Source organism: Papilio machaon, chromosome 20 (genome assembly GCF_912999745.1).
Source record: "Papilio machaon chromosome 20, ilPapMach1.1, whole genome shotgun sequence".
NCBI classification, from domain to species: Eukaryota; Metazoa; Arthropoda; class Insecta; order Lepidoptera; family Papilionidae; genus Papilio; species Papilio machaon.
Genome location: NC_060005.1, coordinates 4,186,996 through 4,249,994, shown reverse-complemented (window position 1 = coordinate 4,249,994; position 62,999 = coordinate 4,186,996). Strand labels below are relative to the sequence as shown.

Below are 62,999 nucleotides of genomic sequence, written 5' to 3'. Positions count from 1 at the left end.
ATCATCATATGTCTCGGGTACACCCAAACAAGTAGCTAGAGCCAGCATATCTAACTCAAAATCCTGTAAATATTTAGGTATCTTTCTTATTCTAGACCTTTTATTCACTTCCAGCTCACTACTAGCTCCTGGTGTAGGCTTACAATTGTTACTTATGGAGACATCTGATGACCCAGAAGGTGACTTACTACCTTCCCCTGAACTATTTAAATCAGTATAAATTGACTTATCACTAGACACAGATTCATTGACAGGTTCCTCAATTATGTTATATTGATCATTACACATATTATCATCCTTAACATTTTTATTCCAAAACTCATCAAATATAACATTCCTCGCTGTCTCTACCTTTCGGTCCTCAGAATTCCATAATCGGTAGCCATTATCACAATACCCTATCATAAACAATTTCTTAGTTCTTTCATCTAACTTCCCTTTTCTATCCTCTTTATGAATATACACATAAGCAGGACAACCAAAAACTTTAATTTTACTTAAATCAGGCTTAAAACCATACCAGAGATTGGCAGGAGTGGTGTTTTTAGGCAACACAGAAGATGGTAATCTATTAATTAAATACAAAGCACACATAACTGCTTCACCCCACATCTCCTTCGACATACCACTCTCAAATAAAAGACATCTAGTCATCTCTACGATAGTTCTATTAAAACGTTCAGCTTTTCCTGATTGTGGTGGATTACGAGCCATTGAGTAACTAACTCGTATTCCCTTCTGTTTACAAAAATTAAGAAATTCTTTAGACTGATACTCACCTCCCTGATCACATCTTACATTTTCAATAGAACAATTAAACTTTGCCTCTACTAATGCAACATACATTTTAAATTTTGCAAAAACCTCACTTTTGTTTCTCATTAAATACACAGCACAAAAGTTACTAAAGTGATCAATAAAACTTACATAATAATTATAACCATCATGTGTAGGAGGACTTATTTTACCACATACATCAGTTGAAATACACTGTAAAATTCTTTTTGCTTTTCTATCTTCTGGCAACTTTTTAAGATATGGTAACTTAGTCTGCTTACCCTGTAAACATATTTCACATAAACTTTTAGATGGATACCTACAAGAGTGACCCATTCTCCTATGCCACAGATCTGTAATACCAATACTGTTACTCACATTGACATTTGCACATTCAGATATAGCTGTCAATTTAATTACATACAAATTGCCAAATGTGTGACCTGATATAATTACCACACCATTTCTTATTATTTTTACAACTGACTTTTCAAAAGTTATCTGAAAACCTTTTTCCTCTAATTTTTTAACAGACAATAAATTAAACAAAATATTTTCACAAATCAATACATCCTTAATGGTGACACTGTTCCCTACATCAGATAAACATTTCAAATTACCTCTCTCTTTGGCAGTCACAAAGTGACCCGCTTTAGCTACATTAATGTCTACATCCACATTAGAAACATCATACATAAGGCGTCTATAATCACTTTTTACTATATGAGAACTTGCCCCGCTGTCTATAACAAACACTATATCATCACAGGACTGACCAGCACTCAAAGCAGTATTTTCACTTGTAATTAAAGTACAACTTGCAGAACTATTTTCCTCAGCAACAGCACCTGTTTCATTCTGTGATCTTGCCTTATACTTAAAGCAATCTGCCTTTTTATGACCAACAGATTTACAGAAGTAACACCTAATAGGCTTTCTTGAATGTTGCTTGTTATTCCTCACATAAGCTGACCTTGCCGCTAATGCTCCTGGGAACTGAGACGAGTCTGAAACCACATCTCTCTTGACATGACGCTCCTCCTCAGCCAGTAAAGTGTTCTTTACATACTCCAGTGTAACCGCAGATTTATCTTTGTTACAAAGAATATCCATCGCAGAAACCACACTGTCATATTCAGAAGGCATTGCTACTAAAAGCTGACTAACCATTTCATTCTCTTCAATCTTCCCTCCGGCAACCTTGACATCTGATGCCAATGACTCGAAGATATTTATAAAATCCTTAAGTGGTTTATCATTACGAAACTCTAATTTGCGCCAAGCTTTCTGAGCTGAAACCAATGACTTCATGCCCTTCTTCTCATAGGTAGCACTTAAGGTGTCAATTATTTCCCTGGCTGTCTTTTTATCTTTTATCATAGTCAATATACTATCAGCCAAACTTTGCACGATGAGATTCCTGGCTTTAACATCTCGTTTTTTAAATTGTGCCAACATTTCCGGATCTGTAGGCTGCACTTCGTCCAACACCGATAAAACCTCGTGTTGCTCCAGTACCAACCGGACTCTAAACAACCAGTTACTATAACTTACTGTGCCATCGAAAGGCTTTATCCCCATGAGAATTGATCTGCCTGCCAAATTCTCCATGGCCAAGCACGTTTCGATATTCAACCGCACAAGACAAAATGTCTGCCAACCAAGTTCACTCTTACTCACTGCGTAACAACTCGAAGTCGCTTCACGGTTATGGCTTCGGTCTTTTCTGGGCCCATAACCTATTAAAGCAGGTAGTGGCAGTGAATAAATAAGAGTAACTTATTATAATAATTGTTTAATATGGCACCATTACATCGTTACAAAGGTTACAAAGTCACACACCAGTCCGCCATAATGAAGAAAAGGAAGAGGAACATAGATTATAAAAATATCAAAGATTGTTAATATTGTTCATCAACAAATTATAACCTAAAAATCGTAAGCCCTGATTTAGTTTCAATGTTATTTGTAAGTATTATTAGTAAACTAAGTTGTTTTAATTTATTTAAACTCATAAAGATATGTAACCGATATTCAGGCGTATGAAGGCAGAGCGTCTTCTCCCTGCAAGTAAAGTGTTGGCTCTTTATTTTAATTTAATTCAAAGTAACGTGTGTTAATTGTCAATTTGTTAATCATTATAAAACTATTTTTTTATAAATATTAATAGTAGTGTTTATTGATAACGGAACATAGGTAGACCAATTTTTTTGATAGTAGCAACACAAAAGTGCGCTATCATTTTGTTGTACCACCAACATGTCATGTCAAGTCAACTAGAATTTTAATCTGTAAGTAGAGTACACTGCAATGGTATATTGGATGTATATGTGTATTTTTCTCCCACGGCAGTGGTAGCGGCAATAGCCATGCAGTCAGACTTTGGATCGTTAAAATAGTTGAGAAAATATTGTAACGATGGAACAGGCAAAGGTTAACATACCTAAACTTTTTGTGTGCACTGTTATTGAAAACAAGGATGAAATTGAAGAGGTAATGACTACAAATTTGCTATTCCTCAACAAAGAATAATTTAGTCGGCCATGTAAAACGCAGTTTCCCCGCAATAGCGACGGCGGCGCTGTAGTCTTGGCGCGAAATTTTAAAATATATTTTAGATATACTAAATGTATACCATTAACCTAACTTTTTGTTACAGAGATATGAAAGAGCGTACACTTTTTTGCAGTCCCTAATAGCTGATTGTAGCGAGAAGGAGGCTCACGATGCACTAAATAATGCTGTTTGTAAGAATCATGAAGACATATCACTTGGAATGCTCCTGTCCATTCTCACTGAACCACACAATGCAACCAAATGCTACAGAGATCTAACACTTATTACTAGAGATGGATTAACGTGTGTGCTTAACAATTTGTCAAATTTGATTTTAGAAAGATATTTGAGATTTCATGATACTACAAGGAATCAGCTGTTATGGCTTATAAAAGAAATGATGAGGAACGCTGTTACGGGGGTTGATAATGTTTGTTGGAACCTAATGCGTTATGCATCAGGAGGAGATATAACACCAAAAAACATTTATCTAGTAGAATCTCTTTTAGATATTTACATTGAAAATAAAGTATGGTTAGAGAAATTTCCCATGTTAATATGCATGGTTGTATATACATACTTGAGATTAATTGAAGATCACAATGTACCACATTTAATGGCATTGCGTCAAAAAGAAGTTAATTTTGTAATAACTCTTATAAGAGAACATTTCACAGATGTGTTATCTTTAGGACGAGATTTGGTGAGACTCCTCCAAAATGTGGCTCGCATTCCTGAATTCCATCAATTATGGCAAGACATTCTTACAAATCCCAGGTCGCTGTGTCCAAACTTTACAAGTGTCCTGCAAATACTGAACACAAGAACTTCAAGAAGGTATTTACAATCAAGGATAACACCAGATATGGAAAGAAAACTTGTTTTTCTTACTTCTCAAGTGAGATTTGGACACCATAAAAAGTACCAAGAATGGTTTCAAAGACAATATTTAGCCACCCCTGAATCTCAATCACTTCGGAGTGATATGATAAGATTCATTGTAGGTGTAATTCATCCAACAAATGAATTGCTGTGTTCGGACATCATTCCAAGATGGGCAGTTATTGGATGGCTTCTCACTACATGTACATCAAATGTGGCAGCATCTAATGCCAAACTTGCACTCTTTTATGACTGGTTATTCTATGATCCAGATAAAGATAACATAATGAATATTGAACCAGCAATCTTAGTAATGCATCATTCCATGAGATCACATCCAGCTGTTACAGCAACTTTGTTAGATTTCTTGTGTCGAATTATTCCAAATTATTATCCACCATTTTCAGATAAAGTTCGACAAGGAATATTTAATTCTCTCCAGCAAATTATTGAGAAAAGAGTTTTGCCAAATTTGCAACCATTATTTGATTCACCCAAATTAGATAGGGAATTACGAACAACTGTTAGAGAAACATTCAAGGAATTCTGTAGCAACAGCAATGGAGAAGGGGCTTCTGGTGTTCGTGAAGAAGGTCTTGATGATTTACCTAAGATGGAGTCAGATGAACCTGCATTTTCGGATGATGAAGATGAACCTCATAATAATTTAACAGAAGACACTGATGATGATGACATACCACTATCTGAAGTGAGAGCAAGGGAAAGACCAGAGTTGGCAGCAGCACTGCCATTAATTTTACGTCCCTTTGCAGAAACATTATTAGATGAAAGATCTACAACTGCAACTAAAGCTTTTATTAATGCATGTGGCAGTCCAATGCCAACAGCGTCCTCACTTGCAGATTTATTTGCAGCTATTTTTCAAGACGCTCCTCCTGTCAAAATCACTTCTAATCCTACACCCACAGAACTAGAAGCTGTACTGGATTCACCTGTCTTTGCAATGTTCACTTATTTAACTGAAGGAACAGAGGCAAAGCGAAAATTAGTACTAGATATTTTTAAGGAGATCCATGTACAAAGTTCGTTTCAAAACATAGGATTTTGTTTATTATTTTACTTGAAAGTATGTTACGAACGAGACAGAAAGGCAGAGCGAGATGGAGGTAGAAAAAAAAATGTGAAATTCAAAGTTGATGTATATAAAAATTACTGTAATTACTTGGAACTGAAGCTAGCTGATAATTTGGCTTACGATTTTGAGAAGTGTCAAGAAAGTGATGCTAATCTATTGGTGTGGTTGATACCAGATATATATAGAGAATTCAAAGACCAAGCACAGAATCACATCAAACTGCTGAATGTGATAGTTTCAACTTTGGATGCAGTTCAATTACAGCGTCTTGTATGCCTCACACTGCAGGGCACTTTGATGATGTTCAAATCTGATGATATTACGACCATGCTTTCAACGAGTCTTGGATGGGAGACATTCGAACAATATTGTCTTTGGCAACTTTTAACGGCTCATGATATCTCTGTTGAAGATGTTTTACCAATCATTCCCAAGTTATCTTATAAAGGTCATGCTGAGGCCGTCACCTCGGTCTTGTTAATGTTGAAACAAGAGCGTCCGACTGCGGACGTTTTGCGACAAATGTTTTGTAGAACAGTGGATGATGACGATACATTTGTTGTCTCCACTATTATGTATTGGTGTCAAGACTTTGAGGACAAAGTTGGAGATTTACTTTCAGTGTTATTAAGCACTAGATACCCTGGCACAAGTCCAAATAAGAGAAAACGTCCTGGTAAACAGAGTATACCACCCAATGCACCACCTTCAGCGGAACAAGTATGTTTAATTTTACTTTATTAGGGGATATCAATTTATCCACAATTTGTTAATAGCCCTCTTTATTAAAGTATTTTAATACAAAACAATGGAATTCTAATTGAACATATTTTAAAATTTTCTTCAAGGTTTTAGGTCATTTGGAACAAATAAGGGTACGTTGTGTAGAGCAGGAAGATATGTCTATTTTCAACATGGAATGTATGCAAAAAGCTCTACAACACTCACAGTCCAATAGCAGTGACAGCTTACGAGTAAGTTTTGCCATTTCTAAAAGATTATAAATCTTACACGAGATAAAAAACATTTATTATTTCTTTCAGAGACAATATAGTCAGCTGTTCTCTCTGGCGTGGGAAGATGAACTACCAATATCAAGAAGAGCCCGAAAGTTAATTTCAAATTCTTTACCTCTAAATCAAAATTTACATTCCTCAAATGAGGATAGTGAGGTATTATTTATAATTTTATTTGTTACACTTATTTCTTATTAAGGGTATGTTCCGATATGTACTGCGAGCACTGCGCAGTGCTATCACTGTAGAAAAATTCGTTCCGTTATGGACTGCCAGTATACTGCCGCAGTACCCTAGGGAAATATATGACGTCATAAATCGCCGCCATATGCTACTGAGAGCACAGGCGTTTACGAGGTAAGGTACTCGCAGCACCTTGATCACGTGATCAGTCAAAACCACTCGAGTGCCTAACGTCTTATAAACAAAGCTACAGTTTAATCAAAAAATTTTAAAGTTCTGTAATTAGTTAGTAAAAAGTTCTTACTTTTATTATATTATAAATTCAATTTACAATTAATATTAATTAAAATATTTTTAATTTGACAATACTCCAAAACAGTTTTTTTAATGTACTAGAAAACTTGAATACACTCATTTGAATGTTGCGTCAAAAAATGCGGCTGACAGTATACGGGATTGCGTTCCGTTTTAAATCGTAACCAGTATAACTGGCTATAAAGGAACGGCTTCACAGTATACTGAATTGACGTCACACTGTACAGTGGTCGCAGTGCATATCGGAACATACCCTAAATCAGTATTTAATACAATTTGTAAAATTTAACTATGATCTATTGGATTTATGTTTCAGGAGGAAGAGATTGTGAAACCTAAACAAGCCAAAAGACGAAAAAAAGCAATTTCAGATAGTGAATGACGAAACTTTTTTAAAAAGTTTGGTAAATTTAAACGGAAAAGTTCAACATTTAAACACAATCAGTTTTAATATTGATTACTTCGAGGAAACTATGAATTAGTTACCAGATGTTGAATACAATATGTTGCAGTACTGGTTTACGGATGCAATAATGATTATTACAAATTATTATTACTATTTATACCTTTACATGAAAATACAAAGTTGTGAAAAAAAACAATATTCTAATACTGTTTAATACATAGCCAAAGCTCCTTATTCAGTAAATTATGTAAGATATGTCTTTGTACATAAAATTATTATCATATTAAGGCTTCGTTGAGAGAAATAATAACAATTGAGAGAATTAACCTCTCACGTTTTCAAATCGGAGAAATAATTATTATATTAGGTGACATAGTTTCTTAGCATCTTTAGAACAATGACATCTTTATGTATATAATATTAGCATAGCTTTTATACTTGTTAAATGAGGTAAGTACATATTTTGTTAAAAATTAAAATGCTGAATTTTATTGTCAGCTACATTAAGGTATGATATTAAATATTACATAGAATAAGGAGCTTTGATAAAACATATATTACATAAGAAGACTTCATTACATTATATGATTTCACTGAACAGAAATCAGCCAAAGCCAGTATGAATATTTGCTTTCAAATCATTGGCACATCTTATATAATTGTTAGCTACGAATTTGGGCGTAATTTAATTTGATTAACTATTTTTATCTTGTTTTAAAAATACAATCCATTTATAAAGTATTTTATTTCGAAAAAAAAAAATCGATTAACCTTTATTTTACAAATTATTACTCAATAATTATTACTTTAGCTGCATTTGAATATTCAAAAGAAAAAAAACTTATCTGTCAAATATACTTGCACAAATGTACTTGGATGGTTACAAGGTATGCGTTTCTTCAAGAAATGTCTAGGACAATGTCCATATAAGTCAATCATCAAATGCATTGTAAATTCCTAGATCATTAATAGTTAATATAATAATAGATTACACTTGTATAGATCTTTAGTCCCCGTTTTTTTTTATTGTTTAAGGACATGAGACCAAGAACTTGTATGGATAAAAATGTATAAATAACATTTTTTTTAAATATACACTAGGATCAATAAAATATTTTCCCTTTAGGTAGTTTTTATTTGGATATGTATATTTATTTTATGTCCACATATTATTAAATTTGGGCTGTAAAGTACTAAAATGGCCACGGATGGTTCAATGTAGCCTGAGTACGCCTCCCACAAGATGGATTGTTGGTTAAGGTTACTAATGTATCCTGGATAAGGGACGCCAACGCAACAATGAGCGACATGTGGCTGATATAATGAATTTACATCTAAAATTACATATATTTATATACCTTAATTTTAAATGCGACTTAATATTTTGTTTCTATATAACCTTGTGGTATTTATAGATTCTGGTGGTTCACATTTATACTGTGTTTGAAGGAACATACCTTATCTTAATACTTTGTGAATCAACAAACAAATTAAACATTTTTTATGATAGGATTTATCTTAAGGTCATTCGTTATTATCTTAGAAACTGTAATTCACAACCATTTAATACTAAACTTTCTTTATAATTTTAATGTAATAAATTTCATGACTACCCTTCTTTTTGCAATAATGACATGTACATATGTATAAAAATTTGTACTCAAAAAGGTGAAATTAGAAATTTAAACATGTAAATAAAAATAATTTTATTAATTTATTTATCTACATCTTAAACTAATCATGTTTATGGTTACTTTAGAATTTTTGTTATCAACAACCAAATTGTCACACTCATGTGCCTCACAAATTGTGGCCTTAATTTTGTCAGTTTTGAAGAATTGAAGAAACTGGTGAAAGGAAGATAGTGGGAGTTGATCCACCCAAATAATATGCTATTTTTAAAATATTGATTTACTAAGGGTAAGTTAAAACATTCAAAAGAATGGCAAGTATCATTAATAAAAACAGCAAATTCTTACAATATTTCCCGTATTCCCATTACAACTAATGAACATCATGTATAAGTCACTAAAGTCTTCCTTGTTTAAACCTCTGTCTTGCTTGCGCTTTACTATATTTTGGTTTCTTTTCTGGTTGTGCAGTTTCTTTATTTGCATTGTCACTTCCAACTGGAAAACAAGACAAAAAAACTCAGTGACAATTTTCTTTTATTTTACTTTGTGAAAGAAAAGTTGCGGACAGATTAAATAAGTCATCAATGTCTTACTATGAGAAAGTGAATAATGATATTCAACTTCTTTTTACTCTAAACTAAAGCTATGCCATTGTGAGAGGCAAGGCATATCTGATTTAGAATAGGTGCATGATCTTACTGGTGTGTTAGTGATCAGCTAACAAATTAAAAACTAATAATAAAAGAGTGCACAAAAAAATATATGATCTTACTTAATTCCTCAGGTGGCTGGAGTGACTTGCCTGCGCCCCATGTATTCATCAATGTTACAGACTTTCCAATAGACCAGCCTAAACCCGCTAATGCTATTGAAAATGCAACCATACTGAAAGGATGCTGAAAAAATAATATACTTTAGTATTCAATTTTATACCAGGGTGTTGTTAATTTTAAATGTGGGAAAACATTGTCATAATTTTTTCGAAGCCAGGTGAGTCAGTAGTGCTGAATGTATTAAATCTGCCTTTTTTACAATAGAGACTGCACTTTTTCATTATTATAAATGAAATATTGCTTCTTAGAATTAAAATATACTAGTAACTAGCCAGTATTACTTATTACTCACCCCTAATGTGGGATTGGTTGTGCAACAGTAATCCAGTATAACAACTGCTATACCAACAATGAATCCCAAACATGTGCATATCCAAATAGTGTTTTGATTACCTGAAATATTACAATGAAATTGTTTCTAAAAAAGAATATACCAGATATCTTAAATATTTTATTAAAATTTAATTTAATATCAAATTATAATTTAAATGTACGAACATTTTTCAATATTTTAAATATGAATTCAGAAGAAAAAAGGGCAATTGCCGAGTAAGGAATTAAATAATTGGCTTATCTACATGAAGACTTGTAAGTGCTGCGTTCACAAAGCTTCTGCAAAGTGTCATATGTTTAAAATATTTTAGTTTTTCAATTACCACACATTGAAGGCAAAATAAGGATAATTTGACAGAAAGTTTGATATTTTAATGCATTCAGTGTCACTTGCTTTTTCCAATTTCACTTTTCAAAAATCAGTGACACAAAATATGTAGAAATTAAAAATTGGGACTTACTTTGTATCTTCTGCTTTTGCATATCAGTTATATTTTTAATGGACTCCATCAGTTTCGGGTTTTGAGGGTCAAGTTTTAAAGCTATAGTGTATGACACAATTGCTTCATCATACAGCCCACTAGCAGCTTCAACTTCAGCACGACGAAAGTAACCCTGACAAAAAGAAAAGAAATTAAAAATATAATAACCAAATTTTGTATATTATAGTTACCATATACAGTAATTTAATAGATTACCTTTGCCCATTGAGGTTGTAATTTCACAGTTTCATTTGCATCTTGTAATGATAAATAATGTTGGTCCAGATTCAGGAATGCAAATGACCTATTACTATACAAAACATAATTGCTAGGATCCATTTTAATAGCATGTGTATAATGTAAAACCGCTTCAATGAATTTCCCATCTTTTACACATTCGTTGCCCTTGTTTTTAAGTTCTTCGACACTTAGTGTTTGAGGTTCTTTTTTTGATTCGTCCATTTTTTATAATTAGATTAGATATTTACTATAAATATAGAATTGTAAAACAACAAAAGTTGTAAAGTACATTTATAAAATTATTAAAAGTTTAATGATTATTGAAGTGAATATATACTTTGACAATGACATTAATTGCTTAATTTTCCACAGTCCACAAATACGGATGCGGTGCTAAACTGTAAGATTTTTTAAAATGTAAACGTGTAATAAAATTTAAAAACTACATTAACATTTGATGATGATAATCAAATAAAAATGACAAAAATTACGAAAGATCTACGAACAGATTTCCTTGTAGTTTTAGCAAAACTGTTTTGGACTCGACCCGTCTTATTCATGTCAATTGTCAATGTCATGTGTTGATCGCCTTGACGTTTTACAATTTCTTGATTCTTTATTTTAAGAAATCCGGTATTCACACAAACTAAAAGGTTATGCTTGTTTTGTTTATCTTAGTATAGTTTTGGGTTGATCCTAATTTAGTAAAATGTTTGGTTTAAAATTAAAGTATTTTTTAAATTCGTCCAACATAATTGTAAGAAACTTAAGAAATAGGCGGCGTCCAGAGCTTACTGCAAACCCGGGATTGAATAAAAGAGTAAAAGCATTTCAAGAGCAGGGAATTAAGATCGAAGATGAAGATGCCGAAGAATTTCTTGAAAAATCAAACAGCAGTTTCTATAATGTGAGTTGGTCAGTTACCTTATCTATGTAATGATTTACAACGAACATAAAACTCTATTTTTGTTCATCCAGGTTGGTGAAGCCTACAATGAACATTTAAATGAAACTTTGATAGGAAAATATGACCTACAGCACAAAATTGTAAAAGAGAAGTATTTCAAAGAGAATATGCCAAATCTATTAACTTGGAGTGAAAAAGAACAAATTCGTCACCTAGCCACGACACAACCTGATGAATGGACACCACAAAGAATAGCAGAAAGTTTCCCTGTCACAGTACCAGTTGTAAAGGTATTATTTTAATATTTTAAATTGTACATACATTGTTGTAAAAGCCTAAGAACACATATACTTCATCTTTTTAATTGAAATATTTTCTTTAGATAGATAGTTAAATAGAATAGATTATGCAAATATGAAGATGGATCAATTGTATTTATTAGATGCATTAGAATCTTGAGATTTAGCAATACAACTGCTTTGCAAGGAGACTTACTTGGTTCTTATCATATTGTAATTAACTTGTTTCAGAAATTGTTAAAATATCCTTGGAAACCAGCCACTGAACAACGAATAGCACGCCATGATGCATCTGCTATGAGAAATTGGAGAGAACTTAAAGAGGGGAATTTAAATATACCGGAGGATTTACGTAAACACTTCTTGAAATTTTCTGAACGGCAAATACCTCCTCTCAATCAAAAATCAATTAAAGTAGACTTAACACAAACAGAAAAATTAGGTGAATTTGAACAAATTATACAAAGGTGTGCACAAAAAGATAATACTGAAAAAGAAACAGAAATGTCTGAAAAAACACAGCACAACAATAACAATGAAAGGAGCAACAAAAAAGTAATAAAAGATCCACAAAGAATGACATTAGAGGATTTAACTGCAAGAATAAAGGAGAGACTAGAAAGTGGAAGTGAAGTGGATACTCCAGATAGAATAATTATAGACACTGTACATACAGAGAAATCAAAACTTTTAAATAATAAGGAAATTGATTTGATAAGTTATAAACAAGAAACTGATTTAAAAGAATATAAAGAATCTGATAAATCAATAACTGCAATAGATTATCCAGAAAGGATAAGAATTCCTAAAAAAGCTTATAAAAAAGGTGCCACTTACAAAATAAAGGATTGCTATTACGATCATGATGGAAGATTTTTATATAGAGTTTTAGGTTTATCAGAATAACTGTAGAATAAATGAAACATCAACATTCAAGCCTTATTTCTTTTATACAAAAATTATATGCATTTTAATATAATAGTCCATTACAGTAAAATAACTTAAATATATTCAAGTAATATATTGCTAAAATGTGTGCACACCAAAGTTATTGCATGTCTTTTATTATCATATTTTTTACATAAATATGTTATTCATTATATAAAAATACAGTATGAGACCTCTAAATATTTGTATTTTATATGAAACAAAAGATATGGCTGCAATGATCACAATTTACTAACTAAAATGTATTGTTAAATATTTTTATCTTACAACATATATGTTGAAATATTTGCATTAATTGATTGTTAGGTCTTTTGAGTATAAGATAATAAAGCATTTTGTACCTCACAAGCTAACAATTCCTTTCTATTTGTTATCTTTAACTCAAATCGTCTGAATATTAGGCCATAAAAGTACGTCTGGGGGCGCGTTAATTCCAACGCCGCAGCTTAATGAAATTACTTAATTCCCTTTATAAATAATAACAGTCAGATTTCTTGTTAAACTAAACATTCAATGATTTTATAAATAATACTTTTAACATTTGGCAGTACATTTGACCTTGATATATTAAAAGTTGCCGAATTCATTTCAAATTTAACTTTATATTTAAAAAAAATCAATTGATTTTTACACAATACAACATGAAATCTTATTTTTAATGCATTTTAATAATAAAATCAATAATTAACACACTTTAATACTTTATACCTAAACGGCAATTTCTGCCAATTCTAAACAACATTCATAATTATGTACATTTCGTTTCCAACTAATACAATTTTAAAATACTTCAATTTAGCACCCACTATTCAAAAATTAGCAAACATGCATTGAAAATTAATAATTTTAATAGGTGTTTTCTATTGGGCCGATCGGTATACCGATCAATTCCAATTGTTCGGCCAAAAAGCGTTAGGCCGATCGGCCCAACGGTAAACACCATTTTAGCTGTGGGTTTCGACTAATGTGACACATTGTTATATCTGTAGTTTCAAATATAATTATGTGAAAATATATATGACGGTAAGCACAACTTGAAACCCACAGTTATAGTCAAACAAGGGTATCTGGCCCTATCAGACGCGTTGCTATCGCGAATAGCTCTCAAAAAAAAAATGTAAAACCAAGAAAAAAATATTACAAGACAGCTACAGTACAGCATTTTGTGACAATTTTTTAACATTAACAAGGGGCGCTAGTGAACTATCATATAACATTTGACATGCCCTCCGGGTCAGATAACTTTGTCAGTCTATATATGCAAATTCACTTCAACAGCAATAGTTTTCAATAGTTAGCTTAAGTTAAATTATTTTATTGAAAATAATATGAGAAATGTAACAGAAGCTACATAAGATTGTATTTTTTAAAAGAATATTTAATTTTTAAACTTAAAAAAACTTCAATAAAGCTACATAAACGACGATTAAATATCAATCATATTATAATAATAAATAAAAATAAATATGATAGAATTAATTTTCAAGTCTTTCAAATAATTGAGGTTAGCGGCAAGTGCTTTTGTTATATCATGCATGCTTTGAAAATTATTTATTTTTAATTATTTTTGTTTGAAATTGAACCCAGAGCTGGGTCTATATATATAGGTCAGCTAAATATGTATACAAATCTTTACTCCACAGGTGTATGTTGTGTTTCCTTTAATTACAGTAAATAAACTATAAAATTAAACACATATAATACCGCGTTATAAATGTGAAAATTATTTCGCAAATTTTAAATTTTAGAACCCGTTAAAAAAAATTATGTATATAGATTATTTATAATTATAACTACAAATTGGGGCAATTTTACTTGAATTTATAATAATAAATTTAGGCCAATAATTATGATCCTTTTTACTAAGAAAGCACTCACGCCGGGCATATAAGATAGGCATTATGAAAAAGCATGAGTAAATTACCTCTTTTCTATTTTTATTTCATTATATTTGTGAAAACTTGCTTTTTAACATCTTCGATACGAACAAGGAAGTAATCTGTTTTCTTTCTTCAGTCACATGTTTCCTTTTTATTACTTTTAGTACTATATTATTTTAAAGAGAACTATTTAAATAAGCAGATTACATGTTACGAGATGATTATGTTATAGTATCATATATAAAAAATCCTATTTTAATAACATTTAAGATTTAAATTGTTTAAGAAGTAAAAAGTTTTAAAATTTTACATTTAAATGTCGTGTCATGTCTGTCAGCATTAAATCTTGGTAAATGTTAAATTAACGTAATTATTTTACAAGTTTTAATGGCCTATTAAAATGATATCGGCTCGGAAATATTTATGGACGCGAATTTATTATAAAATGCGAACCTCCATACGACGACAAACATACAAAGATACGACAAGACTATTAGTAATAAAGTTAAAATGTAAAACCGTTGTAACAAGATTACGACACATGCAAAACAGTGATTTTTTTATTTCTTTTAATGGGACATATTACTCGATAGGTAAGGTTCTCAGAATCAGATGTAGGTTGCTGGAGTCCTATGGATAATGACAGGAGAAAGACAAAGTTGATGGAGGAATGACATGTTGTAGGCCGTCCGTTGGCTGAGATTAATCAGTTACAGGTGAGAGCGACAGGGGAAAGACATTAGTCAACAAGCAAGAAACATTTGTGACCACTTAATAGTGATGAGTAGATATTTGTGGTGATAGTTATGAGGATATGAGGTACGGGAGGTCTCCGTCCAGTAGACTATCGCGCGAGTGCTAGCCGCTTGAAGTAATGCCGGCAGCAGAGTGCAGTGGGGGAGGGCGGCAGGTCAGTGGGGCGCGCCTCACCGCCCAGCTGCTCCAGCGCTCGCGTGTACTCGCGCTGTAGAGCCACCAGGTCGATGTTCTGCTCGCCCAGCGCACACATCGACAGGAATACTATGTCTCTGGAGGTTTATATACATATCTTTTTTATCTTAATCTATATTATTTTTTGTATACCATAAAGTGGCCAACAAGCAAACGGCCACCTGGATTCGCCGAAATAGCGAGGCGACTGTTGCCCATAGACATCCGCAAATGCAGATGCATTGCCTACCAACCTATTTAATCAACGGAGAAGAGGACGCACAGAAAGAGGATATTGCTCCTTCCTATGCTTCCCCTCTTCCGCCAAATCCACTTCTTCTTCCCATCCTTTCCTAATAAGAAAATGGTGGGAAGGGAAAAAGGACTAAAATTAGGCCTATGGTACCACACTCATCAGACGAAACGCGGAATTGCTTCCACTTGACCCCTGTCTCCTGTGTGGCCGTGGTATTTCATCGGACGAGCCGGACAATTCGTGCACGTTGAGTGCACTATTGTTGTTGCGAGATCTATCACTATTAAAATTTATACATATTAATAAAATGAGAGTATCATCCGTATGTTATATAAAAAAGCCACGAAATCAAGTAATAACACACAAATTGATTACAAGATATTGTAGGAAGCAGTGTACCTGTAAAAGGATGGATATCGCTTGTTGGGGCTGGACGTCTCTCGCCAGGCGGCCAGCTTGCGCAGCGCGTCCGATAGATCGTTGCTCAGCAGCCCGTCCAGCACCGCCACTATCACACTGGACAAACACGAAAAACAAATATTATTTATATTCACTATATGACAAAAGAAAACTAAAAAAACTTGTGAGCCGTCATGGGATGTGAAACATCGTGTGTGTACAAGTAATATGCATAAAATATTAAATATTATAATTAAATAAATAATAATAATATTAAATATTGTATACCTCAGTATAGCGTGGCGACCCGTCGCCACGCCAACAATTCGGTTTACAAGTGAGCCTATAGATGTTTCACATCAATATACGTAAATATTTTGAACTCGGAGATGTAAATTTAAAATAGATATTATTTTTTAAATACCTGTTACACTGATTTTACATTTCTTTTGATGTCTTTATCTTCCAAATAATCCATGAATTCATGCATACTGTAAGTTTACACTGCTTTGATTATATTAACATAAATTGTCTCTGTATTACAAAGAGAATGTAAGTGATTACAATATGCATCAATACGAAATTTACCGTATTTTTACTTGCACGACTAGTACTTACGTTTGAGCTGCGCGTGAGTCGTGTTCTGTGAGTAGCAGCGCGCGCAGCTGCTGGGAGCGAGGAGGCTGCGCTCGGCGAGCTCGCCACACAGTGTGCAGAGGAGCACCCGCCTCCGCACCTTCACCACCACCTGAGCCCCGAGACATCTCCCAGCAGCACTGCACCACACAACCTGCACACACAGTGGAAACTCATCAGAACTTCGAATCTTATACTTCGTAGGTAACACCTTCAGTGCCAGTAGACTTTAATACGAAGCAATGACAGTGACACTAAACATAAAAAAAATGTCTATAAACTCATAAAAAAGCGCGTATCTAATATACCAATGATTTTCGTTATAGTTAGTTATAGTTATAGAAAAATATAGTTAGCCACTGTTTAATTAAATACAGGTTTTAACTCTTTGACCGCCCTTGATTAATGTTAGGGATGTCAACCTCTTTACATATGTTTATGTTTCACCAAAAATATGCTACACTGCTTTCTATATAAATAATTCATTATCTATTACGCGCATAACAATGTGTCAATAGTCAGGATTTGTCAAAAATCCGTGCCGTGGTTGAGTCAAGGTATAAAGTGTTGACGTGTATTTAAGCTAAAATGTATTTGAAACACTATTTATGTTTTTTATGGTAAAGCCCTTAAAGTCTATTTCATTTTTTTTATTTACAAATATATTTTGTTTTATATTAATAGTATTTTTAGAAAATTTAAAAGGCATATAGTTAAGTAAACCTTTGTAAAAGACAAGTAATATAAACTCAATGTTTATTAGGTAATTCTTACCGGAGTTATCAGTATCATGTAATGTATCACAGCTCTGGTACTTAGAGGAGAAGTTGGGACAGAGTAAGTCCGGCAGATGATTCTCGATGTTAGCGCGCTCCAGGAACCACACCAGGTTCCAGTACACAATAGGATGAGACTCCACGAACTCAGGCTCCGCCAAACATAAGTCACCTTCTCTACCTATTGAGGAAAAAACTCAGTTAAAGATTTATAACAAAAAACCCGTACATTTTTTTCTTTCTTTAAACACGGTTTCGTAAAATATTTACAAAAGTAAGAATATTTGTACTCACCCAATATAGATTCAAATTCCTTCCTCAAAACTAATGGATTCAAATACGGCACACTAATTGTTTCAGGTTGACTTTGTCCTTCTCGATAAATCTGAAAATTAAAGTTTTCAGGTATAACATCGATTTAAAAGTAATTAAAAGCACATTGCCACACTTCAGATATAAAAATACGATGAAGTCTTCAGATATCTAGTATCGGGATTAACATAAAGCTTTAAAAACTTCCAAACAAAGCGTAATATCACTTTAATCCAAGTTTTAAACCAAGCATAAAAGATAGCTTTGTTTTTTTTTTAAATACGCACAACGTGATATGTATGCATGCGTATACGCAAGTGCGTGTACGTATACGTGCGTCCGTGTCTACGTGTGTACGTATACGTGCGTCCGTTCCTATGAAGGTGTGCGCGCGTTGTCCGTACCTGTGCAGTGAGGAGCGGCACTGTATGCCTGCCGCAGGCGGTGCAGCGCGTGTTGAGGTTGGAGTCGTCAGCCGCCCAGCCCGCCATGATGTCCTCGTCGTACAGCGCGCCCAGGCACTGGTGGCACTGCGAGCACGACGTCAGCTGCACGCGCACCGACGCCTTCTCAGGACTAGAACTCTCCTAAGAAAGTTTATAAGGAACGTGTACTAATCAAACAAAGAAATTGAAACGCTGATAGCCAAATAAATACATTGTTTTCAATACTATAATCTAAGAAATAAGGCGTGTAAATAGAACTAGCTTTTTCAAATAAATGCTACGAATTAAATAATTCAGTATTTACTAAATTGGGATATTATTGTTTTTATCCAATGTGTCACAGTATACGGCTTGTAATACACAACAAACTGCAAACTTACAGCGTGTTGTGGGTATAGATTGTCAGGGAGATGTGATAGCAGCGTGGCGAGAGAGCCGCGCTCCATGCTGCAGGCCAGCTCGGCGTCGCTCGACGAGCGCCTGAACCCGCCGCCAATAGAACCCTCTGTCAACAATACGGTCATACATGTTGCAATACAAATATAACAATGTTACTTTAATAAATAATAGCCTAGCCTTAATAAAAAAAAAAACTATAAAACTCTACTGACTGAGATTCTAATAAATCAAATGGCGCCACCTATTGTCCATGTTTTAAAACAAAGTAGTATTTTTGAATTAAAACTAAATAAACTGTAATGCTGTCGTATATGTAATACTTTGTTATTTTTTAATATACTCGAAAAAATTGAAAAAAAAAATTAGCAAGTGAGATTTTAACTCGTTCTGTTGACTATTTTTTAGAATTTCGTGTATCACATCCACTATATGTGCTTTGTACAGACGTTATATACCTTATTCCACTCTAGGGAAGAAGACAAATCGAATGACACCTCATTTAACAAAAGCGGTTCAGTCGTTTAGGCTCTAAGTTGTCACAATAGAATTTACATACATAAAAACTTACATACGAACGAAAAATGTTAACCTCTTTGTCAGTCGGGTAAAAACAACTGCAGATATAATAGCCTAACAGTTAAGGGTAACGGACTACTGATCTAATGGTCGTGGTTTCAAATATAAATGCCAGAAACTTACCATCGGGATTGTATTCTGAAGATCCATCATTGGAGTCCTCTTCAGTGATGAAGCTGGTGAGAGCGCTGGTCGCGTTACCGAAGGCGCCTTTCACGGGAGTCGAGTTTGCGGATATCACTTCCTTCATTTCATCAAACTTCTTGGCCATACTGGTCGCAGCTGACTTCAGACTGCTAAGACCGCTCTGCAATAACTCGTTTGACTTCTTACCCGCTATACTCGTCGGACTGGAATATGATACACACAAATTATGGTTGTTTTATATTTATTTTTATGAATGAAATAGTTGACAGTAAAATTATTCATGAGATCACAAACAGAAACCTTCGTTTCGTTATCGTCATTTACATCAAAATGAGTATGTTTTTAGTGTGATTTACGCCCGATAGGGGACGCTGCACAAATTTTAATACAATTTTTATTGATGACTATACGATAACACTAGTTATAAACATTCGTGCTAGGCCCAAAGTTTACGGTTGAATAAATAAAGTCTTCATAAAAGCTTCTTGTCCCTTAAATTACAAATGTGATGATGGTAAATAAATGTTCATAGTAGCAAGAATTATTTTTAGATTATATCCATATGTGTTAAAATGGAAGCATTTGAATTTGCACAACTTTAGGATTATACTTTATTTAATACGTTGGATGATAATGAGTGCACAAACTGAGTTCAAACAATACCAAGGAAGCAGGCGATAAGCAAAAGTGCAAAATAAAGCAAGCTTAATTTTATAAATTGTGAAACTCATACCAACATAACACCTGACATAAAGTCACTCGCCAAAGAAACAAGAATTTACAGAATAAGTCAATTAGTACTAGATAACCGCCACCCAGTCACAGATAAAACAGAGAAAGAATCAGCCAATCAGGAAGGTCCAGGAAAAAGAATTTTCCAACTTATTTTATTCGAGTTGAAATTTAATTAAGTTGCATGTTACATAAGTTTATATGATGCATGTCATAGTTTAGACCATCACCAATTTAACCTTCACCTCGCAAACAAGGTGATGAAACTGGTCTTACCTGAAATAATTCTCGATCATTGCCTTGCCAATTTTCATATTTTCCTTGCGGAAGGACAGTCTGCCGGGCGAATAACGTCTAAAGAAACAAATATTCTAGCAATGCATTGACGTGTTGTGCTGTTCACAAACAAATGGATCTAATTTTGTTACTATAAATTTTACTAATATAATAAATGCGAATGTTTAAATGTATGGATGGATGGATATAAGTTCCAGAACAGCTCAACGGATCTTCATGAAATTTGCAATGGATATAGAATATAGTCTGGAAGAACACATAGGCCACTAACTCAGTTTTTTTTAATTCCGCGCGGACGGAGTCACGGGCGACAATTAGTACTGAAATATAACCAAATTTTACCAAACGAATATAATTTTGTTTAAAAAGCGGTCGCGACAGTGGAAATACGTTAGGGCTAGTGAAAATTGGTTTTAAGAGATGGATTGATAGTGGGTAAGATCTTATAATTAAGAAGGGATTGAAATGATAATGACCCTTATTCTTATGCAAGTTAATAGTTCCATTTGTTTTTTTTATTTAGCTATTTAGCTACTAAAACTAAACATGCTTTAATATTGTTATTAATAATTTAATTTGAAATCAGATAATCTTAAATTGATAGTCCTTTTATTGTTCGGATAAATAAGTATTAAAGTGCAAATGTATGGACAATTTTAAATAAATATAAGATCATCTGATTCTTTAGAATGTAATCATTTTAAAACATGAAAATAATAACGTAAACGCAACAAAAAACATAAATTGTATTATTAACAAAAAAAATAATAATATTACGACACATTTAGAGCAAAGCAAAACACATACACAAATTTAATTATATGAAAATACTTACTCGATATAAGTACATTTTGTATTCACAAATATTAATGAAAATCTTCAAAGCATATTGTTCGGTCTTTTAAAAATAATACTTATAAATTTTTTCTATATTAATATTATAAAGAAGAAAGATTTGTTTGTTTGTTTGGTTTGAATAGGTACCGAAATTAGTAAACATATTTGAATTTTTTTTACACTGTTGGGAAGCTACACTATCCCCACGTGACATGTAGCCTATGGGCTATATTTTTTTTTCTTCTGCGCAGACGAGGTTGTGGTTAACTGCTAGTATGTATTTTGTTGTGTATGTGTCAAACTCACCCGAAGCTGATCTTAAGCGTGTTCCCGAGACTGACAAGTCCAGAGGACATTGTTCCAGGCGCTGTCTCGCTCCTGTGCAGATTCCTATAGGAAATTATCAAGGTTAATTCTACAGGGTGTTAAAAATACGAGAGAACTGAGCACAGTTATATATGCTTTTATAGAGTTTTCAATATAAACGTTATCTAGTCGAGCATAATATTTTAGCGGCTCTCAACTTAACGCGAATCGCGTTACTTGTATTAAAATAATAATAATAATAATATTAAAATATCCTTGGGAGGCAAAAAAAATTTATTACAACAATTGGCCTGATAATACAAATTTTTATATCCGACTGATTGTATCCTTTAAGCTTAAGTTGCACAAGGATTTTTTTTAGGCTAGAGTCAGAAGATCACAAATGGAGCAGATTTATTTTCAGATAGTGGGGTAATAAAAGTATAAATGTTATATGTACCCAGTCTGGTCATCTTTATCCTCATCAGCATATGAGCCGGCTCGACGACGGAACAGCTTGGGGCTGGCGCTGAGCTCGTGACGTCGCTGCGGCGGGCTGGGAGGTGGCGAGGGTGCGGCTGTCGGCGCCACCACCACCTCATCCTCCGCATCCACACCCAACGCACCCAGTGGATCATCAGCCAGCACTGGTGTACGAGGCGACACTCTGGAATATATATACAATGTCATACTATCTACCTTACAGTTCGTGTTCCAGTGAAGGAATTATTTACTAGAAGGAAATATGCAAGCCGAGCTTCGATAAAGATTTAGTTTTTACTAGCTATCACTCGTGACTACGTCCGCGTTTGCGTAAAACTTAATTTGTAACCTGTATTCTTCTAGTCCAGTGTTTCCCAAGGTGGGGCGTGCGCCCCTGGGGGACATTTGGATTTAGAGGGGGGAAATTCGGAGATTTAAAAACTTAAGGCTACATCCTTACAATGATAGCCAGTGTTAAAAAGTACATAAAAACGTTTTAGAGACAAAAATCCGTGGCATTTAAACTATTTATGTGTTTTCGTGTTTAAAAATTTTATATGAAATTGATCTAGTCAGCCAAAAGTAGTATTTAATTATTTCTCTAACATTGTAAATTTAGGCCTCGAGAGAAATTTTTCCTAAACAAAGTTTATAAGGGGGCAATAGTCATGTTCATCCTGAAAAATGGGTCATGGATCCAAAAAGGTTGGGAAACACTGATATAGACTATGTTCTACATTTGTATCAAATTTTATCGAGATCCATACTGATCTTAGAGACTGATCATTATCACTGACTTATGAGTAACAGTTTGTGCACAGACTTAACAATGAACACTCTAAGCTAATAAACATTAAGTGATAGTTTGTTGAAATCTATTTTTAAATTAGTTTATCCACAATTTTACAATAAACCAACTAAAATAAACCAGCGATGATAAAAATTCATAATTAAAACAATGTACGTACTTGAGTGGAGATGTCTTGGTTTCTTCTTTATTGGATATTGCATTTAACTCCTTGTCAGTTTCCTCAGGGAAACTTAACGTTCTCGAACATCGTGACTTAGGATTTGACGTACCTGTGGAAATGTTAAATTTATAAGTTTTCAATATTCAAACAAATACTAACAATCAAGACATCAAATGTTGTTAGTATTAGGTATTTCAATAATTTAAGATACTTTAATAAATATACCTTAAAATTAAAAAAAAAACAAACAAGAATATAAGGCTGTTAAATATAAGACATCTTACTTAATGCGTAAATTAAGATGGATGTGTGTTAGAAGGTATCATCAGAACAGCTAAATGGATCTCAATGAAATTTGTCATAGCTATAGAATATAATTTGGAAGAATACAGGCTACTTATTAAGATTTTTTTTTAATTCAGCGAGGATGGAGTCGCGGGAAAAAGCTAGTTACAATACATATTTATGTGAATGTTTACTACAGTGGAAGCCAACTACTTACCACTAGAGAAAGATAACCTCTGCAGGTTCTGTAAGATTTGCGCGTCACCGGCGAAACTCTCAGAGCGAGTCAGTATGCGCAAGTCTGTAGGACTGTCGGGACTCACGTTTATCGTCTGCAAAAAAAAAGTCAAAATTTATCTTACTAATATTATAAATGCCAAAGTTTAAATAGATGGATGGATGTTTGTTAGTAGGTACCTCCAGAACGGCTCAACCGATCTCTATAAAATATGGTATAAATGTAGAACACAGTCTGGAAGAACATATAGGCTTCTAATTTTTTTTATTCCGCGCATGTCTCGTGCGAAAACTAGTACAATATAAATCATTATTAATATAAGCTACCTAAAGTAAGCTGTGTAATTTTTTTGCTATGAACCTAAAAAAGGTAAACACCATAATTTCGAACTTACATGTTAAACATTCTTTCTACAGTTCTTTTCCTTTAAAACTACTTAATTTAACAGTTACTATAAATTTTAATGATCTCAAACATAAGTTAATAAAATAAACCTACCTGTCGTTTGTCTTTAATAGACAGCGGCGTCATTGGGTTCGTTTCCTCACTGCCCAGTGAGTTACTTCTTGGTCTGGTCACTTCACTTAAATCTTGATTAGACGGCAAACCTAGACAATTTAAAATGACTTTGAAATATTACGTTCTTAAGAAAATTGTCATATATCTTGTCGGCACGGAACACAGAGTTCCTGTATAGAATACTTTGAAGGTGTTGCAGGGGGATGTATCAAAAGAGCGCGCAGATGACCTTAGACCGCCATCATTATCATCATCAACCTGCCATTATCCTTATGGAGGGTCGTCACAGTATGTACTACTCCTCCATACATCTCTATCAGCTGTCATATCTGAATTTATCCCCTTTTTAAGCATATTCGGTTTCACCCAATCCATCCATACTTTCTTTGGTCTTCCTCTACCTTTACATCCATCCACATTCAATCTCATTACTTTATCAACACATATATAAAAGACTAATATCCACGACAAGTATATGAAGGAGTCAAAAGTGTTAACTTTAAAGAATATAACTGTCCCAGAAAGTAAATGATGTATTTAACCTGATATAAGTATTCCAGCCGCAGCAGAAAGTCCATGTGCACGCGGTCGTCGCGGCGCAGCACGCACAATGTTAGCGCGCCGCCATAGCGCCTCCAGCGCTCCGCTCGCTGGAAACATTATACTTTATTAGTTTTTGATGTGAAACATCTATAGGATCACTTGTAAACCGAATTGTTGGCGTGGTGACGATTGCCGTGGCCAAGCTATACTGAGGTATACATATATATATATATATATATATATATATATATATATATATATATATATATATATATATTATTTTAATAATATTTAATATTGTTTATTATTATTCATTCATTCATTCATTCATTCATTCATTCCTTCCTTCCTTCCTTCATTCATTAATTCCTTCATTCATTCCTTCCTTCATTCATTCATTCCTTCATTCATTCCTTCCTTCCTTCATTCATTCATTCGTTCATTTGTCATTTATTTATTTATTTATTTGTTTAATATTTTATGTATATTACTTGTATACACACGATGTTTCACATCTGCCAGGCGTCCCATGACGGCTCACGTTTTTTTTTCTTTCCTGATTCATTTTCAGTCAGCAATCACTTCAGCTACCATTAATAAGGTCATAACCTTGATGCTGACTTACCTGAGTCAATACTAGATCGACTTCTAGCGTGCTCGTGCAGGGGAGGGACCTCGAGTTCGCCGGACGCGCGCACCCGCGGCAACGTATTGCTACTGCCTGCGAATAAAACATATTTATCGTAAATAAAGTTTAACTATTCGATCTAAAAAATCGGCAAAAGTCGCTAGAAAATAAATAAAACAAGACACGGTAGTTGTTACTTGGATTAAAAGATATATGTGAGAGTCTCCAGTTGTCGAGGACAGAGTTAAGTGGAAGAGACAAATTTGGAAAGCAGACCCCACCACCTTGTGGGATACGATCTAGGCAGAGAGAGAGAGAGAGAGAGAGAGAGAGAGAGAGAGAGAGAGAGAGAGAGAGAGAGAGAGAGGGAGGGGGGGGGGAGGGAGAGAGTTTACCTGGATTGTGCTGCAGCTGTCCTGCGGCACGGCTGGCACGCAACGCGCCTGCTTTACGGAACAACGCTGCGCCCACCACTGCTATTCGCAACTTGTTCCAAAGCAGCTGGGACCCACTGAGATATTTTGTTAAAATAATTAAAAAAATTAAAGCAAAAAAAAAAAACACGTCTTATTTCACGTATACCAGCTTCATTGCGAACAACAACAAACAAAAATACTAAATGAATTTACGAATGAATTATTTCATCAACTGTACTTTTATTAGATGGTAACAACACATCGTAATTATTACCTAGGCATATCTTTGGGCCATGCAGCCTCCAGCACGCAGCGATTGTAGTATCCATAGGTGAGTGCGTTTGGCTGCAGGCCGGCGCGCTTCATGAGGAACAGCAGCTGCACCGCCAGCACGGGCAGAGAGTGCACCCCGCACAGCTGCATCATCACCCGGTAACACACCTACATACCAACAAGTTATATTAACTGTTAGAGTCCGTTCAGACAAACCGGGACAGCAGCAAAGTAAAGCAAACTTTTATCAAACAAAATTGATCTTTATACAATTGAAATAAGGTTTAATTTTACTTATCACGTATTTTTAAGAAAATACGTGATAAGTAAAATTAAAGGTTTTTGTGAATGAACTCTAATTTATGTTCACCCTTTCACTCTCACTCTCTTAGAAACAACAATGTCCATGTCAACAGTGTCAACAGAAGTGTCATGACATTAGAATTTTACGGAAGTCAAGCAATTTGTGGTAGTATGTTCGGTTTACATTATTCCAGTCCAGCGATTGATTCAAAAATCGATCTGTGCTGGATTACAACTGGAAAATATAAGTCCATAACTGGAATGTATTGTGTGGGTAGTGCTCGGAACATGTAAAAGCTGCCAGATTTGAAAAGACGTACTTCATCACACGGCACTCGCAGTTTAGTAGCACGTTCCAGTAGTTCGAAAGCATTACGAAGTGCGGCGTGCTCACGACCTCTCTGCAGCGCCAGCCTGCATGGCAGCGCCAGGAAGTACAGCGAGTAACACGCTCCTAACAGGCACTTCGCCCACGCCTCTGGGGATAGACTCGCTTTTTTAGCTAATCTGTGAATAAAACATAAACAATGAACAATCATAGAAATGGTTAAATACAAAAAAAGAAATTTGCGTAACGCAATGATTTAAAAATTTGATAAAATTTGGATTGCAATTTTTGTTTAAACCCTCCTTTCTCACTTTTTCTCACCATAATAGAGGGTTCTCGATGTCTGTACAAGAAAAATTGTAAGAGTGTTGTATTTACCTTTGTGCGGCAGCAATCTCCTGCTTGGTGCGCTTCGCCATGGGGGAGGCGTCAGCGAGGGACTCTGCGGAGGCGAGCGTTGCTGCAGGGAGCGTCTGCAGCGCTCCGCCGCGCCCGCCAGCGCAGCCCCGGCACACCTCCACCAGCTCCAAGTCCAGGTCAAACGTTGAGTATGTGTATGTCTCATCTGAGAACGATAACATACTTATTGTGGATTTTGTGCCGAAACATCTGTACAAAAATTGTTATCTCAGTGTTTTCAACGAGTTTGTGAGTGGAACATGTTTTTATACACGTATTGGGACAGTGGAAACCTGGTTATAATTTAAGTTAACACGTATACGAGAAAAGTGCAAAATAACCATTATATTGTATTCCTGTTTTCTGATATCTTGGCGTAATTTTCTTTTAAAAAAATCTTAGTAGCACGAAATATCATGTAAAATCTAGATCCACTGATTTATTAATTGTAAAAAAAAAACCTGGTAGCGGTGGGTCTGGAGGTAGCACGAAGACGGTTCTCTCAGATAGGTTGGACGCGTCGACCCCCAGCAGGGGGTGCCCGTCGCCCGCCGCCACGCGCTCTATGCACTCATCAAAGAAGGTCAGGCCCACGTCCGCGTCGCACACAAACGAACGCTCCTCGATGAAGCGAGTGAACATCTGCGTGCGCATCATCAGAGCGAAGAAACGTTGCTGCGTCTGTCATAGAAAAGACAGAAATCATCATCATCATTATCTCCCTGACCTTTTCCCACTCACGTGGGGTCGGTACACAAGGTTTTATAAACCTTAAAGTTTTGATTTAAGTTTTTAATTGGGAGAAATTTCTTAAAATAAAACAGAAACATTAGAAGACAGAAATATTACAACGAATAATAATACGAAAACTACTATAACTAAATATCCGACTGTATATGATAACTCAGTGGAAAAATATGAATCTCAGTGTCTAAAAATAATTCAGTCTTTCAAACTGTTTCTGTGAAAGGAATTAACCATCACGTGTTTCCCGTTGGGCCGATCGGCCTACAGAACAATTGGCCCAGTGGGGATTTTTGTTTGATTCTATAGATTCAATCGATTGATCGGTAATCCGATCGGATCTAACGAGAAACATCCAAAACATGCTGGTTGTGAAAACATTAACTACTTGCTAGTATTATGGGTCGCAGAATTAAAGTTACTAAGGCCCTAAGTGTGGCTTACATTAAAAAATCGCTATTCACGTGGGGTCTATTTATTTACCTTATCTCTGGAGCGCATAAAAGCTTCCATATGGAAGAGAGCGTGAGGGTCTGTTGTGCCGACTGTAGGGGCCTTTGTGATGGGTATCAGGTAACCTCGGTAACCTTGGAGTGTCATCGCCATGAAACGGAGGAACGCTTCTTGTATCTTCAATTCTAAAGCTTGCTGTAAAAAAATACGCCGAATAATAGAAAAGTACAGATTAAAAAAAATACATTTGAGAAATCACGTGTGATTGGACTTATTTAGTAATACTCACTTCTTTTCTTCTCCTTTGAAAATCTCTATCTAAACTTGTAGTAGGTTCGCCATTAAATTTATTACCGGATCGTTGAACTGGTGATGCTATAAGAATAAAGTATTTATTTAATAATACGAAGGTCGCCTTATGTTATGATGAAATAAATTTTCTATTGAAATTAAATACATTTTATAGACCAACAAGGATATCTGACCCAATGTACATAAGTCAAATTAAATCAAGACAGCGCACTAGCGCCCTCCTGTCACCGTCAAAATGTGTCACAAGATTCTTTTGTACTGTAGCTGTCATGACATATTTTTTTTATTTTATGCCATTCGCTACGTCCAAGTAGGTGTTAGATATTTCTTTATAGAAATAACTACGATAGCACCGTCTCTCTTCGAGTCACGTATCCCAAGTTAGACTAGTCAAGTTCAATGGAAATTATAAATACACATGTCTCTGGTTGATGTAATTTATTTGTGTATGGATTTATTTTGGAAGGTTTCAGTGTTTAAATCTTACTAATATCATAAATGCGAATGTTTAGAGGGATGGATGAATGTTTGAAGGATCATGATGAAATTTAGCACAGATATAGAACATAGTCTGGAAGAACACCTACTTATCAAGTTTCTTTTTAATTCCGCGCGGACGGAGTCCCGGGCGACAGCTAGTTGATAATACAGACATATATGTATTGAATAAGTCTGTGATTATAGCCTTATAAAGATAAAATTGTTTAGATAAGTTCGTTAAAATAATTTCCATTGAATTCGACTACACATTTCTAATACTAAGGTCTCCCTTAGTGTTCATTTATAGATTAATCAACTCACCAGGTCGAATGTTAACATATAGTTGTTCTAGTGTATGTCGCAGCGCACGCGCCTGTCTCTTGGGAAGTAGTTTTAGTGATATATGACGCTGAGACTCACATATCTAGAACAAAACCTGACATTCAATTCAATTATATCTTAGAAAAGTAAAAAAATAAACATTAAAATCAATCGAGGTTCTTGATAATTTGTAGTGAACAAAAAAAAACAAATTAATAAAAATCAGATTTCTATGGTTCTATGGAATCAATGATTTTTTAAACTATAGAATACAACAAGAAATATTACATTACTTACTGTTATATTATTCGTATCCAAATCGACGCAAGTGACATCTGGCGGTGGTTCGTACAGATCAAAAAACCTCGAATCAACACCTATGAGATATGGAAGAGGTGCGTGTAACACCTCCGCTAGACCTAAAAATAAAAAATAAAATATTATAACACTTATTGTTATATAAATATTTATTTTTATCTCTGAATAATAATTACCTAACGGACACAGAGGTATGTACGGACATTGCCACTTGAAGGGAAATAGTAAACTTGATACAGCTTCCGAAACTGCTGTTAATGTGTCCGGCCTGTAATATAAATCAAATTAAAATATCAATAAATTAAAAAAATATACAAGAACTAGCTGTCGCCCGCGACACCGCGCGTGGTGACGCGGAATCAAAAAAACTTAATAGTAGCTTAAATGTTTTTTCATACTATCTTCTACATCTGTGCAAAATGTCATCATTTGTTGAGCCGTTCCGGAGATATCTTCAAACAAACAACAGAACAAAGAACACAGTAAAGAACAGTACAGAACAGAGAACAGAATAAAGAATAGAATAAAGAACAGAACTGAGAACAGAATAAAGAAGATAACAGAACAGAGAATAGAATAAAGAACAGAACAGAGAATAGAACATAGAAAAAACAGAGAAAAGAGCAGAACAGAACAAAGAACAAAACAGAGAACAGAAGTAAGTTTCGGCTCTAGATATTCTTTTTAATATATTTACGTAATCAAACTCTTAAATTGAAAATAATGTTACTATTAAATAAAATCATGCTATCAAAGAACAATAAACTGTTTGTAGTTGGAACTAATTTGAATTTAAATACCAATATTTCATTGTACCAATTGAAACTCAGCGTAAAGAAGAATTTCTATGCATTTCATTATGAACGAATTGTACCATCGTTTACTCTCGAAGTATAACCTAAGTAAGTAGCCTATGTCCTTCCACAGGCTCTAGACTATCTGTGTACCAAATTTAATTTAAATAGGTTCAGTAGTTTTGGCGTGAAAGCGAGACAGGCAGACAGACAGACAGAGTTACTTTCGCATTTATAATATTAGTAAGGAAGTAAGGATTTTGTGAATCGAGTGTACGGATTTGTTATTGAGTGATAAATCCATATGTTTTTTATGGCCATAGTGAGTGTACACAAACATTAACAGGTATATGGATACCTTAGCAAATAAATGGATATCACAGCAAACATATGGGTGGGTATTTTAGCAAATGTGGATACCTTAACGAGTGTATGAGTATCTTCTGCTCGGTGATGGCGAGCGCCAGCAGCAGCAGACAGTTGTCGGGACCGAGGTTGAGCAGCAACTGACGGAAGCCCGCACCACTGCGAGCCAACGGTTGCTCGTCACGACGGGTAACTATCACACGCTCGTGCGCATGCGTAGCGGACAACTGAAAAAACATATAATAAAAAAACATATCCTTTTTTAAATGTGTCTCAAACTACAATTTCAAGTAATTCAACGACATTATGAGAGTGATTTATAAACCAACTTGTAGCAATATCCTTGGCTCTGGAAAAGGCACCTCCTCCAGTAGATGTGTTATATACCTTTCAACTGGTACATGAAGGGGTTCCTCACTCCACGACATATCCTGGAAACAATTAGCCACATAATATTAAATATAATTTCTTGGCTTACTCAATTTTTTGTTAGAATTTCAAGTGATATAGTAGCCAACTCACCAAGATATATAGTAGCCAACGTTCGAATGTATCACTGAAGGGCCACCGCGACAGCAGACAGATGCACTTGATGACGTGCGTGGAGTGCGAGATGTGGGAGACGCCCGCCCGCCATCCCAGCTGCTCCTGTTGCCATGGCGACAGCTGCTCGTGAGGGTATCGCTCGTAAAACGTCACCGCTGACCCGTACACCTGTTAAACACGTATTATAGGCAATTCTAATATATTTTTCAATAGGAAGTGGAAGGAAAAGTCTGAAGAGTTCTTCCTAAATGGTTTAGATTTATCTTCAAACACCAATTAATTAGACTGTTTAAAAATTAAGGATTTTTTTCTAAAAACTTAACAAGTTACTGCCTCATTTAGTCTTCTTTTAAGAAAGGGTGACAGAGTTTGTAAGAAAGATTTTACGTTTATCTTTGCGATGAGTTCTATTAATGTAAGTAACAATATTCCTCCATATTATAAAATACGAACCTTGTCGGTAGCATCAGCGACTGTTAGTACGAAGGTAGAGAAGACAGGTTTGGGTGCTGCAGCATTGTTGGGCCACAACTCCAGCGTGGCGCCCATCGGCAGACAGAACAAAGGCACGGATGTGGGGAATACAAGACTACGCCTGTCTACCATTGGATACCTGAATATGGGACGATGAATGTCTATTAGTTATTCTTTCCACATCGCCGAGAACAGCACAGATTAGGGAAACCCCCTAAAAGAGATTGTCAAGAGGAGAGGTTGCGACCGCCAGGAATGAGGAAACGATGGGCACAGAAACAGAAAGAGAGAGAGTTGTTCTTTCATCTAACGTGTATTTGAGTGTTCATGTAATGTCAAACAATATATTTCAAACATCGATCCTCATATTATAGTTTAAATATTAACTTCGTGTAATGCGTGTGTATGAAATTAATTATGTGAGTAGTCATTTTCTTAATAATTGCAGTCATTTATGTTTATATTTGACTATGGCCTAGTCACCAGACTTCGAGTCCCTCGGTGAGGACGTACAGTGAGCTTATGATGATGAAGTATATATTTGAGTGTAATATCTTCCTTAAAGTAAATTAAATTTATCTATGAGTGTGTTACAGTTTACTTAACAAGTGAAATCTTGTTGGGTTGACTATCTAAAAATTTCGGAGAGTGTATTTAGGACGCCATTTGATGGTCATCGCTAATTATCTCTGCAAAAGTTATAACAATTAATGCTAATTTTTACGTACATCCATTAATTAAGTTCATGGTTTAAATACAAAAATGTGGACTAAATTTTTCTGCTGTAAACTGGAATAAAGTTAATAAAAATTACGAAGACTCAAATATGTGTTTTACCTCTTTATTAACCCTATTTATAACATGAAGCGTAATAATTATTTACGAAAAACATAACCAATAAAAAACCAGATCTACACCAATTAAGAAAATACTAACCTGAACAATACTTCCGGTTTGTACGCTATAAGTGGTGGACGGTTCATTGACTTCTTGTAGCAGAGGAAAACGTCGCTACCTATTAGACCTGTAATTTAAAACAACTTACGTGTTCATTATCTGTAGATAAACGAAACTATACATTCTTTGACGGCACTGCAATTAGCACGGCCGATGTTCAAACATACTATGTTAGGAAACAGTGCTACTCGTTATTCCAATTTAGGGCATTGGATATGTCAAGTACAAACTTCATAATACTGGTAACATTTCGTCATAATTTTTGACCCACAAAACTTGTAAAAACAGTAACAGTTTTCAAAGTATGCGTTTAAACAATCCAGTACTGCACTATATATTGATCTGTCTCAATCTTATCTATCTTCGTGGAAAAGAAGCACGAGGTTCTTAATATTATCAAAAGAGTTCTTTTTAGAGACTCTTAAATACTGACTACCTTTGTTATTAATTTATCTTTATAATATTAGTATAGACTAGCGGTCAACCGTGACTTCGTCAGCGGTGAACAATATTCTTGCAAATATTAATTTCCTTCCAGTTAAAGTCCCGTAAAAGTTGATCAGGCCGTTCCGAAGATTACGCGGTCTTGCGGATACACGGAAAAAAAAGAGGATTATATATAAATGTATATGATTATATGAATGAAATCCAGCACGTGGGCAAAATATATATATGTATATTTAATATTACATTCGGACACTACAATTTTATTAATTATATACATCGGTTTCTCTTATTATGCTGGTACGGTGTTTTGTGGTATAACCGTAGGTTTCTGAGACCAAAATCATTGTTTAAAACAATATTTTATCTCTGTTTTGTCAAAGACAGGAATGACGATATGTTTTATACAGAGAGAAACCAATGGTAGTAAGTGATGTTTGGCTTTATTTCTCTGACATTTAAGCTTTTAAATTTACCTACAAACCAGATTACCTTGCTTAATCTTATTATCGTATTTCAATTCGTAGTAGAAATGAACCAGTTTTTGTATATGTATGTAAGGTGACCGCATACATAAAGGTATGTATTGCACGATGACGTTACAACCGTTAACATTAAGGCTCGTTAATTTTTATTAAAGTAACAATTTGTGGAAATTTCCGAATGTAATGTTATCATTTTTTCATGTTAGTAAACCAATAAAAAAAAATACAATAACCAACAATGTTTCCAAACGACTTAGGCCTCACGAGAAGCTTATGTAAAAAGTCTGCTGCTTAACAATTTACAGTTCTAACTTAGTATATAGGATGACTATGAACATTACCGTCAGAAAGTACGTTGCTTTTGCCCTCTTATTCTATAAAAACAAAGGATCTAAGCACCAACCTTTGTTCAAGTTCTTGTTAATCATACAGAAGGCATGTGGCGGCATCTCTCCTCGGCTGGTTACCACTACACATACGTCGACCACCACCAGCGCATTACAAGGCGCGGTGTGATGCGCTCGTCGGTACGTGATGAATGTCTTCGCGGTTGAATTGTTGACGTTCGCCACACGACCACCCACTGAGACCATGACCATCTCAGCGTCCGCCATAAGACGTTCCCGGCCATCGTACATTACACCTGTAAACGAGTTATACTGCAACAGGTATCAAAAGTACCTTGGAAGTAGATATAGGAGTAAGACTATTGTCATAGTCTTTGATTCATCAACATCATTATCAGCCTGAGTTCGTCTACTTCTGAACGTAGGCCTCTCCTATCGATTGGCATAGCGGCCCTGTACCGCCCACATCTAGTTCACTACCGCAACCTTGACCAGGTCATAGGTCATCTTTGATTACCTATTGTAAATTTGTAACTAAAAAAAATCGTGAACTAAACTGTAAAGGTAAGATTATTCTGCGATATAAATCCCGACGTACACGTGCGACATTAATGTCTTTATGTACTGTTTATACTTGTACGGATTTATACACAGCAGCTAACGAGACACTGATTATCGTCTTGCAATAATTTTTGCAATCAAAGACATTCGTGTTCATACAGAGACATCATCATCAACCTGCCCTTATCCCTATGGAGAGTCGGCACAGTATGTACTACTCCTCCATACATCTCCATCAGCCGTCATATCTGAATTTACCCCTTTCTTACGCATATCCTCTTTCAAACAATCCATCCATACTTTCTTTGGTATCCCTTTACCTTTATAGCAATCTACATTCAATCTCACTGTGTTAATACATAGACATTTGATGTATACACTGAATGTACCGTGTATAGTGACGTAGTTTAATCGGAACTTTAATGAACATTTTTATTAGCCAATCTTACTTTGACATAATAAATCTTACTAATGGTGAAAGTAACCGATTTTGTTTCTTTTCTATTTAAATATTGGTGAAAAAAAAGATGAGGATTATAAAAAATTTTTAGAGTTTACTTTAAGCCTGTATTCATTTATTTAAGTTCATTATTTAAGAGTATTTAAAAACATTGTTTATGTTGTGTGCATTACAACATTGAAAATGGCGCACTTCTTCATAAGGTTATGTATTTTTAGAATCTCTATTTAATAACTTATAAGGCTTCTTTAAAGTATACGAGTGATTAAAATTGTATCTTGTCGAAGAAGATACAATCCTGATTAATAAATGGAATTAGTTACAAGGTCACATTAAATATATGTTTCATTACAAGTGTTATGACAATGGAAATGTCATGGTTCTTAAACATTTTGTACATAACATGTGGTATATTGAATAATTGAATAATGATTGGCTGGGTTCAAAAATATTAAAGAAATATGTAATCGAGTTTACATATAAAAATAAAATTAATTTGTATAAGTCGGCCAGATTATTTCTTGTCAGTGTAGATTAATTTTATGAGCATGTATCTGACATGGATATATTTTTAAATTTTCTGATAATACCTCGAGAGATTTTATACCACATGTTATATACAAAATGTTTAAAAACCATGAGATTTTCATTGTCATAAAACTTGTAATGAAACAAATTGTTGTCACTGTTTTGTCAAAGAGAACAATACCAATAACTATATGTTTTTATACAAGTGTTTCAACAGTGGAAACCCACAGTTACATGTGTTGTCCTCTGTAGTCCGTATACAAATGTTCAAAGATCTGAATAATTAATGTAACGTCCAACATGCTAAGACATGTGCGGAATAAAAAGTTCTGATTACAATTAAAACTGTATGTGTTACGATCAGGTTATAAATATCGTTACATTTATAATCTCACTAGATACATTAACGATTATAGAAAATAATAAGTAAACTATGTGCTCATCCAGACCTTATTCTACATCTCTGTTAAATTTCATCAAGATCCGTTAAGCCGTTCCGGAGATACCTTTTAACAAACATCCATCCATCTAAGCTTTCGTATTTATAAAATTAGTAAAAAGTAAGATTCAAAAATAAAACTTTTATCACGAAACCATAATATACTCCATTAGTAGCATATTGTATGTTTTTTTTTTATTGAGACATATGCTAGGGAAATGTGTCATCAACATATCTGATTGGCAGCATATTTGTGCTTTTAAATAAATATTTACCATCTCAAATACGGATGTGTCACATAAGCGTAGGATTGTGCATTAATGCGGGTGGGCGAAACTTACATGACATCGATTCAATGTAATTTGCCAATTTATTCCGTTTTCCTTAAGTACACAACATTAATACTTAAAAAAAAGTTGTATCATCTCGGAATTAGGAATGAAATATTATCAAAATAAATTCCAGTAACACTAAGCCTCATTCCTAATTGCGGAAAAAAACTAAGAGAAGATAAAAAATACAAGACATGAATGCTATTCAAACAGTTTTTTCAGATAAAAAATATGAGAATCCTTCAATGGGTGTGGCATGGTGCTGGATAACCGTTATCTTTCTTATCTACAATACCCTAACATTGAGTAATTTATATAAAAATGAATCACTGTGTTATAACAATAAGATTGATATTGTTATAACACAGTGATCCAAATTTATTATTATTTCACATTTTACTACAAGTAATATGTACTACAAAATATAAGCTAACACATTCAGTGACAGCAACTCAGTTCAAATTACTTTTATGTGTTTTTTTACAGGAGAAGGGTGCAAACGAGCACCGGATCGCCTATTTGATCCGACGCCCATGGACATCCATGTGTAAAAATTACCATGGCAATGAATGTGAAATTATATAATTAATAGTAGGTTTATTGATTAACTTCTCACCAGGCTTTCAAACGCACATCAAATTATCAGTACATCAAATAGATAAAAAAAATCTTTAAGACTTAAAATTATATTGATTACATTAATTACTCACCTATATCCACTAAGGGGGGTTTGTCACGTCCCCTCCGTAAGCATAGAAAGCACTCAAGAGATCGCATTGAGCCATGATTCAAGTTAGCTGACAGACCAGTTGGGGTAAATTCAACTAGCTCATATCCACTTGGCACTGTCTCTCCTAGGCTCGGGAAAAGAACACCTAATGAAAAAATTGTGTTTATTTATCAACAGTTATGTTTCCATTAAATTTAAATAATCTCTTACATCCTTTAATCAAGTAAAGTATATAAAATGATCAAGCTCTAGTTATTATCAAAAAAACAAAATATAAAGAGTAAATAAATCCTTAATACACTGGAGAGGTGTCTCTTTGTGAATAGAACTCATAATTAATTTAATCTGAACATACTGTATATGTTACAAAATACTATTTTACCTGCTCATATCATATCTACAAGTTTTTAATGGTTTTTGAATTTACCATTTGTTAAAAGTTGACCATTAAAACCATATCCATAATATTCAGTTCTAGTTTATACATATGTAATATATAACATTCACTATTTCAATATACAAGTGTTGAAGTGAAACATGATACACCACAAACTATGTGGTCATGTATGGTATTAAAATTAAATTGTATTAGCTCTTACATCATTTTATCCTGTAATCATCTCTTATTCAAATATTTACCTATGCTTGTATATCACATAAATTATATATACATTCTTAAAAATATATCACAAATTGAATTTATGACATTTATAGTTTATTATAATAATTTTAACAAACATTAAATACATACCAATATCAGTTATGGGCGCTTTAGAGTTATAGCCTTTTAGGTGTCCAGAATCCGAATCGTCCAATAATTCAGGTTTCTCTGGCAAACCAGCCACAACAAAGTAATCCGCTACTCGCCGTTCATCCATTATAGCGTTTTATCTTTGAATTACCTGAAAATTTTATTGAAAATAAACAAAAACAAACATTTACAAAACTGTACTGGCAAAAACATCAAAGTATTAGTCTTAAGACATTGAAAAAAAAAAACTAACCTGTTTTACTATTGAAAAGCATTATAATAAAACATTAACTTGAACTGCTGAACAAGTGAATTACTTTTTAAAATAATTGTTTTCAATTTTCAACTTAAACATTTGTGCAAAATTAGTAAAATTTATAAAACAATAATTATAATTTATAATATGTATTGAAATTGAAAGATGAAAACTTGCAACTTGCAATTACTATTGCACAGATAAAAAAAATAGTTTTTCATTAAAGGACAACACTTCTTCCAAAGAGTACTTTCAATCGACTTGTTAATTAACCATAAAAGATGATTAACATGAAGACATAAGAAAACCCTAGTATTTTAAAAAGCTTTTTAAACTTCCAACAATAAATAGTAAAAAAATTAAGTAATCCTAAGAACTCCTAGGCAACCATCAGTTTTCTAAAATTCAGTGTCTTTATAATCATTTTTCTTTGATTTTCTGTGACTGTACAGCATAGACCTTTATAATAGGGACGCGACATATTGTTCTATACGTACAATTACTTATACAAATAGCATCCATTTTGAAGGAACACACATAAACATATATCTATCTCGTTCTTACTCAGCACTATAAGTCGCAGGAAAACAAGATGACAGTATTTCAGTGCGGACATAAAGTGAAACATGAAAATACGTAAATACCTAATGAGGCCGAAAAATCCGCCATGTTTAGCGCACCAAATGTCATTTTTAGAGCCGTACTTGTATTGTCGAAAAGTCGTGATATAAATCAAAATAACCAATTTTCAATATTTTGCTTGTGATTTAAAATAATTGAAGCCAAATGTAAATAATTACGTCGCAAATATGCATAAGGAATGACGTTTGTAATTAAATAAATGTTCTGAAGGTGCTTTGTTTTTTATCACGCGGTCCCTTGATAAGTTTTAATTTTGAATCACTCTCACTTATGATATACTAGCTGTCGCTCGCGACTATTAGTAGACTATGTGTTCTTCCAGACTATGCTCTACATCTATGCCAAATTTCATCAAGATCTGTTGAGCCATTCCGGAGATACCTTCAAACAAACATCCATTCATCCATCCATCCGTCCAAACATTCGCATTTATAATATTAGTAAGATAACAATATATTTACTTCCGATTAAAGTATAAATTCTTCAAATAATTAATACTCAATAATATTTAAAATAAAATGAGCCAAGAACGTTTATCGATAAAACCTAATAACCTTAAAATCTTCTGGGCAGCACTAAAACCGCCATGTTTAGCGGCCAGATGACGTCACAGCGGCACGCATATATTGTTGACGTTTCATTTCCATAGGTTTCATACTTCAGTGCTGTACAGTCGACCTGACACTGACAGCGATCTGATCTGAGATGTCAAAGTGACATCATCATAGAAATTAAATGAAAATGATTACAACTCTTTTTTTATTTTTCGTTTAATTTGTTTCGAATTTAAAACTAATCTGTGATAATAAAAATAAAATGTGTACGTACAATCTAAAATAAAATATATATGAAGTTAAAAACATATATTTAGGATAGAGAAATATTTTATATGATGTGTTTACGTAATTACATCGAATATATTAAAATGAGATGTATATTTTTGAATAATGACTATAGATATATCTATTATAATTCCTGTCCATAATGGAGAAAAATGGATAAATAGCTGCATGAAGTCAATCGCTAATCAAACTATATTTTGGACTTTGACAAAAGTAGAAATCGTTGTGTTTAACGATGGAAGTAATGATAATACGGAAGAACTTCTCCAGAGATGGGTTCAATACTTCAAGGGACGTGAAATAAATTTTCTTATAACAGGGTCTAAAGACCCTAAAGGTGTTGGCGCAGCTAAAAATGGTGCTGTAAGGTTAAGTTCTGGCTTATATTTATGTTTTCAAGATATTGATGACTCAATGCATCCTGACAGAATACTTTTACAGTGGAATTATGCGAGGTTTCATAATAATACTCTAATAGGTAGTAAGGTGACTAGAACACCAATAAACTCAACACCAAGGTTTGTTCATTGGGCTAATAGTTTAGATCCTTTACAATTGAAGCAACAAATATATCTGTCATATGGCCCTACAATTCTTATGCCTACATGGTTTTGTCATAGATCTGTATATGATAATGTTGGAGGTTTTGTTGAGACGGGCCACGGGACACCAGAGGATCTTATATTTTTTTATGCTCATATTGACAAAGGTGGAGAATTACATAGAGTAGACAAAGAGTTGGTCAATTATACTTATCATAAATGGTCAACAACATTTTCAATATCAAGAAAAGCAATACAACTGATTCAGGTATATAGACTTGAAAAGATTGTTTTATCACAATGGAAACAGTTTACTGTGTGGAATGCAGGCAAAAGTGGAAGAAAATTTGTAAGATCACTTACTCCAAACAGCCAAAAAAAAGTTGTTGGTTTTTGTGATGTGGATAAAAAGAAAATAGGTTCTGTCATTGAATTGTATTGTCCGAAACAAAGAAAAGTAATGATTAAACTGCCTGTTGTGCATTTTACTGAAGCAAAACTTCCAATTATAATTTGTATGAAATTAGATCTTACTAATGGTGAATTTGAAAGGAATCTCCAATCATTGAATCTTATTGAAGGCAGAGATTACTATTTATTTGGCTAAATATTATTGTATTTAAATGTATTAAAAGATATATTTACAGTTAAACTTGTTTGGTTCCAAATCATGTCCAGATTCAAAAAATTTACATTCACACACTTGAACTTTAGCTCTCATTCCCACGGCCGCTTTTTTATCGTGCGTTAAAAAATCGTTCAAAAAGAACAAATGCATTTTCCAAGTATCTGTTCATACAGCAGCGCTTTTTTATCGCGCAGTATTGCATTTTCAGTATTGGAAAACGGAACGTCAGTTATTTTAAAGAGTTCGTTACTGCAGAGCCGCCAATGCAGAGTTTTAACGGCGTTAAAAAAAAACGCAGGTGCGAATGAGTGATATAATGCGAATTAATCTACCATATGTTAATAAGTTTTGTGTCATTTATTTGAGATTTAATAATATATATGATCTACTACTACATTATTAATTTGCTGCAATATAGGTTTTACCTATTTACTATTCTAATACATAAGAGTAAATGCAATCTTATGTACCAAATACGCTTGTAGAAACATCTACTTTTTCGTCATTCGTCTGTTTGTTGGTGATAAACAAATTTGTCCGAACCATATCGCATTTTAACATTTCTGTCTGCTCTTGACGTATTGCATGCCACAAAAAATTACATATCCTTAGCGCCTACGTATTTACTGTAACGATTGTACCATTTTAAACCAATGAATGCGAGAATGTCTTAAAATGTAGGAGACACATATCTTTATTTGTCTCAGAAAAATATATCATCGGTTTAGGCAAAGTTCAGGAATACAAATGAGATGGGGACTGTAATTTTACCGCCTGACTTGACGTTACGAACGGTTTTCAAAGTTGGAACGAAAGGAATTTTTCATTTTAGTACTGAAGTTGGTCCTTGCCAGCTAATACAGACTCCGTGCATTACGAAATGAACAACTTTATTTGTCTTTGTATTCTATATGTTATAGACATTTTTCGCCAATATTACTTATTGTTATTTAAAAAAAAACAGAAAATAAATATTTTTGGTATATTGGAAACTCAATATTAAAAAGCCTGTTAGTGTTTCAGTAACTCCAATTTATGCTATAGAAACAACGTTCGGCGTAATATTTAATTTTTATTATTGCTTGGATCAACTCACTCTTTTTTCTATGCAACTTCAATAGTTAAATATACAGCCCGCCTTTCCGAAACCAATATTTTCCTAGTACGTAACAGTAATAACATTTAAAGTTTATAAGGAGATTTTCGTAAACGTAACATTGTAAATGAAATCAAACCTTCTAGGTATTTAATTAAAATCATGAATTGGACTGTATGTTAGAAACCTGTCGCAGTATATAATGTTGTAATTGATAAGGTTTGCACGAGGTGAATTAGAGCTAAATTGTCGTTATAAAGTTTCAAACTCAGCACACACGGTACCGTAAAGCACAAAGATGATAAAGGGTCAAAAGATGGCTTACATCCTAAATTACAACATAATATTACAAATTAAATTCAATTTCCTTACCAAACAAAGACTATATTCATAACAAAGGACTAATTACAGATTAATTGGATGAATGCTTCACAAGATAATTAATAAGCATACCTTCAAAGCTCTGAACAATTACAAAGTAATTGAGACGGCATATAAATACTACATTAACATAATATATTTTATAAGTTTTCATAAATAACATGGGCAAGCGTGGGAATATAAAACAGATGCCACAGATAAAATTAAATGCGTAATTATTAATGTTTTTGTATTTAAATATTTATAATAATTCAAAATAATTACGGTAGGAATTAGCTTATATGCACCCGAATAATTTTGTAGAGATCTTTTTTATATTATAAGGTGGCAAGCAAGCGGCCATCTAAATGCGCTGAAATAGCAAGGCTACCGCTGCCCATAGACATCCGAAATTGCAGATGCTTTGCTTACCTTTAATCTACGGAGGAGGTGAGGCACAGAAAGAGAATATTTCCCTTGATATCCTTCATCAAATCCACTTCCCCTTCCCATCCTTTCCTTGTAAGAAAAAGATGGGAACAATATGTGTGGTCGTGGTAATGCAACGGTTGAGCCGGCCCATTCCTGCAACACATCTTGTTAATGCTGGCGTCTACCACTGTTATGACCACGGTCTTCTGAATAACTAAGAAATCGAGATTTAACGAAGGGAACTTCTGTCAAATATTTGTTAAATATTTTACTGTTAAGAATTGAAGTTATAGACCTAATTTAGATTGTAACCACGAAGCAATAGGGCTATTACAGTTTGTCAAATATTCATCAAGGTTCCCATTTCTGAATGTTTATTGAATTGACAAAGATTAAATCAATCAATTTGATTTGAAGATCAAACGTTAGTCTGGAAAATATATTAAATTATTCCATCAAATAATTGGGCACGGTTTCGTTCACGAAAACATCAAAAAGGAAATGAATTCATTTAGGATCAAAAATTTCAAGGACTCCATTTATTTACAAATTATACTTTGGGCCTATACGATCATTTCAAGAGATTAGGTAACATTATTTCGCGACCCACTCATCATAGAGGACGACAATTAAATAAATATATACTGATCACTCGTCAATATTTTTGCTTGGTGGACAGCGATAAAAAATTCTTTCTACGTAACAATTACTATACGGCCCCATTGGTCGTGACCCACAGATTGGAATATGGCTTTACAGGCTTGTAGATACTGCTTTATGACCTAAGGTGTCACCTTCAAGTATCATGTTGTCCAGTTAAGTTGTATGCATTAGAACCTAGAAAAGAATAAGTAGCTATAACGTAAATGGGACGACTGCATTATTGAATTTTCACAGCCTTATAAAAAAACTAACGTCTATTTCTGTTATTTCGCCTTGCCCTTCGGTTTTACATCAAGGTAACTGATACATTTCCTTTTACAAAAACATCTTTCTATCTTACTAATATTATAAATGCGAATGTTTAGATGGATGGATGGATGTTTGTTTGAAGGTATCTTCGGAACGACTCAATGAATCTTGATGAAATTTGGCACAGATGTAGAACACATAGGCTATTTGCTACTTTTTATTTCAAATTCTCGCGGACGGAGTCTCGGGCGACAGCTAGTTATACATGTATTGATTTATTGATAGCGGTAGACACTTAGCATTAGTTTTGTGCTTTTTTATGTAAAAAAAATACTTTTCAATACAAGTATCATTATTAATTAAATGTCCATATTCTCTCATCTCATCATCTATTTCTCTGTGTATATTTGGTAATACGAAAAAATTATACCGAAGTACACAGATGTATTTCCTAACTTTCTCCCTACTTAACGTGAAATCACAGAGCGAGGTTAACATTAGAGGCGCTTGAAAAGCGATTAGTTTCGCTAAAGGCTAAATTTATGAAACACGCTCGAGCAACGGCTATTATAGTCTGTGTCCTTGTTATGGTACATTGGAATATTTGCTAAAAAACATACCGTAATTCCAAGTTCTATTAAATTTGAATTAGCAATCATGGCATCAATGATGCAGTATATGCAGATTAAGGTGGAACAACGATAAGCTGGTTAACAAATTCATGTTGTCTACGTTCAATGATAAACGACTTCTCTCCTAACTGAATGCGAGACCAAATTAAAGTCCTTCTCTTCCAACCATTTTTATTACGGATTGGACGAAAAGGAATATCAATATAAAAAGAGAACATCCTTCTTAGTTTATCCCATCGTCTATCTAATAAAGGTTATTACGTTGTTCTAGAAGACTATGGGTAGAGGTCAATACCGGGTGACCGGCTTATTCGTTTGGCTTCTTTTTTATATCATAAGCAGCTTTTTTTATATCGTAAGGTTCATATCATTGCAGATGCGTTCCCTAGCTTCATTTGACGGAGGAGGGGACGCACAAAAATAGGACATTTACACTTCCTATGCATCCACTCCTCCGTCAAATGTACTTCCCGTAACCGTCTTTTCTGTATAAGAAAAGGATGGGAAGGGAAAGGAGACTAAAGTAAGGCTTCCAGCATTGAAATTATTATCAGAATATAATTATCAGAGGAAACGCGGAATTGCTTCCACTTCACTCCTGTCTTCTGAGTAGTAGTGGTATTTCACTGGCTAAATCGCTCCATTCGTGCAATAGATGTTTTTGCTAGCTCTAACACATTCTTGATAGAAAAAATAATTGATTCTGTCATTGTTAAGAACAATTCTGTACAAAAATAATTACTTGAAAGAGCTCTGTTAAATTGTTCAGCGTTGTAATGCAAGTCATGTTGTGGTCAGGTGAACGCCCTATTATTTTCGCCAAGATCCTAAGTAAATTAAAATAAATAAATTCTAGTTTCTCCGCCACGGTTAACCTTGACACAAAGTTTACATATGCACTAGAACCTCAAGCAAACGGCCAGTTGTCTTTTTATTTGCGTATAGTGTTCTCGTAGTCGGTTGCACGTCGGCGCTTTCGTCATACATTGCTAAATCATTTGTGTTACAAAATTACGGTGAGTTATTATGAATTTCAATTCGCAATTTTGTTCGTTTTAATGATGTGTTCATAGTCATTGATCAAATGTATTTTAGACTTTCTAATCATAATTTCCATTTAGAATCGAGAAAAAGAACCACTAGTTATTATATAGTTTTCATTTAATAAAATACTTATAAATATATAATTTATTTTTGGATTTATATAAAAACGCTATGCTATATGTTTTCGCAAGACACGTAGAATGCGGGAAGTCTGAAAACACATCTTATATACATGTTTTGATACTCATTATCAACATGAATGGACTTTGTGTGCTGCCGTACTGGCCATAAACCTTCCACAATACCTTCGCCTTCGCTCACACATAAATACACAAAAATGTTAGGCAATTTTAATTTGTCAATCGTACATAAATTATGAGTATAACATAAATGCGATTTCGAAAACTATTTAATTAATATTCTCTCATATTATTATCATATTACAAACATAACTTTAAAAATTAAAAACAATGTAATAAAAATGTTTAAGTACGAAAAAAACAATTTGTTCTTATGGAATTAATGCTAAACAAATAATTTTTAAAAGCCATTTCGTGATATGTTATAGTCTGATAAATGATAATAATAGCAATATATATTTCTACCCGACTGAATGTTAGTATGCGGGTTTGTATGTAAATACATTTGTAATATTGTGACCTCAAAGACTGAAGCGATTTTGACGAGTTCGGGTCCTCTGAGTACTATAAGGGTACTGTAACTCGGGATTTTTGGTTTTTAAATTATTTTTTTATATTTTATTGGAACGTTTAGTGTAAGTTGAAATTTGTACATAAAATATAATAATAGATTTTATTTATGTTATCAGATGCCTCAAGACCTTCAACAAGAAGTGATATCTATAAGAGAATGGCTTGCGAAAGAACCTCACCTACCGAAAGACTTAGGTAAGTTTATTACTCGTTCGTTCTCTCTATTTATTTTGTAACTAGCTGTCTGCGCGGAATAAAAGAAAAACGTAATTAGTAGCCTATAAGTTCTTCCAGATTATGTTCTACATGTATAAATTCAAATTCCATCGAGATCCGTTAATCCGTTCTGGAGATACCTTCAAACATCTATCCATCCATCTAAACATTCGCATTTATAATATTAGTATGATTTATAACGTTGATAAACTGGTTCACGTATGCACTATTTTCACACGGACGAATATTTATGCTATTTGTTTGTTTGTATTTTGGATTCAAACTAATTTTTCCCATGGATCCCAAATAAAATGAATATAAATAATGTTAAGTTACATATACTCTTTTATTTTTATACCATTATCAAAAAAAGATCGTAATTATAAAATGCACATGCTTGATATAAAGATGCAAATTAAGCTGTAATTAAAACAACAAATTGGCTTGATGTATAAATAAACTATATAAGATATAATTAAAGCAATAACCTTCGGAGAACACTTTAAGAGATTATAAATTTGCAAACAGGTTTTGATTTTTCGAATCATGTTTCGATTGGTTTAAATGACCATAATTCTTCAATTTGGGTCCGAATAAATTCCTTATAATAACGATCGGCAGCGAATAAGGGTCGTCGTACACGGAGTACTTCAAGTATGTAGTTAGTAGTAACGGTTGATTGCTTGAAGCTATCCGAATACGGACACTCTTAGTACCTGACTTAAAAAAATCAATGATATTTTTCATTTCATTAAAATTTATTTTTGTTTTTAGATGATTTCATATTGGAAAAGTTTTTACACAGCTGTTACGGTAGTTTGCAGAAGACGAAGAAATGCATAGAAAGGTTTTGTTCGACGCGCAGCGTCATGTCAGAGATCTACATACTGAGGGACCCGATATCACCGAGCATGGAGACCGCATTCTCTATTACGTAAGCATTTGATTGAGCAGCATTTTGTGATACTGACGTGCAATTAATGATTTACATTTTTCCATTAGCGTGAACCTGATAGATAACATATTAAAAGGTAATTCTAAGATACATGAACCTAGACGCAATTCGGTACAAATTTTACCGGATAGCGACCCGGAAGCAATAGGTGAAGCATTCTTAATTGTAAGCCTGTCTAGTTTAACAAAAAAATGTTAACTCTGATCTCATGCTTAAGTATATTCATGATATAAAGCAGATCATTTTTTTACAGTAACGTTTCCAATTATGAGGCTGGTGAAAATGAAATCTTAATTCATCAATTTGAAGATCCGACTCTGGAAAAATTTAATTTTTACGATATCTTGAAGAGTTTCTCCATACAAGCAGATATGTGGTTAATGGAACAAAAGTTCTTGCCCGAAGGACACATCATTATTCTTGATATGAACAATTATTCCCTGAGAATGATTCCTAGGATAAATATCTTCTTGATTAGAGAATTCTTCATGTTCTTATTGGTAAGATTTTTAGTTTTCTATTTAATCTTTTCATAAATATATACATTTATCAAACTATACTGGATGTTTATAAAATTAGAGGGATACCGAAGAAAGTTTGGACAGGTTGTGTGAAGGGGGAAATTAGGAAAAGAGTAAATTCAGATATGATAGAGATGTACGGAAGAGTATAGTTCTTAAATTTCTATAGTTTAAAATTTCTTGCCGGCTTATGGTCCGCACCCTGCTGCGTCCACACCTAAAATGGTTTTCTGCGCAGCGACTCGCGCAAAGTTAAGAGCTGTCAAGATATCTGAAAACTACTATAGTACATACTGTTCCAACCCTCCCTGGGGAAAAGGGTTGGAAGATGATGATGATTATTTAATTATAATGGAAATGCTAAAACCACAAATGTGTTAAAGATTTATAATAGACTGGCTGTTGCCCGCGACTTCGTCCGCAAGGAATTAAAAAAAAGCTTAGAAACCTATGTGTTCTTCCAGACTATGTTCTACGTCTGTGCTAAATTACATCGAAATCCGTTAAGCCGTTTTGGAGATACGTAGTAACAAACATCCATCCATCCAAACTTTCAAATTTATAATATTAGTATAAAGTATGATAGAAACCGAAGTTATACATTTTTGGGATAAATAAAACTCAACGTATTAAATCTGGCGGTAAAAGAATACATAAAATAGTATTACCTTATTCTGCCTCCTTATCAGTAAGTTTGTCTGGAACCTCTCCTATGAACACAGCCACACAATTCATGGTAGAACCACAGATGCATTTCACACCAATTTTTAGATTTATCTTAATAATAATTATTGTATTTATCTATCTGGTAACTTGGCTATATATTTAGTTTATTTATTTACTTTATTTCAGGAAGGAATGCCGGTTCGTGTTAAACAAATCTATGCAATCAATGCACCGTCATATTACGACAAACTTTTCGCTTTAGTTAAACCGGTGCTACCCTCAGAAATTTGCAATATCGTAAGTATAATAGCTTAAAATATAATAACACAACTAATACATTAAAATATAATTTTTGGCCTATGGGTTTGTTGGCAAATACGAAGGTAGAAATTTATTGTTTCAAGCCACAAATATATAAAACATCTTTTTTATCTCCATTTAGCTGGATTATAGATTAAATAAATTATTTTTCTTTTGGTTGTATTTATTAGCTCCGACTGGCTGGTTACTATATGGCTGGATAAGTAAAATAAATATATAATTAAAATATAAAATGACCTGATGTCTTCTTCAAAGACAGTGACATAGTTTTAATTTCCAGATTCAATTCCTGCCCGATTGCCAAAGCTTGCACAAACACATAGACAAAAAATATCTGCCTTCTGAGTACGGAGGTGAAGCGGAAAGTATGAAGGCACAGCATAAAAGCTGGATTGATCAAATTCAAAAGGCCAGGTATATTTTATTTAGCTGATCTAAATTTTTTTATGAACATTGGAGGGCAGAACTCACATAATTTTCTATCAATGCCAATTGTGAATAGAAATCATCCTAAACCCATTTAAAACTCACATGAAAGTTGTTCAAAATCATTACAGCTTTTCGGAACAGTTTTTTTACTTTCCATTTTTCAAATGTCGACATTAAGTTGATAGGTGTTTTATTTTAAAATTATTTTATTCTAGCTGTCGCCCGCGACTCCGTCCGCGCGGAATTAGAAAAAAAGTCTTTCTACAACCATGACAAATTTCATCAAAATTCGTTGAGCCGTTCTGGAGATACCTCCAAACAAACATCCATCCATCCATCTAAACATTCGCATTTATAATATTAGTAAGATTATATATTCTCTTTTCTGTTACAGAGCAAGGTTTTTAAACGATAACTTATGGAAAGCAGACCTGAAAAAGAAATCAAAAAACAACTCTTTTGAAAATACAATGAATGGTTCTTTCAAGACATTATGCATAGACTAGACTCATTATTATAGTAAGGTTTTATTTTTACAATAGAATAAGTTTTTACATTGTGATGGTAATATTAAATTAAATATAACATATTAAATGTGATTAAAATGTGTTTTTCCTTAAAATAATGAGTATTACTACAAAAATATTGATACAATTTCAATAACAGAACATAACAAACACTGGGTAAGCCAAGATTCAATTTTGGAAATACTATAACTGTCAATCTGGCTTTAAAGTTTACTTAAGCTAGATTAGAAGATAGGAATAAAGTATTCAAAGTTATTTAACACAATTAAATTTTGTACCATATAATACATGGTAAGAGAGAAACTACAAGATATCTGTACAATTTTTACATATCTTTCAAATGAAATACTGTTGCCTAAGCCAAGTTTATACGTAACTTAAACCTATCACATTATCGTAATATCATAGAAATAGTATCTAAAAGTCATGTCTTTTAAGAATAAATAAGAGCAAATTTTTAGGAAACTAGCTGTCGCCCGCGACTCCGTCCGTGCGCAGTTAAAAAATGGGGGGGGGGGTATGAAAAATAGATGTTGGCCGATTCTCAGACCTACTGAATATGCTCACAAAATTTCATGAGAATCGGTCAAGCCGTTTCGGAGTAGGACGGGAACGAAAACTGTGACACGAGAATTTTATATATTAGATAAACACTCGAAACTTATTTTTGTTATGAAATCTTATTCTCTCTAAACTTAACCTACTCTATGTGGGGACACAACAATAATTTCGTCCTCGAAGTTAATTTATAATATGTTTTGAAATGTAATGAACCATTATATTGTAGGAAAAATACTTTGAAATAGCTATTTGTAAGAAACACTTAACTACGAGTAGGTATAGTAAAATTCACATAAAAATGTATTTTGCTTGTGAAATCTAATACTAGTAAGGTAACTTTACCCATCAGACAGAATTTTGTGACTATTCGAAAGAAATTACTCAAAAATAATTTAAATCTATTGAAAATTGCATAGTTCTTACTTATATTAAATTCTTTTCTCATTTCATTATTGAACACTGAATCACTATAACAAACCTTTGATTCTGTTAAGCTTAATACGAATTCTAGTTAAAGAGGGCTTTTGCACACTACTTTCATTTTTTGGAAAATAATTAGGCAATTTAAGGTTTATAATATACTGAGCGCACGTGTAACACTGTCTGCAAAAAGCACTACTGTGTTAAAAACGTAAAGTATGCACTAGACCAGCGTTTCTCAAACTTGTTTGACTATGGAGTATTTTAATTCTTTTCTCGCGTACCTATTTCCGTACAGAGCCCCAGGGCTCCGCGGACTAAACTTTGAGAAATCAAATAACGTTGTCAAATAACAATCATCAACTTTACCCCAGAACTGCACAGCAATGACATTTTTATTAATACATAAAATGATCCCTTATATTCCCTTTAAAAAATATTGCCACCAACATGTGTCGCGCCAGTCGAAGGCTATACAATTAATTGGAACTGTATCAAGTAATTACGACGCGTTATAATTATAGACCGACAAGGATATCTGACCCGGTGGGCATAAGTCAAACTAAATTATGATAGACCACTAGCGCCACCCTGATAATTTAAAAAAAGTGTCACGAGGTCCTTTTCATACTGTAACTGACGTGACATGTTTTTCTTTTTTATGTTATTTTCTATGTCTATGTTGGTTTTACATATTTTCTGACAGAAATAACTGCGATAGCAGCGTCTCTCTCGATAGACCAGATATCCTTGTTTGACTATAAATTGAGGTAATACTTGCAGTATATATCAATGTATAAGAAGTTTTTAATCTAAGGCCAACGAGCGGAAGGATCCTGGCAGATCTCTCACTTGGTCTGCCCTATCATCTTTGCAGCTGGTCGGTCTCATTGCTTCATCCACACTCCAATTTTGGTCGTTTGCTAGGAACCAATCTCTGAAATTAATTGAGACAAAGTGGAAGTGATTTATTTAAACACTGCAGTTATCACTAATAAATATTACGAACGAAGTCGAATACTCGTATAATGTTCTACAAAACATTCTACCATATTATTCACATATTTTGTGAAAGAAAAATTAATAGTCATTAGTGTCTATTTTAAGAAATGATAGAGTAACATTATGTGCAATGTTCCACTTTTTTACTTTCGAAAATACGACTCGTTGAATGACCTCTATTTTTACAGAGAATAGCGATTTAATAACGTGTTTTGGCGAAAAAGAAAGTTAAGTTACTGGTAAATTACATTAAAGTTGTAACATTCATTCAATATCGAATCTTTGACCTTAGACAACAAAATTATCAAAGATCTTCTACACCAACAAAACTTTGAATAACTTAAAATCGGATTCATTAATATTTACTACCAATTGTAATGACTTCGGACTTTTCCTTTCTCATTGAAATGCGTATGTGATATTGTTATTTATCTACATTGAGACATCTTGAACAAGCACAAAGGTACAATCATTTTAAGGAGTGACATTTTATTTACGGTATAGAAGTCGTTATAAAAACTCTTTTAAAGATAAAAGAAATTACATTAGTTGTCGAGGTAATTCCAACTTTTCTATGATTCCAACTTGTTTAACGCAATATCAAATTACAATTCATCGTGGAAGATATTAAATTGCGAGCTCTAGGCAAGAGCTTACAAACGTTATTCCTTTTACCTTTTAGCTTCGATTCTTTTTATCCAGTAGCGTTTGATCTGCTGCACGCTACCGGCTTTGCCGCCGTACTCCAATGGCAACAGCTCTTGTGGGACGTCTTTGTACAATGTACTAGAGTTTGGTTCGTGGAACTTCACCTGGAAATATTGGCATGAAATTTTATTTTTCACTAATAATGTTTTCAAACTAGTTTTACAGAATTTAAAAAAAAATCAATATTCCTATGTTATAATTATCGTGTTACGTTGCAATACTTTTCTTAGTAAATGAGATAGCGCTTTTCTGGCCTTTTTCTACTAACGTGGGGTCGGAAAACAAGATTTTATAAACCTTAAAGTTTTGGCTTAAGTTTTTACGGCCGGCCCCCTGCCTGTCGCCAACCCTACTTGGGAGGAAATACAAATGAAATATAACTGCTTATTTAGTCAATTAGCTAAGACTACTAAAGAGTCAAAAAGTTAGCTGTCATCATCAATATTTGGAAAGAATTTTATATTAAATAAAATTATTATTAAAGAAGGAATTAATAACTATTGGAATGGAAGAAGAAGGTAAAAGTTGACTGAACTCGCGGATATTACATTCACCGCAAAAAATACGTAACACTTACCAACTTAGCGACTTCAGACTTGATGAAAGGCTTACATAAAGCGTATATCTTGCTTATATACGCCGGAGCGTTTATTACATGCACTTGCTTCAGCCTGATCGGGATTGCCTCCTGTTTAAGTTAATTAAAAAAATATATTACCATATTGGGTCCTAAAATTCTTAAACTCGACCTTTTAATACAGTACTAACACAATTTTAGAGCTCGATAATAGGCTTTCTTTTGTTTAAATATGTTTTTTTGACAAACTCTGAGTAATTTAAATCTTGTTAATAAGCATTAAGTTCTTTATGTAAGAACTCCTGGCTGTAGTTGTTCAAAAATATGACAGATATTTGAGTAATTTGTTCTTTCTTACTAACCTGTGTATACAGCATGTATTTCCTCAGCACAGACAGATTGACTTTACTGATGAACTTCAGACTAACGTTAGCAGAGTCGAAGATCGGTATCTCCCCTGAAGGTATATCGTCTTCTTCTGTAAGTCTGGTGTCAGCAAGCATGAAGAATGTCTTCACAGCGTCGATGAAGTTAAACAAATCCAACTCTGGATTATTCAGACGGTATATAAAGACTTTGTAATTCTCTGGCGTCTTATAAGGCAGGGGAAGCATATCACTGTGAAAATTTCAAAATATTTCATTACATAAAAAATGTTTCGTCTTTTACTCGATAGCTATGTAACATAAACATGTTTACGAAATAACACACAAACCGGAGATTACAACTTTAAACATAATAAAAGAAACAAAGATCGAATTACAAAGCGACGTGTTATTATTTGACCTTAACATTTTGTAATATGTCATTCGTGTTGTTGTACAAATTATTAAAAGTGTCAGCGGAAAATCTACATTAATTGATAGAATTAAAAGTCCATATAAATAAAACGTTACTTCTGAAAAAAAAAAGAGATTATTTTTGTAGTAATTTCGACGAGTGTGTTGTGTTACCAAACTACCTATATTATCTTATAGATAAAGAAGAGAGCTTATTAAACACTGGAATCACAGCATATTTTTTTGGATGGCTTAGGCTTAGATATACACTGGAAATTACATAACCTATGTTCATTATTATTATTACCTACTTCCTTTCAATCTTTTTACACCACTTATAATAAAAAATATACTTCGTCAAAGATGTATCAACCAGATTGAAATTTAACAGACAAAAAATTATGTAATTCTTTTAACCTACGTTCTTAAATGGATTTAAAAGGATTCAACTTCTTTATAAGGATAGAAAGGTCAACATGTTCGTTTTTTAATTTCATCGTTTTTCAAATCAATTGCGGATTTATGCAATGTTATTTAAGTTTTGGAATATTAATTTGTTTGGCATAATATAAATATCAAATTTTAACTATGACTCCTGCAATCCTGCACTCAGATAAATCTACTCTAAGTCAATGTTCATAACGAACTCGCGGGCGTTGGCGCGGGAGCGGTCGCGGGTCCATGTTCACATTGGCCACCAGGCGTTTGCTTGAATGACCGGTTCAAACCGGTTAAATTGACTTGACATCGCGAGTACTCTCCTGCAACATCATTATGTTTGAAATTTCGCCACCGCGCTCGCTACATCAGTACAAACGCTTGCTAAGAGAGTGTTAAAGTAACTATTAAACAATTCTGAGTAATGTAATAAATGTATATATGAAAGAAATGGCAGTGTAGTGTAGCAATGATTGACGTTACAAAATATGTACATATAAATGCAGACAGGTCATCGAACTCTACCACTACTGGGTCGAGCACACGTGCAATAGAAAACTACTTACAATATTCATAGCTATAAAATATTTATGAACTAACCAATTAATATAATAACAAGTAGCGCCGATGATAGAGAAATTGAAGAGCAAATGGTTTCCGTAATATGGGAATGTTATACAGAGAGATGAAGGGCATAAAAATAACTAAAAATGGCATATAGAAATGACAATGAATGTGATATTATTGTTGACAAATATACGTAGAAAGGCTTCATTACTGTCAATGTAGTCGAAATATATTTTATACCGGTTAGCGCAGATTGATTGAAAAAGTAGCCTAAGTTACTCCCGCATACCGACCTTTCAGTAAAAGTCCCATCAAAATCAGTCCAGGCCTTTCGGAGATTACGCGGAATGCATACTCATCAGATAAAACGCAGGATTGCTTCCACGTCACGCCTGTCTTCTTTGTGGTCGTGGTATTTCACCGGACGACCCGTCCCATTTGTGCACCCAACAAATATAGTTGTCGAATCTTAAATTTTCTCTTGCTCATTAAAAACTAAACGAATAATTTTCTTTTATGATCACGAAATAACATTTTGACGTCTTTTTTTGTTTCTGAGTCATTTAGAATGCACTTAGCACGCTCCCCAATAGCGTTAATTTCATTCGCATTTAAAACACTGCAGTGTAGCAACTCTGAATACAGAACAATAAAGTGGTATATGGGCGTAGTGTTGAGTATTGTGTATTGCCAGACGTGCCATATTTGACATCAAACTAAACGCTCCATTTATTAAATTCATAGAGACGATTAGAGTTTTATATCTTATCAAATATACAGTCTGAATGAGATGCTAACTATTTAATACTTTATAACTACGAATTTCAAAATTTCTTTTGTCTCTGGTAAGCTACATAATCACTGAGTAACATACATAGGTGACAATAATATTATTACTATATTTTTTTAATTCCCCGAGGACAAAGTCGCAAGCATAAGCTAGTCTCGTATAAAACTAAATTAATTGCCTAAGAACATAATTGACCAAAAGACATAAATCAGTTTTTCAAAGTGTGTATTTTATCATTATCAAGGTCACTATGACCTTAGAGTTCTATTCGAACTCAGTTTAAGGCGGATCTACAACTCCATTTCACGCGAGTTAAGTTCATTCCTAAAATTTTACTATTATACTTCAGTCTATTCTTAAATTAATTAATTAAACTCGGCAATGTTAATAAAAGATCACAAATCAACAATTTCATAGCCTGAAGATCTTTTGCTGTAAATTTTGCTACCTAACATTAAACTTACGTAATTTCGAAGACCCGTCTTATTTCTGGAGACCAGGGGTCGCGCTTGCAGAACAGCTCCGGCGCCGTGGAGCGGACGGTAAAGAAGAAGTCAATAGTGCGTTTGGCGCGCTCCAAGCTGTAGCCGCAGCTGGTAAAAAACCGGCGTAGCAACACTTCCTCTGGAAAAAACAAACAATACTGCAAAACTTCATTACGAAAAACCAGAAGGGTTCCTTGCATTACGACGAGTAGAACGGTATCATGCAAACTGAGTCAGGCATTGGTGAATCTTTGTCAAACAGCTGATCGGATACTAAGCGTTAAAACAATAATGTCATTACAGAATCTAAATTATATTGTTTCCTAAGAATAATATGAAATTGAGGTTGTTTATGACTGTAAATAACGAATTAGGTGTAGAAAAACACGTAGTACATTTTGTTTTAAGGTAAAATTCATTCATTTCAATATTATAGCTGGTAATTACGAATGTGAGTGGAAACTATTAAGTAACTCAATATAGACAGCATTTTTGCGGCACCGCAAACTGCAATAGAGCACAGTTTCAACAGAGTATCGCAACCGTTCGTACGTTGCAGGCAACAGTATCCTTTCTCCGACATTAATTTAGTTCATTGAATTTTAAATCTGATTACATCAAAAACGTCATCTTTATTATTATTAACTTCCGCACGTTAAGTAATCATTGATTGAGACGCTTAGTGTAAATCTATTACTAATAATAAGCTATTTTTAAGTATTGACTTACTGTAGGTTTCCAAGAACAAAATCCCCGTTTTAAACATGTTGTTATCTCGGTTTCATCACAGATAATGTCGAGGAAGACGGTATGTTTTATACAGAGATTTTGGTCTCAGAAACCAGCGGTTAGTACAGCAGTTGACTCTTGAATTTTTTATCTACTTACCAACGTCGTTCGGCAGATGAGGTTGTTTGCTAAGCCAGTCTTTAATAGCGACTATGTCTTTGTTGTGTTCTACTTCTTGGTCAGGCATGATGCTGGTAAAGAACAGATAAAATTAACGACATCAAACATCTTTAAATATCAATCGAAATCTATATATATAAAAGAAAGTCGTGTTAGTTACACTATTTATAACTCAAGAACGGCTGAATCGATTTGACTGAAAATAGGTGGGCAGGTAGCTTAGAACCAGGATAAGGACATAGGATATTTTTTACCCCGTTTTCTATTTTTCATTCCGCGCGTACGGAGTCGCGGGTAAAAGGTAGTTAAAAATAAATGAAAACACTTCTTAACCAAAATGCCACCGTTTGTCAGAATACTTAAAAGAATTGTTGATACAATAATGTAGTATGTTCCTCTTGTTAAAGTACATAAAAGATATGTGCGCTTTAAAAAGTAACATATACAACATAATAATAAGTTTCCTGGCCGCATGTTTATTTCTCAGTACATTAATTGCGATCTAGTCTTGAGCCTGATCTATTTATGTGCGTCGTGATAATTGTGACAGATGTGATTTATTACGGTTAAGGAAAAACTTAAGAATACGTAACTCTCTGAAGCAGAAGGTCATTGGTTACGATACTTATGTATACAGATATGTATAGATGTATTACACAATCCAAACTTAATGACAGCTCGTGGTGAACTTCCTGCACACCGGGCAGTTGGGATACTAGGTGGGTCCTCTATAAGTAGAGGAAAGCCCTCACAGGTGTGCACCTCACCGCATCCCTTTACGGACTATCGATACCTAAAATTGTGTTCAGCGCAGCGTTTCGAGACGCCGTGAAACTTGATTAGACTATACTTGTAACTATACGCGTGGTTTTACTATCTAATAATCACGATTAGAACCGGTTATTCTTTTGCTTTTGCCTGTCATTTTTGGGACATCATAAGTTTATCGCTCGAGCAGTTTCTTTAATGACTGTTATAAATAAAGCTTAATAATTTTGTTAAATTACTTGACGACTGTGATATTCATATTCATGCCTCAAATATCTATCATACTATATTGATTTCTTAAACGTATTTTTGCTAGTTTATTTTCTATGCATTTGACAGTCAACAAGGAATGCACTTTACGAATAATATGTCTACCCGTCCAATCCATATCAACATTCAATTTAATTACAAACAATGTATAAATCACCATCCATTCACTTAGCAAGCATCCTATTGTTTGCTTTTATTGTTTAGTCAACAATACCAACTGTGTTTACTCGCAAATAAGACAACGGAAATTATATTTGCGTTGAACATTACAATAATAATACAATGTATAAATAAAAATTAAGATATGTCAGGCCTTTTTTGTCTCTAAATGGATTTTTTCAATCAAAACTATGACAAAAAGGATCTGCGTCTAATCCTTGAATGAATAGATGTTACTTATGTTCGTTTAACGCAAACCATGCCCAAGTTTAATTTGTTATTTATGTAATTTCTAAGTTAACATGTACAAGTATCAGGTTTATTTATACTCAATCGTTAATTTATGTTAGTAGGTAAAACGTGCAGTTGACTACACGTGATAAAAACTAGTTATAAAATATTGTTGAATAGATTTATTATTAATATAAGATGTTGGTTGATAGTTGAAATATTATGAGATATGTTTTTACAGAGAGCGTCTTAAATATATCTAGCGCCAAAAATTTAACGTGTATAATATTACAGGTTTAATAAAACTTGAAAATTCTTAATTTTTAGAAGTAAGCCAGTGAATGGGCGTTTCAAGTTGCACAAAGATTATATGATTGTCCCCAGAAGTGTCTTTTAACATTGGTTACTTAATGAGAAAGTGACACCATATGCGAAAATTCGATATATAACATATTATAGTATATTATAGTAGTCGGAATTGATTTCAAAAAAATATAAGTTTTTTTTCAACATATTATTAACGAAATCGTTCTCTACATCCTGGTATCGTAATTAACGCAATGTAAAAAATATGCAAATGTATATTTTGTTAAGATAGCAAAAAACCTAAACACTTTTTAACTATTGAAACTTTTTGTCTACATTTATTAAATGTTAGTCGTACTGTTTGAAAAGATAAATTCACAAGTTTAATAATAAAACTAAATATCAATTCTTATTTGACTAAAAGATAAAACTGAGAGAAACACGACAGTAACATATAAGTGTTAAAACATTCATATTTATAAATAGAAAAAAGCATCTAATTAGATTGAAGACCTGAAATTACCATCAAACAATTAAGCCTTGAAACGGCAGTTGTGTGCTTGTGTGATATTCCCAATTGTTAAGACCCAAGGAAACGTAGACCTTTGAAAAAAATGTTGTATATTTGCGTCTCTACATACATCGTTGAATCGTCTACTCCAATCGTCTAATAAGGCCAGTAAAGGCTCAACGGGTCCGCGGCTAACACTAATTTACGAAAATCAATTATATAGATTTGATCCGCCATCTTTAAAATCGCAGAGATTTTACTTACAATGATTTTCACAAACAGATAGCGAGCGACTGGCTTTGCGACGATAGAATAAAATGTCGGTGATGCGTGAATGTATACGAACCTTTATGAAATTGTATTACGTAAGTTGCTTAACGACTAAAATCGCTGTGTTTAGAATATTTACGAAGACTTAATTTCTAATTAGTAACAACTCTATTTATCAGAAAGGGATTATAATATTTTTTACATTTCGCCAGTGGAAACCAACGGTAACACTATGTCTTGTTATGGAGGAAGGTCAATATTACGCAAACAGTCGCCTGCGCGTACGTGCCATCGCAGCGACATCTCTGAATACAAATTGCATTTAATTGTATATATGAAAACCTTAAAGGAAACAATGTTACTAACGAATTGTTTTCGGAATACGATCATGTGTAGAGTATTTCAATGTATATTTTAATAGTCTGTGTTGGTCATATTTTAATTGGAGTTATTGGGTTTTCCACGGCTATTTCAATATTGAAATCAAATGTTAGTGGCGAATAAATTACGTTTTCACATGAAATAATTTTAAAATACATTTACTAAATATAGTATCGAAGTACAAGAATATTGTGAACTCAAAAAACCCACTTGTCCTAAAGGGTTAATAAATTATAAAACTAAATGATCCAATGTACGTCATAGAAATCTCAACTGGGTTTTAACGCATGTAAAAAAACCAGAAGGTGGTTTTATCTGATTTGTCGATTACGCAATATTAAATTATCAAGCGAGTTCTGTTTCGCAAAAAACCTTTTATGACCCAAGTTTTAAGTCATTTTGAAAAAGAAATAAAAATTAATTGGTGGGATAATGTTTATTCTTTTCCCTAAATAAAAAAAAAAATCTTTTGTCAATCTTGGATGCGACGCGATAAAAGTAACTCTTCTTATCTGTCTGTAACGTTTTCCTGCCAAAAATACTTAAATCGACTTAAATGACATTTCATATAATGATAGTCTAGAGTCTGAGAAAGGACATAAGCAATTTTTAAATACGAAAAAGGGTTGAAATGGGGATGGGGTGAAATGTTTGTATGGAAATATGTATGTAAGATGTTAGTTTGCACAAGAGACTGAATATAAGAGCAATTGTGATGTAACATTCGCGGAGTAATTACTAAATTATACCCAAAGATTCTATCCCACATGGACGAAGTTGCGGGCACAGCTAGTAACTAATTTAGTTTTTAATTAGATTATAAATTTTATATTACTTTTATAACTAAATACAACAGCTTAGAATAATAAACGAAGCAAACTGAATAGAAATAGTAAGTAAACGCAACTCTTTTCACCGAGCTTGTTAGTTCATTGTTAACATTTAGGTACGTTTTGTGAAAACTAAACAAATACGGTAACGTAAACTTTGCAAGGTCACTTACATTGTTACTTCTATAAATAATAGAAACATGTATGCTTACTTTACTTGTTTTATTAAATGACAAAACGCTGGGAAGGATGAGGATTAGATTGGATACTAGGATTGGGTTTCCTGCATATCACTAATCAGATTAAACGAAGAATACTCTACTTCATGCGTGTCTTCTGTATGGTTGTGGTATTTGATTGGTTGAGCATAATTTACATACTTTAGCTTTTTTTTACACTTAAATTTGTAGTTTGGTGTAAGGCACAATTTACAATTTGACAACGGCTTATGAAACGCTCGTTAAGTTATTAACTGACAATTTTTACTGTTTTACGGTGACATAGTTAATACACAGGTGGTACAGTATTAAAATTCAACAGTTGTTACATTAGTGCGTCAGGCAACCTTCCTGCACTGTATGCGTGCATGTAATAAAGGATATTTCGTTAAAATGCGAGACTCTTGCGCACAGTATGGAGCAAGGACTGATATTATGTTATAATTACGAAAATTAATCGAACGCAAGATTATTATTAATTTTTAACTCCAACCTCAATTCTGTTAAAGTTAAAACTTAACTTGTACTTAGAAAAAAAATAATAAAAAATTATTAAATAAATTTTACATTACATTTTATAATAATTAAAGTTTTTTAGTAGAGAGTGGTCCAATTTACTTTATACACACCTTATGTTGCTTATTTTTAATTTAAACCATAACTAAATTATCCAGTTTTTTTACCCATGTATTTTTTCGGATTTTTTTATCTTCAAAATGAGTTACGACTCCCCAAAAAAAACTTCGAAACATTGTAAATGAGATCATTCCCTATCGTTAACGATCAATTTTATGAAAATTAAAAACCACAAATATCACACATTTATCATTGTAAAATTAAAAAATAAACATAACAACTTACGGTTTAATTAAATTAGCACAAGATTAATAATAACACGTCAAATCACTGACGTCAAAATACAATTTTTGTTAATCAAAAAGCGCGCGCGTGCTTCGATCGACCGCGAGAAACTAGCTAATGTGATGGCGTTGTACCACATTCACTTATTGAAAAGTCGTCCGCAATCGCATACAACAATTTTTAAATGTGGGACACAAGACATAAACATGGTAAACGTCAAGAAAACAACTGGTTCTGCAACAAAATTATTTAATTAAGCAACTGTTCTCAACTTTTAATAATGCCCAAAACATTGAATAAAAATAATTAATTCCAATTTCAAAAAGTCAGGTATTGATTCTTAATATTGGAAATTAAAATGAAAAATGTGAAACTTAAAAATCATTTTTAAGTATCTACCTAAAAAAAGCCTTGACTTCTTAAAATGGCCTTGATAATACCAAACCTGAAAACAAATTGATTCTTTAACGAGGTCATGACTTTAAATTTAAGGAAAAATATACTAAGAATTGACTAAATGTTACAAACTTTTAGTAAATTTATTTTATTTTGTAATTGATATATCGTGAAATTATTATTTACTTAATCGTGCTCTTTTTATTGCCACAAAAACATAATAATTATTTAATTTAAAAAAAAATAACCTTAAGAATAGAGATTGTTTACAATTTTTCGTATGGATAAATAAATATTGTTTTGTAAATGACAACACTAGAGAAATGTTCAAAAAGATACCTCCCGATAAGACATTCATTAGTAAATATATGAAAATAAAGTTTTGTTAAGAAAATAACATAACGCGTGTACACATTGTTATTAATTTTGATAGTTTAGTGATGTGTTCAGTGGTCAGCAGTGTAAGGTTTTTTCCTTTTCTATCAAGATACATTTATCGACTTCAGAATTATAGGGTAAGTGTAATAATACATTTATGTGCTTTAAACTTGAGCTTTGACTGAATTCATCGTCTATCTGTGTCTAAATTAAATTATAAAATCATTTGAACAGATTTAATTAATGTTTAATACATTAAAAAAGTACGAGTTCTCTTAGCTAATGGAAAGCTGTCACATAATATTATAACCTCTAACGTCTTAGTTTGCCGTTGTAATAGCAATTTTCTTTATAAAGTAAGGACTAACAAAAGATTTTAATTATAC

At 33.5% G+C, this 62,999-nt stretch overlaps 7 protein-coding genes across 8 annotated transcripts; 4 read left to right on the top strand and 3 right to left on the bottom strand.

Moving 5' to 3' along the window:
• Positions 1-3,020: 3,020 nt before the first annotated feature.
• LOC106712515 (integrator complex subunit 3 homolog) lies at positions 3,021-7,503 on the top strand. Its single transcript, XM_014505111.2, has 5 exons — positions 3,021-3,270; positions 3,437-6,031; positions 6,160-6,285; positions 6,355-6,483; positions 7,142-7,503. The coding sequence occupies exons 1-5, from the start codon at positions 3,196-3,198 to the stop codon at positions 7,205-7,207; spliced, it is 2,991 nt and encodes a 996-aa protein (XP_014360597.2). The 5' UTR covers positions 3,021-3,195; the 3' UTR covers positions 7,208-7,503.
• A 1,493-nt stretch (positions 7,504-8,996) lies between these two features.
• On the bottom strand, positions 8,997-11,019 carry LOC106712506 (hsp70-Hsp90 organizing protein 3). The gene is made up of 5 exons (XM_014505102.2): positions 10,730-11,019; positions 10,493-10,646; positions 9,991-10,091; positions 9,638-9,761; positions 8,997-9,360 (listed from the first exon to the last, which is right to left on the bottom strand). The coding sequence occupies exons 1-5, from the start codon at positions 10,973-10,975 to the stop codon at positions 9,260-9,262; spliced, it is 726 nt and encodes a 241-aa protein (XP_014360588.2). The 5' UTR covers positions 10,976-11,019; the 3' UTR covers positions 8,997-9,259.
• Positions 11,020-11,354: 335 nt separating this feature from the next.
• LOC106712510 lies at positions 11,355-12,892 on the top strand. Of its 2 annotated transcripts, none has more exons than XM_045682882.1 (3): positions 11,355-11,660; positions 11,732-11,944; positions 12,191-12,892. In XM_045682882.1, exons 1-3 carry the CDS (start codon positions 11,463-11,465, stop codon positions 12,863-12,865), a joined length of 1,086 nt encoding a protein of 361 aa, XP_045538838.1. In that variant the 5' UTR covers positions 11,355-11,462; the 3' UTR covers positions 12,866-12,892. The 2 variants fall into 2 exon arrangements, with proteins under 2 accessions (XP_045538838.1, XP_014360593.2); XM_014505107.2 differs by having other exon boundaries at positions 11,732-11,950.
• Positions 12,893-15,577: 2,685 nt separating this feature from the next.
• Positions 15,578-38,352, bottom strand: LOC106712499 (DENN domain-containing protein Crag). Its single transcript, XM_045682783.1, has 35 exons — positions 38,318-38,352; positions 38,065-38,215; positions 37,294-37,458; positions 34,320-34,559; positions 32,967-33,054; positions 32,010-32,169; positions 31,533-31,724; positions 31,340-31,441; positions 31,065-31,237; positions 30,027-30,118; positions 29,830-29,951; positions 29,533-29,635; positions 28,709-28,794; positions 28,450-28,614; positions 27,684-27,903; positions 27,202-27,388; positions 26,816-27,002; positions 26,194-26,360; positions 25,899-26,014; positions 25,501-25,596; positions 24,875-24,982; positions 24,312-24,421; positions 23,796-23,907; positions 23,288-23,399; positions 22,297-22,503; positions 21,837-21,920; positions 20,673-20,750; positions 19,641-19,867; positions 18,923-19,047; positions 18,501-18,683; positions 18,079-18,169; positions 17,783-17,965; positions 16,991-17,162; positions 16,373-16,489; positions 15,578-15,815 (listed from the first exon to the last, which is right to left on the bottom strand). Exons 2-35 carry the CDS (start codon positions 38,189-38,191, stop codon positions 15,632-15,634), a joined length of 4,881 nt encoding a protein of 1,626 aa, XP_045538739.1. The 5' UTR covers positions 38,192-38,215; positions 38,318-38,352; the 3' UTR covers positions 15,578-15,631.
• A 1,493-nt stretch (positions 38,353-39,845) lies between these two features.
• On the top strand, positions 39,846-40,953 carry LOC106712511 (UDP-GlcNAc:betaGal beta-1,3-N-acetylglucosaminyltransferase-like protein 1). The gene has a single exon (XM_014505108.2). The coding sequence runs from the start codon at positions 39,910-39,912 to the stop codon at positions 40,951-40,953; it is 1,044 nt and encodes a 347-aa protein (XP_014360594.2). The 5' UTR covers positions 39,846-39,909.
• Positions 40,954-45,326: 4,373 nt separating this feature from the next.
• On the top strand, positions 45,327-49,812 carry LOC106712509 (alpha-tocopherol transfer protein-like). The gene is made up of 7 exons (XM_045682889.1): positions 45,327-45,422; positions 46,280-46,358; positions 47,154-47,313; positions 47,588-47,834; positions 48,708-48,818; positions 49,123-49,256; positions 49,666-49,812. Exons 2-7 carry the CDS (start codon positions 46,280-46,282, stop codon positions 49,775-49,777), a joined length of 843 nt encoding a protein of 280 aa, XP_045538845.1. The 5' UTR covers positions 45,327-45,422; the 3' UTR covers positions 49,778-49,812.
• Positions 49,813-50,914: 1,102 nt separating this feature from the next.
• Positions 50,915-57,101, bottom strand: LOC106712507 (alpha-tocopherol transfer protein-like). The gene is made up of 6 exons (XM_014505104.2): positions 57,014-57,101; positions 56,105-56,264; positions 53,429-53,684; positions 53,067-53,177; positions 52,457-52,593; positions 50,915-51,716 (listed from the first exon to the last, which is right to left on the bottom strand). The coding sequence occupies exons 1-6, from the start codon at positions 57,099-57,101 to the stop codon at positions 51,587-51,589; spliced, it is 882 nt and encodes a 293-aa protein (XP_014360590.2). The 3' UTR covers positions 50,915-51,586.
• Positions 57,102-62,999: the final 5,898 nt, after the last annotated feature.

Bases quoted from the DNA above. Each gene is read 5' to 3' on its own strand.
- LOC106712509 (XM_045682889.1), top strand. From the start codon at position 46,280: ATGCCTCAAGACCTTCAACAAGAAGTGATATCTATAAGAGAATGGCTT. The intron at 47,835-48,707 runs GTAAGATTTTTA...ACTTTATTTCAG, and splicing joins AATTCTTCATGTTCTTATTG to GAAGGAATGCCGGTTCGTGT. The intron at 49,257-49,665 runs GTATATTTTATT...TTTCTGTTACAG, and splicing joins GATCAAATTCAAAAGGCCAG to AGCAAGGTTTTTAAACGATA.
- LOC106712506 (XM_014505102.2), bottom strand. From the start codon at position 10,975: ATGGACGAATCAAAAAAAGAACCTCAAACACTAAGTGTCGAAGAACTT. The intron at 10,647-10,729 runs GTAATCTATTAA...TCTTTTTGTCAG, and splicing joins TACAACCTCAATGGGCAAAG to GGTTACTTTCGTCGTGCTGA. The intron at 9,762-9,990 runs GTGAGTAATAAG...TTATTTTTTCAG, and splicing joins CAACCAATCCCACATTAGGG to CATCCTTTCAGTATGGTTGC.
- LOC106712515 (XM_014505111.2), top strand. From the start codon at position 3,196: ATGGAACAGGCAAAGGTTAACATACCTAAACTTTTTGTGTGCACTGTT. The intron at 6,032-6,159 runs GTATGTTTAATT...ATTTTCTTCAAG, and splicing joins CACCACCTTCAGCGGAACAA to GTTTTAGGTCATTTGGAACA. The intron at 6,484-7,141 runs GTATTATTTATA...TTTATGTTTCAG, and splicing joins CCTCAAATGAGGATAGTGAG to GAGGAAGAGATTGTGAAACC.
- LOC106712499 (XM_045682783.1), bottom strand. From the start codon at position 38,191: ATGGATGAACGGCGAGTAGCGGATTACTTTGTTGTGGCTGGTTTGCCA. The intron at 33,055-34,319 runs GTTGGTGCTTAG...TTTAAATTACAG, and splicing joins TAACAAGAACTTGAACAAAG to GTCTAATAGGTAGCGACGTT. The intron at 27,003-27,201 runs GTAAATACAACA...TTTTATTCACAG, and splicing joins GAGATTGCTGCCGCACAAAG to ATTAGCTAAAAAAGCGAGTC.
- LOC106712507 (XM_014505104.2), bottom strand. From the start codon at position 57,101: ATGCCTGACCAAGAAGTAGAACACAACAAAGACATAGTCGCTATTAAA. The intron at 56,265-57,013 runs GTAAGTAGATAA...TGTTTTTTCCAG, and splicing joins TCATCTGCCGAACGACGTTG to AGGAAGTGTTGCTACGCCGG. The intron at 53,685-56,104 runs GTAAGTTTAATG...AAATTTTCACAG, and splicing joins AGACGGGTCTTCGAAATTAC to TGATATGCTTCCCCTGCCTT.
- LOC106712511 (XM_014505108.2), top strand. From the start codon at position 39,910: ATGACTATAGATATATCTATTATAATTCCTGTCCATAATGGAGAAAAA.
- LOC106712510 (XM_014505107.2), top strand. From the start codon at position 11,463: ATGTTTGGTTTAAAATTAAAGTATTTTTTAAATTCGTCCAACATAATT. The intron at 11,661-11,731 runs GTGAGTTGGTCA...TTGTTCATCCAG, and splicing joins CAAACAGCAGTTTCTATAAT to GTTGGTGAAGCCTACAATGA. The intron at 11,951-12,190 runs GTATTATTTTAA...AACTTGTTTCAG, and splicing joins TCACAGTACCAGTTGTAAAG to AAATTGTTAAAATATCCTTG.